At 34.8% G+C, this 72,089-nt stretch overlaps 3 protein-coding genes and 1 pseudogene across 12 annotated transcripts; 2 read left to right on the top strand and 2 right to left on the bottom strand.

Moving 5' to 3' along the window:
- Nucleotides 1-4,661: 4,661 nt before the first annotated feature.
- LOC120088519 (UPSTREAM OF FLC protein (DUF966)) lies at nucleotides 4,662-9,975 on the bottom strand. Of its 10 annotated transcripts, none has more exons than XM_090306129.1 (7): nucleotides 9,453-9,975; nucleotides 8,051-8,334; nucleotides 7,877-7,946; nucleotides 7,596-7,717; nucleotides 6,543-7,419; nucleotides 5,265-5,566; nucleotides 4,662-5,158 (listed from the first exon to the last, which is right to left on the bottom strand). In XM_090306129.1, exons 2-7 carry the CDS (start codon nucleotides 8,238-8,240, stop codon nucleotides 5,133-5,135), a joined length of 1,587 nt encoding a protein of 528 aa, XP_090162255.1. In that variant the 5' UTR covers nucleotides 8,241-8,334; nucleotides 9,453-9,975; the 3' UTR covers nucleotides 4,662-5,132. The 10 variants fall into 10 exon arrangements, with proteins under 10 accessions (XP_090162255.1, XP_090162262.1, XP_090162257.1 ...); XM_090306136.1 differs by having other exon boundaries at nucleotides 7,877-7,957; nucleotides 9,453-9,639; XM_090306131.1 differs by lacking the exon at nucleotides 9,453-9,975 and adding an exon at nucleotides 8,790-9,359.
- A 21,981-nt stretch (nucleotides 9,976-31,956) lies between these two features.
- LIG1 (DNA ligase 1) lies at nucleotides 31,957-51,174 on the top strand. The gene is made up of 17 exons (XM_039045030.2): nucleotides 31,957-32,957; nucleotides 33,302-33,418; nucleotides 33,668-33,769; nucleotides 39,629-39,745; nucleotides 39,981-40,211; nucleotides 40,295-40,389; nucleotides 40,818-40,905; nucleotides 41,382-41,513; nucleotides 42,099-42,211; nucleotides 48,950-49,051; nucleotides 49,138-49,199; nucleotides 49,381-49,452; nucleotides 49,557-49,630; nucleotides 49,718-49,774; nucleotides 50,119-50,196; nucleotides 50,304-50,381; nucleotides 50,766-51,174. The coding sequence occupies exons 1-17, from the start codon at nucleotides 32,130-32,132 to the stop codon at nucleotides 50,832-50,834; spliced, it is 2,415 nt and encodes an 804-aa protein (XP_038900958.1). The 5' UTR covers nucleotides 31,957-32,129; the 3' UTR covers nucleotides 50,835-51,174.
- LOC150033036 (uncharacterized) lies at nucleotides 45,120-46,052 on the top strand (annotated as a pseudogene).
- A 654-nt stretch (nucleotides 51,175-51,828) lies between the features above and the next one.
- LOC120088005 (uncharacterized) lies at nucleotides 51,829-53,766 on the bottom strand. Its single transcript, XM_039045033.2, has 2 exons — nucleotides 53,093-53,766; nucleotides 51,829-52,995 (listed from the first exon to the last, which is right to left on the bottom strand). Exons 1-2 carry the CDS (start codon nucleotides 53,225-53,227, stop codon nucleotides 52,288-52,290), a joined length of 843 nt encoding a protein of 280 aa, XP_038900961.1. The 5' UTR covers nucleotides 53,228-53,766; the 3' UTR covers nucleotides 51,829-52,287.
- Nucleotides 53,767-72,089: the final 18,323 nt, after the last annotated feature.

Genomic DNA, 72,089 nt, shown 5'->3' with positions numbered 1-72,089 from the left:
GCTTGTCTCGTCTTCTTCCTGAATTTCTTCAGTTAAGCACTCAGCTCAACCTTTTCTCTCAACACTTTAGCAGCAATTAGCCCCGTATTCAGTAGCATATCTTTTCTTTGAAATCTATGGGGTATTTATAGGTGGGGATCTTTGACTCCTGCCTTGTGGTCCCCACTTGTTGTTATGGAAATTCCGAAGATGGGGGGGATATTATTCCTTCTGTTGTGCAATCAAACCGTCAATTCTGCTCAACTGTTAGTTGTACACGTGTCTCAATCCTCCGCTTTTGCGTTGCTCAGCTGCATCTTTCGATCATGAGTTTTCATGCGGTGTTGTTTTTATTACCGCATGCGGTTGAAAGTTAGCTCTGGATCGACTATCGCATTGCGCCGTCATTGCGTTAATCATCTCTTCATTGTTGATTGGCGGGCGCAATGTGACAGAGATGCGTTGATCAGTTCTTCTTGAGCCTTGAGCGCAAGCGGTGACTCGGTTTCCTGCAAAATAGAGTTAAATATCCTTTTCTTCCATCTTAAAGATGTTAGTAGGTGTAATTGCGATCATTTATAATTATTGTAATTCTGAGCTAATTTTCATACAATTGACGCATATTCACTATCTTTTGGCCGCAATATCTAGATAAGGCAGTATAAATAACTTGTATTTCTACAAGTTATCATATGTCTCTACATACATATTTAAGCTACAAGATAATCTTGGATGTTAGTTTATTGGTTTGTGGTCAAGCAACTAAAATGTGGAATGAAATATCATATATTAATTAAATAAACAATGAGTTTGTATAAAAACATTGACAAACTATAGGACTCTACGAGATTTAGGGCATCAACCCCAATAGATAGTGTCTCAATTTGATTATGCCAAGGTTATAGGAAGTGTTATGTTTCTAATGAGCTATACAAGACCTGATATTGCATATGATGTAAGTAGATTGAGTAGATATACACATAATCCTGATAAAGATTATTGGGTTGCACTTCGTTTATTAAGATATCTTAAGGGAACAATAGACTATTGTTTGCATTTTAATAAATTTCTTGTTGTATTAGAAGGTTATTGTGATGAAAATTGGGTGACTAATAACAATGAGGTTAGTTCAGCTAGAGGATATATTTTCTTACTCGGAGGAGGAGTTATTTCATGGAAGTCTGCAAAACAGACGTGTATAGCTAGATCCACCATGGAATCTAAATTTATTACTTTATAATTAGTAGGACAAGAAGTTGAGTAGCTTAGAAGTCTAGTAAGAGATGTACCATTGTGAGGATATCAGTACCAGTCTCTTTATTTTATGATTCACAAGCTGCCATAGAAATTGTAAAAAATAGTGCATACAATAGCAAAAGAAGGCATATATACCTCAGGCGTGGAAGTGTGAAATAGTTATTGAAAGGAGGAATTATTTCCTTGGAGTATGTGAGGTCTAAGAAGAAATCGGCAGATTCTCTAACCAAAGGCCTAACAATGGAAATAATTTTAGAATCCTCAGTGAACATGGGTCTCAAACCCATGAAATCTCCATAGCCCTTTATTTTGGTGGTCCTAGTTCGGACTTGATGGATAAAACTAAGATCTTTAAATTTTATTGTCCTTTCTTTAGGTGGTCCTAGTCTGGACTTGATGGACAGTTGTGAATTTTTCATAGCTCAGCATTTGAGTGGTTTGTCTTTGACAGACTTGATGAAATTGATCCTGGTACGAATTAGATGAAGTCTTCATAGCTTAGTTTTTAAGTGGTCTACCTCTAACAGACTTGATGAAGCAATTGACGTGATTGTGAAGGTGTGCTCCCCTTCTATGAAGAGTTTTAAGGGCCTCTTTCCAAAACTTTGACGATGACTCGAGGTTTAATGTGCATGGCCTTAAATAGTACACTTGTATCGCGAAATCAATGAAATTTTAGGAGTAAACATATTGTGGGGGTCTCGACTTCAGTTATTGAAAGCTCAAGAGGTAATTCACTTTCTCTACTTAAGTTGTTGCCCTACTTCACTATACATCAATTTAAATCGTTACATATTGATGCCCCATTCCTCCACATTCATAACAATTACTGGATCTCATCTGCTAAGCCTTTTCTTATCTCATTTGCAGGTTTCTCAAACATTTTTTGTTTTCCTCTTTCTTCCTTCCTCCTTGCTATTTTGTTGTTCCGGTCATTTGCGGAGGAATGTTGAAAATGACTTTTGGGCTAAGACCCATAATAAAATCAAGTGGAAAAGGACTAGTTGTCCTACATTGGAAAATTAAGGAATGCTAAGAGGGCATAAATACCAAGGCATGATAAAAGAGTTCTAAAGTGTGGTAGTGGTGGAAGTATCGTAGTTTCTCACATGCGTGTTGTCGCTATTGCACTTACACAAAAAATGAGTACCTTTTTATTACCTCTCCATTTAATTTTTTTTAACTATTTTATCAAAAATGTTTCCATTAAATTAGATCAATTATGATTGGATCTAATTAATAATATTTTGCCCATTTTTCCATCCGTTAATGCCCTAGCCGTTTCCAAATCCCTCTTCTTCTTATACGCTCCAAATTTTCTATTCTTCTCTGTTTTCAAGCATATTTCATTGATTCCAATTCTTTCTCTGGCGAGTGCACGTCTGAGATTGGACATTGTGTTAATCTTGGGGAGTAATCGATAGAAGCAATTTATTACTGAAGTCGTGCCAAAATTGCTTTTAAGGCAGTGGTTCTTTCCACGACAACAACGATTTGGTATTTGGTTCTTACAATTTTTATATTCTAATTTAATAGCTAGGGACCACTTTTAAGCTTTATTGAAAGTACAATGACCAAAATTGGACATTTAAAAGTACAGATACCAAAATTGGACCAAAATGATATTTTAACCTTATTCAAAATCTATTTAATATTTGATTATATGTTTTTATACAATCAAGATAGACTTAGAATGAGTGACGTGTTTGAAAGTGATTTTGAATTCGAAGATAGACTTAGAATGAGTGACATGTTTAAAAGTGATTTTGAATTCGATGAAAAGTGACAGGAGGTGGCAAGGAGCAAAGACGACAGTACCATGTGCTTGGACAACTTTGTCATGTTCTATGATTATTGATTGGGTAAAAGTTGAATTAAAGATAACGTTGATATGGATAGAGACAGAATAATTCCTTATTAGGTTTTTAGTGAAAGCACCATATAACTGTTCAACCAATTCAAGAGGCATGTCTCTGTCTCACCATCCCTACATGCTTACCCGAAAAACCAAACATAACAACTCCAACCAAAGGTGATATTTTCTTTCTGCCTTCTTAAATAAACATTAATAATCATTTTTTAGATGCACAATGGCCTAACAAGAAAAATGTTAATGGTTTGTCATTGGATCGGGTCTAACAAATTCGTGTTAGAAGGTCAGTGAACTTCTACATGCAGATTAGTTGATAAAAGATTGCAACATTTTTCGATCCGCCCATCTCATTGTTCATCAGCTCAATGAAGGGTTTTGTAAGGGAAAAAATGTATTAAACAATTCTCTAAGGAACCCATAGAGAAATTGATTATAAATACAATATTAGCATAGATGTATATCTTCATATTTTTATAATAGTATGATTTGTTCACTTTAGAAATAAACACCGTTACTTCTCTTGATTTCACCTTATAGGCTTTGTAAATTTAGAAATGGTTCTCATGATTTATATATAGCCACATGGTGATCTATTTCTTTGAGCAAAAATTAGAGAGGAGGAAAAAGACAAGATGCGTGTAAAGAGATGACAATTAAATAAAGGAAAGTTTTGAATTCCATTTATTACAATAAAGTGAAAACTATAATTGGTACCGTGAAACATTTATTATGTCTATCAGTCTACCCTACAGATTTATAATAATAATAATAATATCTCTCTTTCAAACTCTCTCCTTCTCTCTGTCTAACTTTTTCATTATTGTCGAGAAAAAAGGAAATGTAATGACAGAGAAGCAAAAGAAATAATAATAATAATAATAAAACTGGGAAAGTTAAACTGAAAATCAACTCAAATTACAACAAGATTTGAAATTTTAACAGTCAAAAAGTATTTGAGTGCGGTACGACAATATAGTGTTAGCTAAAAAAAAGTTCTACCGTCTGCCCAGTTTCCATTATCCTGACATGGCTGTCTTTTGCTTTGTATGAGCCCTAAGTATTCTGCATTTAAATCTCTGTTCAAATAATGCGTCTTTTTGCCTTTAGACTTTAGCCTTAAATACAGCAAGGACAGGATGCCCTATTACAACTATCACCACTCAATGCAGAAGAAGAGCTTTCATAATTCACAAACATACAGACAGGCAGAGCTGAAAATCTACTCAGTCTCTTTCTTCTCAGCTTAAATTTAGACCTAACCAACCCCCCACGCTTTCCAAGGCTTCTCACACGTGAAGCCAAGTTTCCTTTTGTTCTAGGAAGAAACAGACTTCTCCATTCTAGTTAAAGATGTATTAAATTTACTAAAACATTTAAAGGGCATCTCTTAAAATAACCCAAATGAGGCTTTTGAGGAGAATCACGTCTCATCTTGCTTTGAAGGTAGCAAAAACCCATGTTTTTACAGGCATTTTTACTTAATCGAGTTGACTTGTTTTAAAGGGGGAAAAAATGATGTTGTTGAAGTTGGGAAACCTTCCAGAGAGAGAGCTAAATAATTATAAATAATATTAAAGGGGGTGACACTCCTCCCTAGCTTTTTTGTTACAGATTCTGCCTGCAGGAACTATTCTAAAGCTAAAGAAGGAATCATAAAAAGAAGTGATGGTAACTGTAGTTTAAAGGAAAGTTACAATTTTATCATTTAATATTTGCTGACCTGACAAGCAAAAGCCAACCAACCCAAAAGATCTCTGAGTTGGTCCCAAAGCCAAACTGCGCGCCCCTCTAGCTGAAGACTGGTGGTTTTCTCCTTTTTACACTCGAGAGATATACAGAATCACCAAGGCCCCACCAACAAATTATCAACATCAATTGAATTCGAAGTAGATCTGATCAAAAGTAGGATCTTGGCGGGAACGAGCTTTTCAACTTGGCCAAAAGAGGAGGCATCCATTGGTTGTTCATAGTGTGCTCTAAGTACAGCCAACATCTGTGCTATTACAAGTTGATTTCGACCAGATTATAACCCGAGCTCCTGAAGCAAGCCTGTGAAACGAGAATTGAACTAAATGTCAACAACGATTCACTAGAACAATGGCTAGATAGTGCCACCTTGAGAATCTATCAAGAAAATTGCAAATCGGCACTCAACTTTCTTCGATCTTAATCACATCCTCTTCCTCTTCTCGAAAGGAATCTAGCCTCTTAGACTGTTTCCTTCCGGAGCAAGGCTCTGTAATCCTTTTACTACTGTCATTGGAGGTAGCGGGGCTTATGTTCTGAGAGCTATCGACACCATCAGAAGATGTTCTTGGCCTATCAGAAGTAGGAGATTTCATAGGGTCGTTTCGTGGCTGCTTGCTTAGTGAAGCTTTAATGGCCCGTGGAATGCACTTTGAGCGGCTAGAGGTCGACTGATCCTTGTCTTCAGTTGAATTCAATTGCTTACATGTCCTATAGTATTAGCTTATTGTTAGTTATAAACTAACTGAAACTGCAAGCATTATGAAGAAATAACCACACATATCCCAAAAGCTCTCTAGTAATAGACACAACTTTTAATGTGTATTGTATGAAACAAAATAAGTAAATACCGACATACGTACAATATAATGATTGAAACCAAATCTAGCTGCTGCCAGACATATGCACACAAAACATGAAGTACAAACATACATTTGAAAGATATGAAAGGTTCACATTCTATTGTGGCTAGCAATAATGGTAAGTTATTTTTATGTACCTCCATGTAATTTTCACATTTGTCCTTTGATCAACCAAAGCCAATTAGATAAGTCCCAAATTTTCATTTTATGGGCAGAGCAGAGAAGTAGGTTAAAGCAGCAATAACATGAGAAACAGAGGTGAAGCTTCAAAGGATCTACTTACATTAACATGAGAAACAAGGTAAAACAAGTAACAGTGAGAAGACACGAGGACTTTCCCCCTATAAGCACTATTATGCACAAGTTCAAAATGTAAAAGAACATGACAGAAATGCTGGTTCACCAATCTGGGCCAGCCAAATCCGCATAGTCTCTCATAAAGCTGCTTCATACAACACATAAATGTAGCATAGGAACTTTATAACTTCTTAACTTCCTATGCTACAGGAAAAAGAAAATAAACCAACAGAAAATAGCACAGGCATGCATCAAGGGTTCCATCAATCAAAACAACAAGGACTGGTCTTCAGCATGTTAAAGGTGATGGACATTGAACAATTTGGTCTCCTGTCCATTGAAAACATTGTAAGGGTTCCTTTTCTTCAATTATGTCACTGCCTTAATTGAGCAAGCTTGACCATCGTTATCTCCATAAGTCATGAACGGCACAAAGTATATGCGAATTGAAGACAATAAAAAATGATAAATTGATTCGTGGATGTTAGTACATTTAACATTAGTAAAGTATATGAGCATAAAAGAACCTGTCAGCATTGTATGAAGATGATCGTTTTAGAGTTGTCAGCCCATCCCCTTGCAACATTTTAGTCTCAATCAAGCTACCACTGAAATATTCCTTGTCTTCTAACCTCAAGCCCATCATCCTAGGATTCTCAGACAGACAGTTGAGTTCTCCCAACATCACTGTAGTAGAGAATAATGGGGAGGGAAATTTGGTGTGAGAAAACCTTGGTTTGTATGATGGAATGAGTCCAAAACTATGATCCTTGACTGATATTGATCCACACGAGATAAGTTGCATTAACACGTTTGTAGCCTTGAGTCTTGCATTGGTTGGCATCCGAATTTCTTCTTCTTCAAGAATCCTGAAACTGTTGATTTTACTGGCATCGGCTCTGATAAGAGACTCTAACGTTTCAGTCTTCCCACCTGAGGAGGAAGCACTCGAAGACAATTGGGGTGGAGAAACCGAATCCTGAGGAGCATCATAGTTTTTCTTTTGATTTAAAGTCACATTGCTAGGAGTCTGGCTACATTCCGGTTCTAGGGACCCATCATCTGTTGAAACTCCCCTTGTACAAGTTTCTCGTGTTTTAGGTCTGCCAATATTTTCCTCAGTCTGAGTTGATGCATCAGACAAGCCATCAGTCTTGTACACCTTGTATTCTGTCAAGCTAAGACAACCACCCCATGAACTCTTTCCACCTCCAGAATCTGGAGACATGCCTGATGAACCAGGTCGAAGGACAGACAACGAGAGGTCATCCTCGTGAGAAGTTTTCATTTCTTTTCCGTTCATGCTTGAAGATGATGAAGAATCATCCTGACTCTGGGAAGATGCTGGATCAGGTAATTGCTTCAGTGGTTGAATATTCATATTGCCAATGGAGGTGAAAGGGTCTGTGAGAACATATCTAACTTTCAATTTCTTTCATTACTTCTTTGCCACGAGAAACAGAACCAAATAATCACCCATAAGTTTCTTCCCCAGTTTAGTTTCTCAAGTTATGTCAGATGCGCATTTAAACCACCAATTATGTCTTCAAAACTTCATATCACAATTTTTTTTTACTAACCTTTACTAGAAGTGGACTCTTCAAACAGCTCGGAGCCTTTGAGAACATACTCATTTCCATGAGCCGGAAGAATTAGGTCATCTTCGCAGAGATCATGCCAAACAAATCCATTCTTGTAGCTTCTGCATAATTAGGGCCAACAGATTGCACTATAAGAATAATGTTGTATCTCAACAATTCAAAAACTGAAACATCTGAGAGTTTTCTGATTATTTCTCTCCAACATTTATCATCATCCAAAGAGATGCATAAGAAAAACGTAAAGATTGTAAATAATTTACCTTTTACAAGACCAAGAGTATAAGGTAGCCATCCCTCTTCCTCTGAGAACGTTAAGCCTGTTAATCACATCTGGGAAAAAACTACTTTAAAGCATATCAATCCGTTGGGAGAGGGGAAGGGGGTTATTATCAACAGGAGGTAACATAATCTTATACATTTCGATTTGAAAATACCTCTCAAGTACAGTCCCTCAGGAGATGAGAGTGGAACTTCCATGAAATGAGGATGCTCCAGCTGCCTATTTCTGCATAGATAGTAAACCACAGGCACCTTCCGAACCTGTTGATATTTGGGCGATTTCTCCGTCCACACCTTAGCCCTCTCAGGACTCAATTGGTTGTACTTCTTCATTCTCGTCTCCATGGTGCCTCGATATTCATCAATCCCTCGTCAAAGCGGCTACCAACCGAGCAGATTTGAGGATTTTAGCTTCCTTAGGAACAGTATCGCAGAAACCCTGTATGAAACAAGCCATGATCAGTCAGCCTCAGATGCGTGAAGAAGAGGCCTTTAAGAATGCAAATGGCAGAACAAATTGGAAAATGTAATTGCCAGATCTAAGAACAGAGGAAGAACAAACTCCAACAGTGAAGCCAAAGTGAAAAGAGGCCAATCATAAGGGAGAAAAACAAGAATCTTTGATGCCAAGAGAACATGCAGAGAGTAAGATTGACTCGGTAGTAGTAGTAGTAGTAGTAGTAGAAGAAGAAGAAGAAGAAGAAGGAAAGCTCGCCCGCGTTTATTGCTCAATGGTACAGAGACAGCTTGTTAATAGAAACATTGGAAAATTGGGATCATATATGACTTCGACTTTACAGATAGAGAGAGACGTGGTGACATGGGACTGAGAGGGACACGACGGAAAAGAAACCAGAAGCTCTTACCCCTCCTCCTCATTTTCTGGGGTCTTACCTTTTTGCTTCTTTTTTTTACGTTCCTTTTCTCTTTTTTGGCTGATTCTGTGGAACGCCATATCCCCTGGCTTAGCTTGCCTAGTTGCCTCTTCTTAAATCCCAATTGCCTTGGGAAAAAAAATATAATGTGTATATACAAAAAATTATTCTTTTTTCTGTACAAGTGCCCAGTAGCTTTGGACTTCTCCTTGACGCCTACGGTACTGTCAGGTAGAAATTTAAACTTGAAACAAATAGTTCACACTCCACCACCGTCAAAACTATTACAGGAGTTGACTGTTGACGGTGTAAAAAATTCAACTCCATTACCATAAGTACACTTTTAAAATATACTTGTTTTGTTTGTACCTCTGGATCCCAAACGAAAATGATGAGTTGTTCTAAATCTTGAAAGAAAAATGATCATATGGGTATGAAGGGGAAACCAATGAATTACGGGTAAAAGACCCAAAAACTTAAATCTCAAAGGCTTGCAATACCAAATCAAATGATTTAAAAACTATACAGCACCCATTTTGCACGAAAATCACAAAAAAAAAAAAAAAAAAAAAAAAAAAAAAAAAAAAAATCATGAAATATGAAGGGGACTTTTTACAAACAGGTGGAGAGCATTATCTTCCTCGAAAAGAAAAAGAAAAAGAAAGAAAGAACAACAACGAACCCAGATGGAGCAGCGGCGTCCCAAGTCAAGTCACTGAATGATTCTGTTAGCAAAACTTTCCCGATACAGTTGCTGGACATAATGGAATAATTGTCAGGAAAGAGGCACGGCGATGAACAACATGGCGGATACGGCAGGGGGCAGGATCGCCTTGAATTTGGTTGCTCTCCCTTTCCTCCAAGGAACCAACCTTCTTGTAGATTCGCCTCATTAAATACTCTCAAAATCGTGGGTCACCCCTTTGTGCTCCCTTTTGAAATTTCAATGCCGCGTGTGGTGGTTTGTTGCATAATTTTCTGCTTCTGTTCAATTCAATTTTCTACAGAGCCATTTGGTTTAGAGGTCTGTGAATGTCTCCTTTCTCTTCGCACATGTGGGTGAATCAAAACTCTAAATAATGGTTATTACAAATTTTATAGCAATTCGTATAGTACAAGTTCATATAGGAATCTCTGGTCCTATGCTGTTATTGGGATGTCTGGTGTATTCCAAATTAAGTATGAAGATCTCTTTAGTCTTTCATAACCATTTTTGCTGTGATATTTAGTTTTTGAAAGTTAAATTAATAAACATGACTTTCACCAACGAATTTTTTTTTATTATTTATTTTTTATCGGTCGTGTACAAAAAATCGAGCTAAATTTTGAAAATTAAAAACAGTAATTTTTAAAAACTTATTTTGTTTTTTGAATTTGACTAACAATTCAATAATTATACTTAGAAATATGTAAATCATGGTAAGAAATGAGAAAAAAATATGTTTAATTCTCAAAAAGTAAAAACAAAAAACAAAATGGTTAACAAACGAGATCGAAAATTTGTATTTTTTAAGTTAAGATTTCATACATCACTTTCTTTCAAATATTTGAAAATCCCTCCATCGACGATAGCTTAATGAATGAGACACTCGTTGTCATTCCAAATTTGATTAAATTTTAAATTTTCATTATCATATTCGTTGAATAAATAGCTCGCTGATTGAGTAGATAAACAGAAAATGTTAGAAATTGAATTTTTTTATAAAAAAAAATAATAATAATAATTCAGATATGTTTGTGTTTAAAAAAAAAATATTAAGACCAAACAACATATGATGAAAGCCAACAAGTTTTGTGATCTTTCAAACTAAAAGAAGGCTCAACAACAAAATTAGTTGGCAATTGATTATGAAATTATATGATAATTGTTAACTAAATATTTATTTTAGAAAAAATATTTTAAATGATAAAATTAATGAAAATATTTAAAAATAATAGTAAAATATCACCTTCTACTGCGATAGAGTTTTGAAATTTTACTATATTTATAAATATATTGATTTATTTTCCTATATTTCATCCAGGGTTAATAATTAATATATCTGAAAAAAAAATTATAATTACAAATTTTGTATAGTTATTGTTTTAAAATAATACACTAACATGTCCCATTACTCCATTCTGGAATTTGAATGAGCGGTCTCAGTTTAAAATTGTTTCTTGTATGGGAAAGTTGTGGTTTTAGAGGCCTAAAGCGGACAATCTAGTTGAATATGTATTTTATCGATATGATTAATAGGATAGACATCCTTTTTCTGAATCCAATAGCTTCTAGCTAATATTTGACATTCGAGGTGTTCTTTTATGGATATTGATTTTTTATTTGTAAAGCGTTAATGAAATTTCTCTCACATATTTAGGGGTGTTCAAATAATCTGACAATCCGAATTAGACTATTCAATCTAAAAGTTTTATTCTTGGATTGAGTTGGGTTTAATTTTTCTATTTTTATTGAATTGAGTTGAGTTGTGAGTTGGCTAAAAAAAATTGGGTTGATCCAATCCAACCTGAATTTTATATATATATTTCTCTTTTGTTTAAAGTTCGATTACTTTATATTGATTAATTTGTTAATTTTTAATATTTTTTTAAAAAAAATTATTATGATATTTATCTTTGTTTAAAATTTACAATCAATATCATAGATATTTGATATTTAGCATTTTAATTTTAGGAGATCTTAGTAATTAGTCATGTTGTATATAAATCTACATATTTTTCACTATAAATAAAAATAAAAAAGTTATAACCCGACAACCCAACCAAACGGTTGGGTTAGGTTGGTGACTTTATTTAGGTCATTTGAATTATTAATCATTCGGGTTGGTCCAAAAAACATACTCAACCCAATCTAACTCATGTACACCTCTACACACATTAACTAGACATAACTATAAATTCAGTCATTAACTTTGAGACTTATATCTATTTAATCTCTAAAATATAAAAATGTCTAGTAGGTTCCTATACTTTCAATATTTTATCTAATAAATTCATGAATTTTCAATTTTATGTCTAATAGGTATTTGAAAATTTGAAATTTTCAAAAAAAATAATTATTCTATTAGATATAAATTTAAATTTTATTTAAAGTGAAACCTTCAACTTTCTATTTTGTGCCCAATATATGTCTATAAATTTTAGTTAGAGTGTAAAACCCGAACAAAACCAAATGACATAAAGTCAGCTCGGTTCTACTCTGGTCAATTTTTTCTGAAAATAGAATGGAGTCGAACTAAATCGAATCGGTTTGGTCATGGTTTACTCGAACCCCACCTTAATCCCCCATCCACTTGAAATCCAAACCAGAGGGGGAAATTAAAAATAATAATAATAATAATAAACATTATCGCCAGGAGGGGCACGTGTTCCCTCAAGTTATCCATCTTTTGTATTTTTAAATATAAATTACAAAATAATATATATATATATATATATATATATATATATAGTTCAAGTTAAATAATAAAAATAGTTTTAGCTTGTTGGTGTGTAGTGTTGTTTGGTTGGCAACAAAAAGGATATTGATTCTTACTATTGACTCTTATTATTTGTAGCATTTTATTTTACACTCTGTCTAATGGACTTTTAAAGCTCAACTCATGTAAATAATAATAAAGGAAAATATGTCAAATAATGTGACATGAGTATATTAATGTGTCGTTTTTTAATAAACAATGTGACATTTAAATTTTTTTTAATAAATATCAAACAATATTTTTTTATCAACAACAAGATCGAACAGTTTATAGACTTTTTTTCCTTCTTTTCAAAATTTACTTTTCAATCTTAAAAACATTCGATTAAAAATATGTTGTTCGTTTTTTGCACATAACTTTTATGTTCACATTATACTTTATATATTTTTGTTTGTTTCCATGTTATTGTTACATCCACATTTATTCGTATAGATTTTTAAAATTAATTTTAGAGTTCAAACAAGAAAATTATTTGCTGTCAATCGTTTAGATATACAAACTTGACAAGTAAATTTTAAAATCTTCTTAGATTTTAAGTTTTTATGCCTTTAAATCTATATAATAGATTGTAATATTCTTATTATTAATATTTTTGTAAAGTTAATTCAAAACTAAAATCGAAAGATATTATAAAGGAAAAATAACAATAGAGATTGTAGAGATATCATCTTCAAAGAAGAAAAATGTTTTGGATTCTGATCGATCTCATACAGAAATCAATCTAGAATAACTACATGCACATCTTGGTATAAGAACCAAAATTTATGATTATATTATAATATTTGAGATCAAGTTCATATAGCATATTCACTAAAAAGTCATTGTCAACCTCGAGATCATATTTTTCCACTTAAGAATTTTGGTACAAAGTCAAGACGATTTAATATAACTTGGTGATTTCGCTTCATTTATCATATTTATCATTTAGTTTAGTTTTAATTTAAGTTTATGAAATTTAAATAAAATAAAAATAAGGAGTCTTTATGTCGTATTACAGAGGGCCTCGTTTCAGAAAAATACCCCGTCTGGGGGCTTTAAGTGAATATTTTAATTAGTTAGAATATAACATCTTAAAGGATGTTGCATTTTGTTTATGTTACTATCTATTCAAACTATAAGTAAGTGAAGAGTTAGGATCGATTTCAAAACATGAAAACTCATAAAGGGCAATTGTAATGTAGTAAATTAGTTAATATATGAAGTTATGAATATATTTTTACATTTATTTATAGATTTTTTTTTCTTTTTTAAGTCTTGTGCATATAGTGTCCTCTATATAAAATTTCTTGCTCCATCATTGCTCCTTGTTGTTACAAACCTTCTTTATGTCTCTATGTCATTTCATACCTGAAGAAGGAAAAAATATCTAAGAAGAAGAAAAAAAAATCAGAAGCTCTCTCTCTCTTCCGCTTCGAAGAAGGCGAAGAAGAATAAGATTTCTTAAGGACGAGAGGAAAAACTCATATCTGACGCTTCAAGCTTGGAAAAAAAAAAAGAAAGAAAAAATATATGCTTCTAAATTTATACTTTAAGTCTATATTCACCGACCCCTTTTTAGACTCGATCCAATCAGGATTTATCAGTTTTAAAAGAAAAGTTGATTCGACTCGATCCACACATACAATCTAAATTTTAGAATATTTGAAAACTTACGTTCATTTTATAACTTATAGTATTCGTTTTTTCATAAATTCTTACTTATAATGTTCATGTTTCTTATGCAATCAATTGAATTCTTACCAAATTTTATGAACAATTTTGAAAACTATTTTTTTTTAGGTTTTTAAAAGTTAGCTTTAATTAAATACCCTTAAAATGTAGACAACAAAACATATAAACCAAAAGATGAGATTGGTGTTTACAAGTTTACTTTTCAAAAACCTAAAACTAAATTATTACTGAATAATTAGGAGATGTAGCATTAAAAATTAAATTTGTAATTTTATAATTTATATATCAAATTATAATTTAATGCTTGACTAGCTTCCAACATTTATGAACTAGAATGACCAGCCTCATAGCCCATAATGCTTTTAAATTACATATACTTCATGCTTTTCTCAAAAAAGGAAAAAGAAAAAGAAAAAGAAAAAGAAAAAAATGCAACTTTTAACAATACCATCGTTGAATTTTCCTCAGATGTATAGCATTGATTAAAATAAAAGATGCTTAATAGGCAAGGTCAATATTAATTTAACAGCGGGGTTTTGTCATTATAACAGTCATTCAATTACTACATAGATCACAAAAAGTTAAAAATACTCGATTTACCCATAATAAAAGACTAATTAATGTAAATGATTAAATATTTTTTTACGACATGGAGAGAAGGAAAATCAATTTTTTTTTTTTTTTCAAAATTGATAGTAGGCTCTATGTTAGATGAGTTGTGTTTATTTTGACAGATTTTTAATACTTGACACGATATTTTATAACTCTCTCATTTTTCGCAACTACTTAAATTGATAATATCCACTCATTAAAAATAAGAATTACATGTGAATTCAAGCATTTACAAAACAATGCTAAATCATACAAGATACCTAAACTTAGTATTTGTGTCAAAAACACCTTTCAACAGTCAAAAGTTTCAAAAACCCATTGAACTTCCAAAATGAATTAAAAGATACCCTTATCGTTAGTTTTATGTGGAAACCATTAGTATTTTGTGTCGAAAATATCCGTGAATTTTGAAAAATACCTTATAAAAGGGGTGAAAAAATATCTTTAGTATTAGTATATGAACAAAAAATCGTTAATAACATCTTACTTCTCTATTTTTCCTTTTTTTTCTTGTCTCTCTTCTTCAATGCCCTCTTGCTTCATTTTTTGTTAATTGTGTGACATTTGTTTACCTAAAGAACTAATAAATAAATGAATGAAAATGTCTTTTAAGGGGATATTCTATTTTTAGAATTTTGTGAGATTTTTTGGGGTTTTATGTTTGTTTTAATTTAGAGTTTTGGTTGCTTAGAAAATTGATGTAAGAATTGAAAAAATCGAAGAGAATATTTATATTAAAAATAAATAAATAAGGATATCTATATAATTTATTTTATAATTGGTTCTTTTCGAACTTGAGAAAACTTTAAACAAATTGATCACTATGCTAACTTTTGGGATTTATGCCCTTAACTCGTGGTTTGTTCGTTATAAACATATTGTTCATTTAATAAATAGAGTGTTACTTATTTTGTCATTAAACTTGCATAACTCAAATCCAATAAACTAAGATCCAAGGTTATTTAATGTAACTTGATCAGTATGTGGTTGACATACAAGTAGATCATGTTCAAGTAATAACCTAAAGGGTGTCTAGTATATAGATAAGGTTGGGTACCTTGTCCTGGTAACATTATGAATATGACTCACTTTGTAAACATTACAGACGATTTGATCCAAATCGTTCGTGTAGAGATATGCAAGTGACAGTATTCTATACAATGAGTTTGTATAAGATCGAACCACAAAATATATGGTCTTTCTTTATAATACTGTTGACCAGAGAGAATAATATTTCAAACGATGATCATATGTAACCCGATCTCAATCCTGAATGAGTTACGAACTCCTGCTTATGAGAGATCGTTCTTTGATTTGTATGGGTGAGAGTAGCCTGAGACGCTGACTCAATATGCCTACCATTTTGAAGAAGATATCGAGTGGAGATCTGAGAACATAGTTATATAAGATGGAATTCGCCCATTCCCGCATTTAGGGTAAATAGTTAAGTTGTTCTAAGTGTTAACTCCAAAACTTGAACAATGTGACTCCACCCTCTCACTGGCCCGAGATGGACTTAGTTTGTGGTTAGACCATAAACAAATTATTCATTAAAAGATAAGTGGTACTTAAGGGGCAAGATGTAATTACAAGGGTAAAATGGTAATTTGATCTAGCTGTAATGACAAATGATTTGTGAATGATCGACTTACTAATAATAGTTATATCAATGGACATAAAATATTATACAGTTCATAAGAATGCAGCTATAGATCTTTCGTGGAGTGCTTCATGGTTAATGAATGTTGATTAATTTAATTAAATAGTTTAATTAATTAATTTCGGATAATTGAATTTTTTTTTAAAGTTAATCAACATTCATTAACTGCAAGTCGCTCCACTAAAGATCCATATCTGTACCATTCACAATGTAAATATATTTTTTGTGTCAATGGGTATAACCGTTACTAATAAGTTAATCCTTCATGAGTCGTTTATAATTACAATTTGGTCAAATTACCGTTTTATCCTTGTAATTACCTATAGTTCCTTAAGTCCCAGTAATCCTCTATGAACAACTTATTTATGGTTTTACCATAAACAAAATCCCTATCGGGTCAATGAGAGGGAATAGGTCATATTGTTCAAGACCCAGAGTCAGTACTTAAGGGAACGACTCCCCTACTTTCTCTAAAGACGGGAATAAGTAAATTCCATCTCGTGAAGTTATGTTCCCAGCTCCTCACTCAGTCATATCCCAAAATTATAGGCATATTGAGTCGGCGACTTGAGTTACTCTCACCCATACAAACTAAATGACAATCTCTCATATGCAGAAGTCCATAACTCACTTAAGATTGAGATCGAATTACCTACATGAAGGAAATCGAATATGAGGATTTCCATGAGCAGCGGAATGATCGTTTCAAATTTCATTCGTATTTGAACATAAACAATTACAATCAAGAAACAAAAACTAACTGGTCATGCAACATATGAAATTACAACATGTTTTACATAAGATCAAGGGATAAAATTTACATACCTTTGAATACTCGTTTTCAAACTCCTTCGATCACGAACGTTCATTCAATCTCCAATATTGCAACACACAAACAATCGTACACCACGATTACAACACAGTATGATCACAACGAATACCGCGAACACAACGAACGGCCTCCACAAACCTCGACTTAGACAAGTTAAGTATGACACCACCACAATGGCTACCTTGGTATTCTCGGTGTGATAATCCATAAGTGTGGGCTCTGTATGGACTTGGTTAGAGGAAGAGACCGGAGGAAGAACAATCATGTAAACAATTGAGCAAGTGGGAGATGACAAAGGTCTATCGTATAGACGAATGCCCAATCGTTTAACAAATGCTCTGTGATTGTTTAGCTAATGGTCAGCTAAGTGAACTATCGTGTAATGTCACTCCACGATCGTTTAGTCTCTCTTCAGCTATCGTTTAGTGAATTCTATTCACTTGATAGCAAACCGTGAGAACTTGCTAAGAATGGAAACTCTCACAACCACTACTAAATTTAGGAAAACATGTTTCTTTTTATCTCACGGTTACCATGAAACCACCAATAACCTCCCATTCAATTGGTTATTAGAGAAAAAGATATAATTATCCAATAATTAATATTATTATAAATATATATGATAATCAACTTACCATATTATATTTATAACCTATAGTTTTAATATTTCATCTCATGAAACATATAAACCATAGGTTTTTTTCTATTTCATGGTACTTAATGTAAATCACATTTACATTAATCCTCCACTTGATGTATCTCATACATAACACCAATCATATCATATATAATCGAATTTTCTCTTATCATTTTGAGCATTTCAAATCAACACCAAGAACTTATTCTCAACTTGAATCCATTGAGCTACCAAAGGGACCTTATGGACTTGTAGCTTGAAGCTCAAACAGTACGTGAATAATTGACTAAACTCTTTAGTCACGAGATCCACCAATCGTTAACTGTCAGGCACTCCATTAAAGACTAACAGTTGCACTCTCCTTACTATAGATATATTATGTATCCATATCAACCAATCAACAATGTGATAACCCTTCACATATCGCTCGTAAGTACAGATGAGCCAATAACCGTTATGCCTTTTAGTTACATCTAACTTCTTAAGTACCACTGATCCCTCTAATGAACATAAGTCATAGTCCTATTATGACTGAGTCATCTCTTCCAAATAAAAGTTGTGTCTACGATGTTCAAGACCTAGAATCAGCCCTTGAGGGAGCAATCTATCTACTTAACCCTACTTCGGGGAATGAGTGAATTTCATGTTATGTAACTGAGTTCCCAGCTTCTAAATCAGATTAGTCCACAAAAAGGTAGGCACGTTGAGTTAGCAATCTGACCACTCTCACCTATACTAATCAAATGACTGCCTTAAAAAATGTATGGATAAACAACTAATAAATAAATAAATAAAAATGTCCATTTCAATTAAGGTGTGTGGACTAAACAAGAAGAAAGAAGAATAATAGAAGCACCAAGGTATTTTAGGACTTAAATATTTTAATAAAGCGTATATTAGCAGTTGATTGTATGTTAGCTATATTTTTTTTATTTGACTATTTATCGTTTTTATGTTTTAAGGGGAGATTCTGCTTTTAGAATTTTGTGAGATTTTGTGGGGTTTTATGTTTTAACTTAGAGTTTTGGATGCTTAGAAAATTGGTGTACATTTAAAGAAAAAAAAAAGAGAGAGAATATTTATATTAAAATAAATAAATAAAGATATCTATATAATTTGTTTTAGAATTGGTTTTTTTCGAACTTGGGAAACCTTTAAACAAATTGATCACTATGCTACTTTTGGGATTTGTGCCCTTAGTTTGTTTGTTATAGACATTTTGTTCATTTAATAAATAAAGTGTTACTTATTTTGTCATTTAGACTTGTATAACTCAAATTCAATATACTAAGATCCAAGGTTATTTAATGTAACTTGAACAGTATGTGGTTGACATATAGATAGATCATTCAAGTAATAACCTAAAGAGTGTGTAGTACATGGATAAGGTTGGGTACCTTGTCCTAATAACACTATGGATACGACTAACTTTGTAAACATTACACGCGATTTGATCTAAATCGTTTGTGTAGAGATATGCAAGTGACAGTATTCTATACAATGAGTTTGTATAAGATCGAACCACTAAATATATAGTCTTTCTTTATAACACCGTTGATCGAAGAGAATAATATTTCAAACGATGACCATATGTAACCTGATCTCAATCCTGAATGAGTTATGGACCGTCCTTTAATTTGTATAGGTGAGAGTAGCCTGAGACGCCGACTCAATATGCCTACCATTTTAGAGACGAGTCCGAGTAGAGGGCTGAGAACATAATTATATAAGATGAAATTTGCCCATTCCCGCATTTAGGGTAAGTAGATAATCGAAATAATCGCGACAAGCTGTTCCCTTCATTATTGTTGACCTTTTAATAGTTTTATTCCTTTTATTTTCCCCTTTTTGATAAATATTCAAATTATTTATTTTAAATATTGTTTTTTAGTACGTTCTAATTATTGGTTCGACAGCTCGGAGCCTTAACATTTTTTGTTCTTGTGTTTTTTTTTTCTTTTTAATATCAATTAAAACACTGAAATACAATTGTATAATTCAAAAATTAAATTTTTGCAAGTGTATCAATTTGTTGTAAAATAAATTATATTATATTTAAAATTTATAAAACTAATTAACCTATTGAACCTATAATATTCAACAACTTTTCATTGAATAGAATCATAAATTTTAAAATACATGTTCAATAAATACACGAATTATAAAAAATGTCAATTAGACACAGTTACCAATTATACATTTTTAAATGTGTAGAATAAGGGTATATTTGAGATTGATTTTTACATGGCCTTATATTCGAGAAATGTCAGAAATTGAAGTTAAAAAAATTTCAAATTGATATATAATGGATTTTTCAATAGTTAGTTGAAACGTACTTTTAATAAGGTGATTGTTTGATAATCACCTCACTAAATAAGTATGTATTTCACTTTTGAACTCAAATACATATTTATGACCTTATCACAGACAATGTGGTCTTATTACGACCTTACTTGAACAGGATTTATTTTATAGATTGTACATCTGTATCTTTGAATTATGATTCTTAAATTTTCTGTCAAGTTTCTATCTGATTCATAAGTTTTAAAATGTTATGCTATTAATATTTAAGTTTTGAGTTTGATTTTAGTCTAGATTTTATATTTCAAAATTTTACAATTTTAACCCTGAAGTCGAGTTTTGTTTTAATTGGGTCCTAAAATTTTACATTTGATTTCGATACTTTCACTAAATACTCACATTTTAGACTTCCATGTAAAGTTGTTATTAATCCATCTAAAAGAATATAATTAATTTAATTATAATTTTTTTTTGTTACCATTAATATTAATTTTAAAGCTTCTCTTTATAATCGTTTTAAATTAACTAATAAACATTAACGACAAAGATAGGAAGGGAGTATTTAACGAAATAAACGAAGTTAAAAGTACAAATCTTCAAATTTTAGGACCAAATTGAAACAGAAATCTAATCTCAAATGTGTCAACCACCTTTTTAAGATGTGGTTAATTTTTCATAGATTGAAGTTTAAATTTTGTACTTGACCTTGGTATTTTAAATTAAGTTGGGTTAAATAGAATTGTTGGGAAGATTAATTATGAATATCGTTAAATTTTATTTATTTTAATTTTGAAGTTTTCAGCAAAACTTTAATTAATTTGAAAATTATCACTTTTTATTAAAAAATATTTTTATAAAAGATCTGAAAATATTTGGAATTTTTGGAATTAGAGAGGGAAAAGGAAAAACTTTGCCTTCACTATTCAAGGCTAACTTTAAACGGAAATGGCCAAAAATAGGATACATTTTAGGGTGTTAACGTTTGTTGGGATCACTTTTTAAAAACAACTTTGGAGACAAATGACATTTTTTAAAATGCGAGATAAAAAAACATCAACTAAAAAACAACTTAAAATATGTGTACAACATCCTAAATCACATAAAATAAGTATGGAATTGATTGTGAAGTATATAAATGTGGAGCAACTCTTATTTTTGAAAAAAGAAAAAACCAACAACAACGGTATTCTCAATTAGAAATGGAACTGGAAGCCAAGATAGATTCACAAATTAGAAAACTAAAAAGCCTAAAGAAAACAACAAAAATAGAAAATAATACTCCAAAAAAACAAAAAGATCAATGTTGAACGAGAAATTTTGGACTAATCACAAGTTGCCACATCATTTACTAAATTAATGACGAAATTCCAAATCATTAAATTTGGGCTCAATTAGGAGTTGACATATGTCCTGAATTGAAGTTGAAGACAAATTTCGATGACGTCACGTGTTTTTATCATGACCGTTGAATCAGGATTAATTTGACCCAATTTGATATTATTATTTGGGTCAAAGACCAACTAAGCCTAAAAATAGGCTGAATTTGACCCAAATGTCAAATACTAAATCAGATTAATTGGGCCCAAAGGCCAGACCATAGACCGACCAAGCCCAAATCTAACTAATTGGGCCCAAAGACCAGACCCATGGATCAACCAAGCCCAAGCCCACATGTGAACTCTATAAATAAAGAAGCTCTTCTCATTTAGAGGGGTCAACAATTCTATACTCCAGAGAGCTTATAAAGAATTATCTACAATCAGAATACTCCTTGACTCCTGAAGCTGCACTCCTAGAATACAGAAGACCCTTGAAGACGCAAACACTCTGCCAAAACTTCTACCTCAAGAACACTTAAGTCAAGCACATCCACCAAATCGAGAGAGAATCAGAGAATCAAGTACTAGAGATCGAACCACGTCGCATCAACAACAACTCAAGTTCAACTCCACGAAATAAGTTTCTCTGGAAGTCTTGTACGGACACTGGTCGATCATCCAATTATCAACAAGCCTGAAGGCCGATCATCCAATAAGATCAACAAGCCCAAAGCCAAAGGTCGATCGTTCAAGAAGATCAACAAGCCCAAAGGCCGATCGTTCAAAAAGATCAACAAACTTAAAGATTATAATTTATTTTGAAAGCATCAAAATACTATGTATTAGAAATTGTATTCACTTTCTACAAAATTAATACAAATACAAAGTTCAAGTTTCACGAAATAATTTTCGCTTGAAATCTAGTTTTCTCAAATAAAAGTTAAGTTCCTTTGCAGTTTTTCTAAAAGAAATTGATTATCTCTCTCTTTTTTTAATTATTATTATATATTACTATTGTTGATTTTAATTTTTAACTATGCACATATTTTCATAACTTTTTAAGAAAAAAAAAATCAATTTTCCCCATTTTTAAAACATAAAAAATTATTTTGTATACATATATTAAACACAAAATTTTGAATTCAACTTTTTAACACAAAATTACATAACATATTTTTTTCTCCATTGAAACCCAAAACATCAAATGAAAAAAATCTATAGATCTAACATATTCTTAGATAATCGAAACCCGAAAATCTAATGAAAAAACCTACGGATCTAACATACTGCGGAAATCGAAATCCAAAAATCCACTGAAAAAGACCACTACATATCTAAATTTGTGGTCAAATCGAACATGCAAGGAAAACAATAAACACATAGGGAGAAGATCGATCTAGAACCCATAATAGAAACTCCAAAAAATGTAGATATGGACAAAAAATGAAAGAGGAAGAAGAAAAATAGTCGGATCTACAACAAATAACCACATACGTAGTAGATCTTAGGAAAAAAAACCATGAAAATAACCCTAGAAAGATATACAGAGAAGAGAAAAAAGTGATTCAACAAGAAAGACTCATACGATCAAGCTAGAAGAAAAAATATGAGCAAAAGAAATAAATAAGACAAATAGGATGGACCAAACGAATAAATAAGAAAGAAGATGATAGAGAAAATAACAAGAGTAGTATAAAGAGATGGGAAAGTGAGAAAAAGTAACGACAAAAGAGAGTAATGAGGGAATTAAAAAGAGAGTTAGAGCAAGTGCACTGATTTAGGGGGTGTTGAGAGGAAGTAAAACAGTGGATTGTTAAACCCACTATTTTTGTTTTATCAGTGGGCCAAATACTGGGTGTGCCTTTTTTGCCCATCCAACTTAACTCTATCAAAATTATCGAGTTTGGACCTTTCGCATACACATTAGTTTGTTGAAAAGAAACTTTAGTTTTTTTTTGCCATGCGAACAATTTCCACCCCCCCCCCCCCCCCCCCGTCACCCTCCCGTTCAAATAGAAAAGAGGTATGGTATACTCTGTCATACCCCGTCCCGAGCTTTACCTTATTTGCCTGAAATGAGGCATGAAGACAGTAAATACTACCTTTTTGTAATACCTATTGTCCACCTAATCTACACCATTGAACATTTTCCAAAACCAGAAACAACGAACTGGTCGAAATTTTATTTTATTACCATTATTAATAATTTTACCTGATTGTGTTGATGATCCTCTGAGCTTAATGCAATCCTAGCTTTTAACAATTCACAAAGAAATACTCGTAACTAATTTGCTAATGTGATAGATCCTGACCTTGGGTGACACTTATAGAACATCCCCTCTTTCTACCTGAAGGGGAGGGGAACAAAACATTTGGAAAACATGAGCTCGGAAGCCCAGTGAGTGGTACCTTTTAAATAGAAATATTTTTTTGTTTTCAACATTCCTTTTGAAAACATTAAATATAACAATTTTCTAGTAAGAGAAATCATTCAACCAGAATACATGCACCAGTTATCAAAACGTGAAAGAAATATAGAATTTGTATGTATTCCTTCATAAACTTTTCCAATCCAAATATAAGTTCGAGAAAACAATACTTGTACCTAATACACATCGTCTAATGTGCACATGTCAACAATATCTCGCTAGACATGCTCAAGATATGCTAGCATTTCCTCGGGTACAATCCCGTTTTCAGTTTTCAGTGGTTGAAATTCTAATTCATCAACCACAATCTAAAATACAAATTATCATCCAAATTCAGGTAATAAATTCAATACAAAACATACTTCCAGGAAAATCATAGACTAATAGAGTTCACTAAATAAAATAATAAAAAAAAACCATTGATTTTTAATTAAATTCTAAGAAATCTCATTTTAAGATCATGTCTTATTTCCAAACTATACATATATTATACCATACATGTATCACTTCAACCAAAATAACTAAAAATAAATCACTCACAACTTAAGCATATAAACATATTTGCCAAATATTTGGGGAAATCACTCACTGTCAACTAGCTTTTCCCTTGAATCCTTTGTTTATTGGATTCTTGCTAATCATGAAGTTTAATTGATAATCTTCTAAATATTTTCCAAACAACCATAGTCCAACTTGTTTGAAAATTAGTCTCCAATTATAACTAATTGCACTTAAAATTCCCAAAACCATAATTTGGTCCAATTGAGGGTTTTACTTTACAACCAAGTTCTTAAATAACTTTAAATTACTTAAAATCCTCAAATTATTCCAATTTCAAGCTATCGCATACTATCACATACTATGAAAATACATACTATCACATACTAACGATTAAGCACTTAAGTGTGTATATACATAAATCAGAATTTGTGCCAGAACATACTTTGACTCAAGTCATACTGTTAATCAACAATGCTGACATTTACCATAACATACATTTATCATGCTAGCATACAACTAGAGCCTGGCCCGTGGGCAGTTCCAGTGATAAGATTACTTACCTCGAGTCGATACTCTACAAATAAAAATTTTAGACCACCAAACTATGACGGCAATCTAAAGTAGCGGTCCTACCAACAAAACAACTCTCAAATTTCAGTTGAAGCCATAATTGTAAGACTTCAGGTCCAAGTCCAAACTATCAAGAACTTACTCAACGGAAGAAAAACACTTCCACCTTCCACGACGGTGCCTCCTTTGACTTCCAAACTCCCTGACGACTTAATCTTGAAACAAAATTCAATAAAGACGAGTCATAACACTTAACACAATATTAATGGCCAAGAGAACGAACGAACCGACACAACCTTACCCCAATAGATCTGACAAGACCAAAACGGACCCGATGTGGCAGGGCGACATCGGCCGGTAGCGAAACGGCTAGGGTGGCGGACGCGGGGGAGCTGGATCCGAGACATCGGTCGGAGGCAGCGTGACTTGACCGGTTGGCGAGAATCGTCGTGAGCGAAGGGTGAGGGAAGCAATGCGGTCAAATCTGATAACGGGCGGCACGCGCGCGGCTAGGTCTGAGACTGCGATCGGAGGTGGCGCAGCTTGGCCGGTTGGCGAGACGGGAGCGACAGGCGAGGGTTGCTGAGAGAGAATGAGATGCGAGTGGCTAGGATTCGTGACTGGCGGCGGACGAGCGAGGCGACTGTGATTCTGACTGGTGGCGGACAAGCGAGGCGGCTGTGAGGAAGATGAGGGTGCCCTTTTTATTTTTTTTAAAAAAACTAATAATAATAATTTTTTTTTAAAAAAAGGAAAATGGTATATTTCTAATTAACTCCTTTCCTTAACCCACTTTATATTATTTAATCTCTTTCCTTTTTCCAAAAATGATTAATTCCTGCCATAACTTTTTAAATTGCATTTGAAAATTGAAAAATTTGTGAATAAATTCCACGACAACACTTAAATCTTCGCATTCATACCTTAAATTCAGAATTCCAAACATGCCCTTCAACTAAGGACAATTACTGAAAAGGGGAAAAGTTTTACATTAATAATAAATAAATTAAAAAAAAAATGTGGGGTGTTACATCAACAAATAACATTTATACAAGTCTTTATTATTTATTTATAGAATTAGTTTCTTTAGTAATTTACACCAGAGATTATTCTTAGATTTCCTATAGATTTACATTTTCTTTCATGAGGTTATTTCAAGTCTTTCTTCTATTTTCCAAGGGCACTCTTCCAGGAAATTCTCTCTCTAATGACAATAAAGACAAAATTTTCCATAGTTTTTGCTACAAAATTTTCTATGACTAATGCATAACTTAAGGTGGGATTTACTATATGTGCATACCATATAACATATAAAACCATACATCACAAGTAATAAATTAAGGATCAATGGACCGGGATGAGCCTTTACAAAAAATCGGAATGAAATAACCCTATCTATTACATTTTTCATCGAGTGAACAGGTTCACAGGTGAACCGGGTTATGAACCGCCAAGAGGACTCCATCATGTAGTAAACGTCGAAGGCAGACGATCGCCCAACGCACACTAGACGATAGATGCAAAAACTAAACGATCGCGTAGACGACAACGAGGTTGCGAAGCCTGATCGTCTAGGCGATCGCTTAACGCGGCGACAAATAAACGATTTACCTTGCGTTACTAAGCGGTTGTTTAGTCAGTTACTAAGCGATGAAGCTTGCTGACCTAAACGATCGTCTAGTGAGTAGCACGTTAAACGATATGTGAGCATCCCATCATCTACACAACCCGATACTCAGCGATCACTTACCCATCATCTACATGACGTGATCAACCCTTGATCGTCTCCTTCTTCGAAGAACTGCAACTCTTGCTCCGATCTTCTTCACGAACGACTCAATACTCAAATAGACTTTGAATTACAGACTCAATAACGATTATTAATGCCCAAAAATACAGAGGCCTTTACAAACAACCAAAAATGTAAAAGAATTAAATCAAACTGAGGCTAACATCCATTAATCCACACATCCACATCAATTTAACGATTAAACAGAGCAGACATGCACCCACCAAGAATATCTTAACGAAGAGCATCCATGAGCGCATTCGGATCTTTCCAATTTCATTGTGACCGAAATACAACACATACATTCTATCAAATAGTTATGCACTTTACACTAATTAACGACATGCTTTGAACACTAAAATATAAGGGAAAGAGTTCTTATACCAGTTGAAGACCCTCTTCAAGCTTTGAACTCAAATGCAGCGGAAGACCTCTACACGAACTCTATCGTCCAACAAACAAGTCGGTTGCAGCAGTACGATCGTCTACCAAACGGCAACAATGCAAACAGTCACGAACAAGTGAAGTATCGGGGACGACACCACCAAATGGAGCCCTTGGTATTCTCGGAGTGAGAATCCAAAGTGTGGTCTTTGGTGAATTTGATAGAGGTTAGAAAAAGGACAAATCGTATAGATGATAAGCAAGTGGGAGAGAAAAAAAGCTATTGTATAGCTATGTACTTATCGTTTAGAAGAAGCTACACGATTGTGTAGGTTTTACTACGCGATCATTTAATAAATGGTAGACGATCGTTTAGAAAATGCTGCATACTATGCGACTGTTTAGGAAAACTAAACGATCGTTTAGGCGATGAACGACTATCGTATAGGCTTTCAAGCTATGCGATCGTTATGTTTTCACACTGATTGCGATATTTTTGAACTTTTTACAAAATGAAACAAATTTTCATTTTATTCTTCGATCATAATAACCAACTTCAGATTCTCCCACTAACACACATCCGAGAGAAGTTTTAGGCCAATTATCATATAATTAACCAATTTAATAATTAATGAATATAATCATATTATATTCTTACCCCATAGTTTGATTCACATATCTACTGTAGTAATATATCCTCCACATGATATAGATCATATTTGTATACAAATTCCTCAAAAATCATGTATTCATACATTTAGTCAATTATATCATATATAATCAATCAGTTTAATTATATCATATATAACCGAGCTTCTTCTTGTCAATTTGAACATTTCAAACTGACCCAAACACTGATTCTCGACTTTATCCAACCTACACAGGGGACCTAATGGACCCGTGGCTCGAAGTTCCAACAGTACGTGAATAGCTGACTAAACTTTTTAGCCACGAGATCCACCATCCATTAACTGTCAGACATTCCACTAAAGACTAACAACTGAACTCTTTTTACCATATATATATTTTTGTGTCCATCGGATATAACCAATCATGAATATGATGACCCTTCACAGATGCTCGTAAGTACAATTGGACCAATTTACCGTTTTGTCCCTGTAGTTACATCTCACTCTTTAAGTACCATTGATTCCTCTAATGAACAATACAACATAGTCTAACTATGTGTGAACACCTCTCGGGTCAAGAGAAGGTGTGTGGCGCCACATCATTCAAGCTCTGAAATCAGCCCTCGAGGGAGCTATCTATCTATTTATCCCTGCTTCAGGGAATGAGTGAATTCCATATTATGTAGCTGAGTTCCTAGCTCCCAAATTAGACGAATCCCCAAAATGGTAGGTTTGTATCGGCGACCTGGCCTCTTACACCCATACAAACCAAAGGACTGCCCTCAATGGCAGGAGTTCCCAACTCACTTAGGATTGAGGTCATGTTACCTATGGTCATCCTAGTGAAGTGAAGTCTTTGTCATGAACGGTGTTATATAACGAGACGTTAACACTTCGTGGTTAGGTCTTATACAAACTCTTTGTATAAGACACCCCCGCTCGCATGTCCCCTACACGAATGATCAGGATCAGACCATCTGTGACAAGTCACAACACTTGTGACCATTTCACAAAACGGGCTGTATCTGTATCGTTACTAGGAAAGAGTTTCCCTCCTATATCCATATACTACAGATCATTTTGGTTATCACTCAAAACATGATCCACTTGTATGTCACCATATTCATGCTTAAGTTACATATCGATAACCATAGATTTTATGTTTATTGGTTTGTGGTAAAACAAATAAAATATGCAACTGAACAAAAAAACAAGATGTGAAGTAAATACCATATATTATACAACACAAACGTTCGTACAAACTGTTTACAAACTACATGATACGAGACTTTAGGGCATCAACCCCAACAATAACAACTTTAAAGTTACATGTGTTGCATGTTTTGGTTGATGTTGATTTTCGATGATTCATGGAGGCTATTGCTATGAAGATACATATTGAGGTAATCATCATTCCTTGTCGTCTTTCCATAATCGTAATTGTTTGTCATTTGTGTCTCAACCGTCAAGTTCTTTTTCTTTTTCATTTTTTTCTTGATCTTGCTCCAATTTATCCAACTCCCTAATGAAGTTGGCTATCTCTTATTTGATTGAGACCACACACAAGTTTAGGAACAAACATAATGTATAGGAACTACTATAAATACAGTGTATTTAATAAATCTACCTCGAAGAATTCAAATGTATTTCCTTCACTGTCTCCATCATGGTAAGATCCATAAATTTCCACAATCGAGGCCATCAAATTCTTCAAGTTTGTCATTAGGTTTAGTACTTCAACGACAGACCTCATTCATGCATTATGCCCGTTCAAATTGGGTTTTAATTGTTTCTAATACAAGTATTTGTTGTACAAGGTACATATTTAGATTGCTAACTTTAGTTGTTTTTAGCTATTAAAAGTTTTTTTTTCTTTTTTTAAATAGTTACAATGTTTAAACCTCAGCATAAGATTTTAAATTATCTCAGGTATTTTGTATGGTTGAAAGTTTAATAAAATTTTTAACTAGTTCTAATACAAGGTATTTGTGTGGTAAAATTCTAGTTTCTTTTACGCGTAGGAGATATACGTGGGGATACTATGGATATGAAGTAAAATAATCGAGAATATAATACAAAACACAAATACCTTAGTTATGAAAAATAGACGATTAATATGTGTCCTAGGATGTTTGTAGAGAAAATGTATTTATATGGTTAATGATGGAAAATCCCAAATTAGGTTTTATTCTTTTTATACATGAATTTTTGTATGCAAAATTATACTTCTCACAAATTTTAAAATTTTATCTATGAATTTATGTTAGGTGATACTTTTTTTTTAATATATGGTTATTGACCATTTTTTTGCTTGATTTTAGAAGTTTTTCTTTTTCTTTTTCTTTTTTAATGTTGTTCATTGAAATATCTAGTGGTCATTTTTTAAAAGTCTATTAAGTTTTGGCCATTTGAATCAAAATATTTGTAATAGATAGAGAAATAAGGTAAAAAATTTAAAAATATAGTAAATATTTGCAAATATGGAAACTTTGTCCAATCAAATTTGTTTGTTTGTTTGTTTGTTTGTTTTGTTTTGTTTAATTTTCAATTTCGTCCGTCTTGTTGCATGACTCGTTCTGTCCTTTCATTTTTATTTTTTTCCTTTTCTCCATTTTTTATTTCCTTTATTTACTTTCTTCCATTTCTTTATTATTATTATTTTTAAATTTTCTCCTTATTTTCTTTGATTTATTTATCTTTTTTTTTTCTTTGATTTATTTAGATTTTCGAAATCTTTTTCTTTTTAAAATTTTATTTCATTTCTTCGGTTTATTTTTAATTTTTATTTTATTTTTTTATCCAATTCTTGTTTCCATCTTCCCATTCTCCTCATCTCTCTGAACATTTTCCTCTCTCCATATCTTCCCATTTCCTACTAGAATCATTAAAAAAAAATAAAAACTACGAGACCAAGTTTCAAATGAAAACAAATCACGAATAATTTAACACCAACAAGTCAGTCATCAGACTTGATTATTATAACGAAACGTTAAATATAAATAGCAAATGAACACAAATTTGAAAGATACTACTTTTTTTAGTTTTCAATTTGCACCGTTTTTATAAACATTTATCAAAAGTTGGAAATAGTAACGTTAATAATTATTAAACAAGTTTATTTCTCAAAAAATGAGAAATGAGAACGTTATCAAACAAGCCAATATTATTATTTTTTTAATTGGACTTTGAGAGTATGAAGTCTATCGGTAGTATTACTGATAACATGTTATCATGGATAGCATGTTACCATTGATACAATGATATCAAACTATCAATGAAAAATTTTATGCGCAATCAAACAATTTCGACGAGTCATCTCAAAAACTACGAATACATAAATACTATAAGTGAAATCGTTTACATTGGTAGCAATATAAATATATCTCTGACATTAGCTATCCTTTATGATGGTCGATGTAGAATGATATCATTCTATACCTATATGTATCAACAACGACATACAAACACATTACATGTATCAACAAATTAATCAAAAGACCCCGATTATTTACAAACAAGTATAACATGATATCAAATTCACACAACAAAAAACATAGAAACATACAAACAATAGCCACTATTTGGCTATCATTAACATGAATATATCAGTGATAACAATGGATAGCCAATTTTTAAAATTGAAAGTTATGACTAATAGCAGTGTCACTTATAACAACCATCAACGATAACAACTGATAGCAAATTTATTGAATTGAAAGTTATCACTGATAGTAGTTATCAATTTCTATCACTAATAGTAGCTACCAGTGATATTTATTGACGATAGTATCACTGGTAGCAACTGATAACATTTATTAGTCATATAAATTGATAGCACATTTCTTAAATTGAAAGTTATTATTGATAGCAGTATCACTAATAGCAGCTATCAGTTTCAATCACTACTAACAGCTGTCAGTGATATTTACTAATGACAGTATCACTGATAGCGAATGATAATATTTTTTAGTTATAGCAACTGATAGAATATTTCTTAAATTGAAAATTACTACTCATAGCAGTATCATTGATTGCAACTATCGGTGATAGCCACTGACAACATACTTCTTAAATTTAAAGTTATTACCAATATATTTTAATTTGAGAAAATCGGAAAACAACGTATAAAACAGTGGCCAAGCGTGAAGTTTTTGGTTTTTTTACTATTTTCTGTTCTATATATATAATTATTTCATCATTGTATTATATATTCTATTATTTTGGGTTTGAATATCATTTATGTAACTACCCCTTTTTCCAAACAACCCTTAATTTCAGTCCAAATTCACGAAGAACTTATAGAAAAGCAGGCCCATTACGGCCCATTATCTCCACTTCAGGGTGGCAGGGTCGGAAATTCAGCAACCATCTTTCTTATTCAGATTCCGACACAGTTCGATCAAATTTAACAATTACAGTCCGATCAAAACCCAAAACCCAAAATCCAAAGCCCTTCCCGCCATTTCTCAGTTCTTCTTCCCTTCCGCTCCTGCTCTGTTCTTCTCTCTCTGAAATACTTTATTCCCCTTTTCATTACCTACAATTGATGCTTTCACTGCGTTCATGTTATTATCTACGCCCCATCACATTGCCTCATCCCCAATTCAAGAAACTCATCTTCTTCAACAAACCTCCCTCTTTCAAACCCATTTTTCAGAATTTTGTTTCATCAATGTCTTCTCGTCCTTCTGCATTCGATGCTCTCATGTCTGGTGCTCGGGCCGCTGCCAAGAAGAAGCCCGTTAATTCTTCTCCCAAGAAGCGTAAAGCCCTTGATTCTTTGGACCCTCCTCCAAAACCTAGCTCTTCCGTTGCTCTGGAGTCAACGCCGGCTGTTGAATCGCAGTGCGGCAGTTCAATCGCAAATTTGGACAATCATGGAGGTACTCATCTGGTAAAGTCCGAGGACGCTGCAGATTTGGGGGAAACCAAGTTGCGTCAGGACAATGGTGGCAGTGTTGAACCCAAGAACGGGCCGTTTGGGAACAAGGCGTGTGCGTCCAGTGTTCAAGAAAGAACTGCAAAATTGAAGAGCTCTATTCCAGAGTTGAAAAGGAAGGCCAAGGATTTCAACTCGAAGAATGTTGCATGTTGGAAAGAGGGCGAACGGGTTCCCTTTTTGTTTCTGTGTTTGGGGTTCGATATGATTTCGGAGGAGTCTAGTAGGATTATTATCACCGATATAGTCTGCAACATGCTGAGGACCGTCATGGATACTACGCCCGACGACTTGGTATCTACTGTGTATCTTTTGGCGAATAAGATTGCTCCAGCTCACGAAGGGCTTGAGTTGGGGATTGGGGATGCTTCTATTATCAAAGCTCTTTCTGAGGCTTTTGGGAGGACAGAGGCACAGGTCAAAAAACAGTACAAGGTAAGTAGGCTTTTGAACTCCATTCTTAATATTTAGGATGTTTTCTTGGAAACTACGATTCCGGTGTTTGGTGTTTTAGATATTTTTTATAGGAAACAATTAGGACAACAATCCGGAAGTTTTCATAGACATGGATTTATTTTCATTGTAACTCGGTTTACGGAGTTTGTAATTGAAAGGGAATGGATGATAAAGACTCCTATTTTTCTTTCATCAGTATTAGAATGTTTTCAAAGGGTCTTAAGAATGTCACAATTCATCATTTCCTGGTGTATTAGGAATTTATCGTTGAGTTCTATTTGAACAACGAACATTATATATTTTAATGTCTCAGTTGTTGACAGGAATTGGGAGATTTAGGTCTTGTTGCTAAAGCCAGCCGTTCATCTCAATCCATGATGCGAAAGCCCGATGCTTTAACTATTACCAAAGTATTTGATACATTTCGGCTGATTGCTAAGGTGTGTTAGGCTTGTGATTCCAATTTTTTAGTGCATAACCAGTAAACTAGGTTATGGTTAGTTTAACTGTGAACTATTAATCATGCTTGCCCACTAGGATAATAAATTATACATTTTTTCTAATATTATCGCATTCTTGCGGTTCTGTAAATGTGGGACGTGGAATTTGCTCTATTATGCGCTGTTAATTTATGGTCATAATGTCATTTTTTTTAAGATTTCCTTTTCAACCTTTTGAGTTGTTCTCAGGAATCTGGCAAGGATAGTCAGGAGAAAAAAAAGAACCATATCAAGTCACTGCTTGTTGCTGCCACTGACTGCGAACCTTTATATCTGATTAGATTGCTGCAGGTTATGTCTCAGCTTTGTTAATTTGTTGAAATACGTTAAATTAGCCCTAAGGGCATTTTTGTCTTTTTACTATATTTGCTAAATTAGGGTTTCACCTTATTCTATTTATATCTGAGGTTGGGTCTATTGTAAACTTGACATAAAATAATAAGTTCTTTTCTACCGTGGTTTTTCTTCCCTGAATTAGGGTTTTCCACGTAAACTCCTCGTGTCGTCTTCTTTTCCTATTTCAATATGGTATCAGAGCAAGGTGATGAAACCCTAGCCCCGGTAGAAGAAACTCAGTCATCAAACTTGATAGGTGAAGGTACGCTAACTAATGAGGTTGTGATTCAAGCAGCGGTTGACTGCTATCTCCGAACCATCATCCCAGGTGGCTCAGCCGAACAGATCCAGCTGGCGAGCCGAACAACAGGTGGTGGGATTGCTCCAGCTGGCGTGCCGATTAGCTTCCAGTCTCAATCGTTCCAACTGAACACCATCGATCGGACCTTTCCAGCCGAACAGCAGGTGGTGTTGGAAGGTCACGCTTTCCAGCCGGCGCACGCGAACGGGTCACAACCGATCGGACCCTCAACTTCGCACACAACCGTCTCAGCCTCGCACGTTCTCCCGCCGGCGGACACGATCGATCTACAGCCGGTAGGTATCTCGGCGTCGCACATAATCGGATCTACATCAGACGGTCATGGGTTTGCTCCAGCTGCCGGGTCGGGTCAGATCGGCGTGATTTCTTCAGCCTCGCAGCCGATCGTCGAGCCGTTTGTCCGTTACCCACCATCACAGCCGTCTGGGAGCAGCGCCAGTCACGGGTTGCCGAACGTTGCCGCTGGTGGACTTCCGGCAGTAGCGTCTTCACAGTACCATGGTGGACAGCCTCTTCCTCATGTATATCCAGTTCAGCCCCAGTTTCGAATGAGTGAGTCCATTGAAGAAAATCCCATGGTGTTTAGACAGAAAAATTCCAGATCTGAATCTCATGGGGAACTCCAACAACAATTAGTTAGTCTTCAGCAACAAATGGTCGCCCTGGGAGCCAGATTGAATGGCCATGATTCTTCCCCGATGTATTCAGAAAATCCGGTATTAATGTTTCCTACTCCTCCAACTTCTAATCTTTTATCTGGAACAATTGGAAATTCTGCAGGAATGATCATGGGAGAGAAGTTGAATGGGCAAAATTACTTCTCTTGGTCCCAAACAATTAAAATGGTTCTTGAGGGACGCCATAAGTTTGGATATTTAACTGGAGAGATACCACGACCGAATCTTGGGGATCCTCAAGAGCGTGTCTGGAAGGCAGAGGATTCTTTGCTCCGCTCAATGTTAATCAGTAGTATGGAACCACAAATCGGGAAACCCTTACTCTATTCAGCCACTGCCTGAGATATTTGGGATGCAGTTCGAAGTTATATTCGAGGCGTCAGAACGCATCCCGCCTGTATACTCTACGTAAACAGGTTCATGAATGCAAACAAGGGAGCATGGATGTAACGTCATACTTCAGCAAGATGTCATTGTTATGGCAAGAAATGGATCTATGTCGGGAGATCATTCTGGACCTGCCCACAAGATGGAATTCAATACACCAAGATAGAAGAGGTTGAGCGTGTGTATGATTTTCTTGCCGGGCTGCACCCCAAATTTGATACAGTTCGCAGTAGAATACTGGGGCAGAAACCAATTCCGTCTCTCATGGAGGTATGTTCAGAAGTTAGATTGGAAGAAGATAGATTGAGTGCAATGAACGGGCCAGGTGTTACCACTGTAGAGTCAGTTGCCTTCGGGGTGAAGTCCGCTGGAGCTGATGGTGACAAGCAGAATAGTAAAACACCCCCAGTTTGTGAGCATTGTAAAAAACAGTGGCACACGAAGGATCAGTGCTGGAAATTGCATGGTCGCCCTCCAAATGGTAAACGTCGCCCTCCGAATGACAAGTTCGAATTCTGGGCGTGCTCTAGTGGGTGAATCAGTTGAGGGGGCTGCACAACCTCAGACACAGTCTCCAGTGACTAATCCTGGTGATTCAGGTACCGTAGGAATCGGAACAGTTGCTCAATCAGGTAACCCTCAATCTTTTAGTTTCCTTGCTGAAGGGGAATGAGTTATGGATTCTAGATTCAGGAGCAACCGATCACTTGACTGGCTCATCCGACCGGTTTCTCTCATACTATCCAAGTGCTGGAAATGAGAGGATTCGAATTGCGGATGGGTCCTTCGCTCCTGTTGCTGGAAAAGGCAGACTGTCACCATTTCAGGGATTAACTCTGCAAAATGTCTTACATGTGCCCAAAATTTCTTACAACTTATTATCAATAAGCAAAATAACAAAAGATTTGAACTGTAGAGTTGTCTTCTCACCAGATACTGCTTTGTTTCAGGACTTGAGCTCGGGGAGGACGATTGGCACTGTCCGATATGACAGAGGCCTATATTTCCTTTCTACAGATGCTTCCTCCAGAAGCTTGTTTAGGACTAGTCTTTTATCTTCGTTTACTATATCTGAAACAAATTATTTATTGTGGCATTTTCGTCTTGGACATCCTAGTTTTCAATATATGCGATATTTGTTTCCTTCATTTATTCTATAATGTGAATGTTTCTTCATTATCTTGTGATGTCTGTATACGTGCTAAACAACCTCGCGTGTCATTTGTTTCTCAGTCCTTTAAGCCTACCCAGCCTTTCCACCTGGTCCACAGTGATGTTTGGGGTCCCTCGAGCATCGCTACCCTGTCTGGTAAACGGTGGTTTGTAACTTTCATTGATGACCATACCCGTCTTACATGGGTATATCTCCTTGCTGATAAGTCCGAGGTTTTATCTACCTTCAAACAGTTCTATACCACTGTATTAACACAGTTTAACACAAAGATTGCCATCCTCCGAAGTGACAATGGTCGTGAGTTTGTCAACCACACCTTCCAGGAATTCCTAGTGTCAAAAGGGATCATCCATCAAAACTCGTGTGCATATACTCCACAACAAAATGGGGTAGCTGAACGGAAAAATCGCCATATAATTGAAGTTGCTCGTTCCTTGATAATTCCAGCGTCTCTTCCTTCGTACCTGTGGGGAGATGCGGTTCTTACCGCAACTCATCTAATTAATAGAATGCCTTCACGAGTTCTAAAGTTTCAAACCCCTCTTGAGTACTTCAAAGAGTCCTATCAGTATACCCGTCTTATTCCTGAGGTTCCTCTTCGTGTGTTTGGGTGTACAACCTTTGTTCATACTCATGGTCCACACCGGACTAAGTTTGCTCCACGAGCTAAAACATGTGTGTTTGTCGGGTATCCCCTTCATCAGTGAGGCTATAAATGCTTTCATCCATCTTCCAAAAAATATTTTGTCACTATGGATGTCACGTTCCTTGAAGACCAACCGTTCTTTCCCGTTAGTCATCTTCAGGGGGAGACCACGAATGAAGAGATTAACAATTCCATGTACTCCATTCCCATTAGCCTCAACCTTGAGCCTAGTCCGAATATTCCTGAACCTGAGCTTAGTCCCAATATTCCTGGACCTAGTCTACCTAGTCTTGAACCTAATTCTGCTTCTGTTGTTCCCGTGTCGGTTCTTCCTACTAAACAAGTGCCCTGGATAACATATTATAGGAGGAATCTCAGAAAGGAAATTTAGGAAACCTCTGGTGTTCCATCGGACAGTGTCCAAGCGTCGGAACCAGCTCAAGTTCAAGATCCCGTTGTTTCAAAGGAGAGTCTTGAAGAAAAGTCTGGGAACATAGAAAATGACGAAATGAGCTCAGAGAAGGTTGAAACTTCAGGAAGGGATGAGATGCTGGAAGATCCTCAAGAGGATGCAGAATTGTCTCAAAAGTCTGATACTGAAGAGGGACAGACGAAAACTGACAACTATGATACCACTCTGGATATGCCAATTGCTCTGAGAAAGGGAACCAGGTCATATACAAAATACCCTTTGCATAACTTTCTGACCTATAGTAACTTATCTCCTGTTTTTAAGACTTTTACTACTCAGCTAGATGCTCTAACAATACCTACCAGTGTACATGCGGCCATGGAAGTTCCCGAGTGGAAAGCAACAGTAATGGAGGAAATGAGAGCTCTTGAGGCAAATAAGACTTGGGAGTTAGTAGCTCTCCCTAGAGGTCACAAAACAGTTGGTTGCAAATAGGTGTTCACAGTGAAGTATAAGTCTGACGGAACACTTGAGAGGTATAAAGCCAGGTTAGTTGCTAAAGGATTCACTCAGACATATGAGATTGATTATTCAGAAACTTTGTCCCCAGTGGCTAAGTTAAACACGATTCGTGTTCTTCTGTCTGTCGCCGTGAATAAAGATTGGCCCCTACATCAACTAGATGTAAAGAACGCATTCCTAAATGGTGAGTTGGAAGAGGAAGTTTATATGAGTCCACCTCCAGGTTTTGAAGCTAAGTTTGGGAATCATGTTTGCAAACTCAGGAAGTCTTTATATGGGTTGAAGCAGTCTCCTAGGGCCTGGTTTGACAGGTTCACCGCGTTTGTTAAGTCCCAAGGGTTTGTTTAGGGGCATTCTGATCATACCTTGTTTACCGAAAAATCACCCTTAGGAAAGATTGCTGTGTTAGTAGTGTATGTTGATGACATCATCCTATCAGGGGATGATACGGCAGAAATTGCTAAGCTAAAACAAAGGATGGCAAGTGAATTTGAAATTAAGGATCTTGGTAGTTTAAGGTATTTTCTAGGGATGGAAGTGGCAAGATCAAAAGCAGGAATATCTGTTTCTCAGCAGAAGTACACTCTGGACTTGTTAAAGGAAACAGGAATGACCGGATGCAAACCTATTGACACTCCTATTGAGGTCAATAGCAAACTAAAAAGTGTTTCGGAAGGAGTTCCTGTGAATAAGGAGAGGTATCAACGCCTAGTAGGAAAACTGATTTACTTGTCTCATACTAGGCCCGACATCTCCTATGCTGTGAGTGTAGTAAGTTAGTTCATGCAGAGTCCATATGAGGAGCACATGGAAGCTGTGACTCGAATTTTGAGATATTTAAAGTCCACCCCTGGGAAGGGCTTGGTATTCAGGAAACATGACACACGAAGCATCAAGGCATATACTGACTCAGATTGGGCCGGATCTGTGACTGATAGAAGGTCAACCTCAGGGTACTGTACCTTTGTATGGGGAAATTTGGTAACTTGGCGGAGTAAAAAACAGGGTGTAGTGGCCAGAAGTAGTGCTGAGACAGAGTATAGAGCTATGAATCTGAGAGTGTGTGAAGAAATCTGGTTGCAGAAAGTTTTATCTGATCTTTACGAGAGTAGTCCAGGGCCTATGAAGCTGTATTGTGATAATAAGGCTGCCATCAGTATTGCGAATAATCCCGTGCAACATGATAGAACCAAACATGTTGAAATTGACAGGCACTTTATTAAAGAAAAGTTAGACCGCGGAGCTATTTGTATTCCCTATGTACCTTCAGTCCAACAGATTGCCGATGTTTTTACGAAAGGGTTATTGAGACAGACGTTTGAAGCTTGTATTAGCAAGTTGGGTCTTGTCGATATCTATGCCCCAACTTGAGGGGGACTGTTGAAATACGTTAAATTAGCCCTAAGGGCATTTTTGTCGTTTTACTATATTTGCTAAATTAGGGTTTCACCTTATTCTATTTATATCTGAGGTTGGGTCTATTGTAAACATGACATAAAATAATAAGTTCTTTTCAACCGTGGTTTTTCTTCCCTGAATTAGGGTTTTCCACGTAAACTCCTTGTGTGGTCTTCTTTCCCTATTTCAATAGAATTATTAATATCTGCTTCTTTTCATTAAAAGATCATGTTTTGTTTCTTTTCTCTATTGCCAATTTTCTTTCATTTCATACAGACAAAATTGCGAATTGGACTTGCTGAGCAGACTCTTTTAGCTGCATTAGGACAAGCAGCTGTATATGCTGAAAAACACTCAACACCACCATCGAATATTCAATCTCCTCTAGAAGAGGTGACTTCATGTTCTCCTTGTCTGTGGGAACAATTCCGTTTGTTTTATCACTATCTTTTTGGACAATGCCATTATTTTAATTCTGAGTCTCTAAGCTACTATAACTAAAGTATCATGTTTTCAACTACACCCACACAGCTCAGCTTGGTCACTATTTTACTTGCATAGCACCATTTTCTGAGCTCTGCGATGTTCTCTTAACAATTGGAAGGTTCTAACATTATGTTTGCATCAGGCTTCTAAGATTGTTAAGCAGGTGTATTCTATACTCCCAGTTTATGATAAACTTGTCCCTGCTCTTCTTAGTGGTGGTGTGTGGAATCTTTCAAAAACGTGCAACTTTACACCGGGAATTCCAATTGGACCCATGCTGGCAAAACCTACAAAAGGAGTGTCTGAGATCTTAAATAAATTCCAAGGTTTGGAATTTACTTGTGAATACAAATATGATGGGGAGCGTGCCCAGGTGAGTGACTGGACAACTTGAAAAACATGGTTTTTTGCTGCTATTACAAATTCACATGGAATGGCTTCACTCTCTTTATGCAGATACATTACATGGAAGATGGTTCAGTTGAGATCTACAGTCGAAATGCTGAACGGAACACTGGAAAGTTCCCTGATGTTGTTCTCACGGTATCAAGGTAGATTGACTTGGCAGAGTTCAGTTCATTTATTATTATATGAGTCACATGGCCTTTTATTTCTGATTCCAGTTTAGAACCTATACATAATATATTTTAGACTTCTTATACTTCTTTGAAGTTCTGAATGAAACTCGGGAAGGTTCCCTGATTGTTGCTATTTCACCTTGTTCTTTTCAGTGTGATTTTTCCATTTCATCCTTTATTTTCGTCCTTCATTGTATTGATTTATTATTTTTAGTTGAGACTAGTTACAGAAAGTTGGATATGTTGCAATGCTTTGTTCTCCATTATCCTACCACTTTTTTCTGTATTCATCAAGCTTTGCTTTTTCTTCTTCTTCTTCTTCTTCTTTTTTTTTTGTTTTTTTGTTTTTTTTTAAATATTTAAAAAATCAATTATAATTTGAATTTACTGTGTTTTTTCAGGATAAAGAAACCATCTGTAAGATCATTTATTTTGGATTGTGAACTTGTTGCTTATGATCATGGAAAACAAAAGATTCTGCCTTTTCAGGTACAAAATATCTGACAGGATATGTTTGTCTATGGTTTTTGTCTTTCTAATCTTAAATATGGAGTGGTTCCTTATTAATATCTTTTTGGTTTATGAATATCTGTGTGGCTGACTCGCTGTTATGCCATAAAAATTGGATTAAAAAATCCACATGAAACTGCCAGAACTTGGGAAAATTCAAACAATCGTGCACGAATGTCTGAAAGCACTTCCTTTGCCGTCAAAATATAAATACTTTTAAACACATTCATCATTCTCCTTTTCTGGGAACCTGCGATTTATTTTTTATTTATATTTAATTTTAGTTTTCTTTTCACCTTAAGTTTCGCCACAACCAGCCATCTGAAACTTATCTTTTGAGGATTAAAACCATTTTTAGTACATATCCTCTTCTCATCATATTGTTCTCTTGCCATTATCTCTACCTTCTACAGATTCACTGCCGAAGTAACACTGACCTCTGAACTTTGTGACAGATTCTGAGTACTCGAGCTCGTAAGAATGTGGCCATGAGTGATATTAAGGTTGAAGTGTGTGTATTTGCTTTTGATCTACTGTATCTTGATGGTCAACCACTTATCCAGAGAGAACTTAATGTTCGTCGAGAGGTAGAATTTTTGCTACTTTTGTCAGTTTCAGGCTCTCTCTCCTTCCTTGTGTGTGTGCTGGCGTGGATGCTGTACAACTTCTACTGATGGTTACAAATGTTTTTCTCTCTCTCCTGTTCTCGTGTGTGTGCATGCATGCTGCACAATTTAGATTAATGATTACTAACATTTCAGCTTTGTTGCGTTTTTAGTCATTTTATGTTTATTTATTTATTTATGATTTTTTATACTAAAGATATGAAGGATCAATTTTGATGACTAAAGTACCGTCTCTTGTTTATGTGGAATTTTCACTAGTTTACTAAGCCTCACATAGTTTTAGCATTCAACATTATCTTTGTTTGGAATAATGCTTTTGGAGCATGAATAACTTGATTAACTTAGTGAACTGATGGGTGCATGTTGTTCTCTCATGTAAAGATGTTTGGCTTTATCTAAGATTGCAATATAGCAATCTAAGTTGTATCACAACATGGCCATGAGATGTTCCTTTTTCTTTCAACTTATATGCTGTTCTTCAACATGTTTTGTTTTGGTCTCTGCAAATGGCTGTACCATTTATAACTCAGGTTCTGTACTTTGCAGCTTCTCTATGATTCATTTATTGAAGAACCTGGATATTTTCAATTTGCCACAGCAATAATAACAAATGACCTTGAGGAAATACAAAAGTTCCTTGATGCATCGGTTGATCAAAGGTATGTTCCCTTTTCCTGGTCGGCTGGTCTACTAGGTTTTCATTTTATGTCAATGTCATTCTGCTATATAGTGGACCATGATCTCAAAAACCGAAATATCAGTGATAAATGGCTAAAATTTATTTCAAGCTGAAATTACCATGCATTGTAAAGAAAGTTAGATCAGTTGTGGAATGAAAGTGCACTCTTTCTTATCTGAAATTTTCAATTACAAGATGAGATCTATGCTACTTACACGAAACAAGTTGAGGAAATAAAAAGGTCCAGGCAGTCACTAACGGCTACTGCCATATACAAAGGAGATCCTTGCTGCGAGAGTTTTCAAACAAGTAAAACTTTCAATGCTAGAGCTATAACAAAACTATATAAGGAAATAATCACAATGGCTAAACATATCAAAACAATGAGATTTTGATTTTTCATTCGGATACAGTGTGATTATTCCAGCTGTAATTTTGAGTGTTTTACTTCTCAAATTTCACATCTTTCTCAAACTATTGTGTATCTGATACACTCCTAGTTTTCCCCTTAGATCTTTGAAATTTGCTTTAGCTTTGTGAAAATATCAGCTACTTGTCTTGCAGATGGCACAAATTTAGTAACTAGGTGACGAAGAGCCACTTTTTCTCTTGCAAAATGGTAATCTATTTCTATGTGTTTTGTTCTGGCATGGAAAACAAGATTCTTGGCCATGTCTATGGCGCTGACATCGTCGCATAGAAGTTGAGGAGGTCTCATCATTTTTATTCCAATGTCTCTTAGTAGGAACATGATCCAGGTCAGGTCAGCTGTTGTAGATGCCATTGCTCTATATTCAGCTTGAGCTTGATCTTGCCATTTACTTCTATGAACTACATGGTACACAATTTGCTCCTAGAAATATGCATGATCCAGAACTAGTGGTAGGACATCCTGCTCAATCTGCATGGGAAAAGCCATATAGGTTTAAAGAGCTGTTTTTGTGAAAAATCAAACTAGACCTGTGAGTGCCTCTGATGTATCTCAGTATGCGTTTTGACTGCCTCTATGTCTTTGATTTTTGGTTCTTGGAGGTTTTGACAAGCTTTGGTTACAACAAAGGTTATGTCGGGTCTCTTAAGAGTTAAGTATCGTAGAGATTCACAATGCCCCTATATTCCTTTTGGTCTACTAGTTCACTGTCATCTGCAACATCAATAGTTTTGGCCACAGCTGGAGTGCTTAGATGAGCTGCCTTAACATCCCAGCTTTTAGTATGTCTTGAGCATATTTTGATTGGGTTTTGGGATAGTCTGATGCCATTTTTTGTGTGTAGAACTACTATGCCTAAGAATTAGTGAAAAGATCCTGGGTCTTTCAGTGCAAGCTCTATGCTTAGTTCTTGTATGTCATCCATGGTCTTTTTGTTGGTGCTTGTCATGATTGTATCATCCACATAATTAAGCATCAAAATAAGAGAGGAGTTATGCTTGTGAATAAATAAAGAGGGAACAGAATATGGATTAGTGAGGCCTGTGTGTAACAAGTGTTGTGAAAGACTTTCAAACTATGCTCTTGGTGCCTGTTTTAGACCATATAAGGAGTGATTGAGTTTGCACACAAGGTGAGGTTGAGTTGGGTGCCAGAATCCTGGTGGTTGAGCCATTTACACGTCTTCCTTCAAATAGTCATGAAGGAATGCATTTTTTACATTTAATTGCCTGAGATCCCAACCAAAGTGAGTAGCAAGTGCAAGAATCCCTCTTGTTGTTGTTGGTTTGACTATAGGGTTGAAGGTCTCTTCATAGTCCAATCCTTCGACTTGTGAATAGCCTTGTGCGACTAGTCTTGCTCTATATCTCTCAATGGTACCATCCTTCTTTAATTTAGTTTTAAGATCCATTTGGATCCTACTATGTTGGTGTGAGGAGGGGTGGTAACTAGAACCCAAGTGTGGTGTCTTCAAGAGCCTTCATTTCTTCTTCCATGGCTTGTTTCCAATGTGGAGTTTTTAGTGCTGATTTGAGACTCTTAGGCTCAACTGGTAGGGCCCTACTTTGATAATGGTCTTTGCCTTTTTGGATTTGTTGATATAACATTGGATCAAGAGTTGGATTATGGTGAAGTTTCCTTCTGGTGGTCATTGGATGAAGCATTAATGTCATTGGAGTGACAAGGCTGGCTAGTTGGGTTGTTACTTTGAACTTCAAATGATGGTTGGTTTTCTTGCTTATCAGTACCTGCACAGGAATGAGATAAATCAATTACTAGAAATTTGCTTTTATCTGGTACTTGACTTACTTGATCTGTTGACAGTGGTTGTGTAGGAGGGTTGAAGTTGTCCTCAATAGCTCTCCTAATGCCGATGAGTTCTAGAATGTTGTGGCACTATCACGAGATTGCTCATTGGTCATGTACTGGTCGATAAGTGGGGGTTGCTTCAGTGGTGTGGGTAGTAGTATGAAGCACAGTAGATGAACGATCGGTTTCTAGAACCACAGTAGGTTGTGCTCAACTATTGGATCTGTGGACATTGCTGCAAGTTTTTTATCACCATCAGGCTGTTCCCCTAATGAGCATATGTGTGTTGTTGATCACCATCAATTCCTAGTATTGGTATCAATTTCTATGGTAGATTGTTCTGTCAGAATGAATTTTCTGTTTTGCATTGTTGGGGTGGCTGATTGTCGGATGTTTGCTTCTGGATAATCATTTTTGTTGGTGTTCAACCATTCTTGATAGCCTGAAACTTCACAAGTAACAAGTTCTTTTCCTCTATTGACATTAGTAGGGTTAGTATCAAAGGGAAAGGTAATTTCATCAAACACTATATGCCTATATATATATATATATATATATATATAGATTCTATAAAAACACATGGCAGGTTGTTGGATGCTTGCTTTTGGATCATTTTTGTTGGAGTTCAACCATTCTTCATAGCCTGAAAATTTACAAGTAATAAGTTCTTTTACTCCATTGACATTAGTACGGTTAGTATCAAAAGGGAAGGTAATTTCATCAAACACTACATGCCTAGATATATATATTCTATTAAAACACGGGAAGAAGAGAAAAATAATGGGTAGAAGAGGGGAGGATTTCAAGAAAATATACTTCTCTTCGAAATGGCCTGCCATTAAACGCAAGCAGAATCTTTAGATCACCCGCCTGAAAGAAAATGATCTTTTCACTATGTCAAGTTTTTTCGCATTCATCAAGGCTGCAGAGTTGGTGGGTTTTGTTCATCAGGGGAGCCTTGGTCCTACTAAAGGAGAAGCTTACAGGGATAATGATCGAATCTCGATGAATGATCCTGATTTAGCAGACATCATTTGGCGTTCAGGCTTGATAACCTATTTGCTGATATTAAAATTTGGGGAAAAATTGCTGTTGGGTTGAATCCAAATATCAGATTATACGGATACAAGGATGTTCAACGCTTTTGGACGTCATATTGATCTTGGAGAAGGCGAGCACAAATATTATACTTTGTTAGTATAATACTTAAGCGGAGGTTCCAAAAACAAAACGAAAAATGATAGTAACGATTCCAAAGATCCTTCTTTTGAATGGTTGGAGTGGAAACTGTTTTCTATGGTTCAAGGAATGGTGTTGTTGCTGAGGTGGCTCCAACTGAAGGGTGGCTCTCCTGCCCCTTCATGGGGACAAGTGTTTGTTGTATGAAGCTCGCAACCTTAAGAAAGGAGTCAAATATGTTTTCTTTTCAGATGTCATATTCTCTTCATGATTAGTTTAGGGCTCCTGACGTCGTGACAACTGCAAAACGATCACTCAGGTAGCCTCCTCATTTGATTCAATGACTAAGCACCAGATTTTATCTTGGCAAAGAGCTCGTTCAATGTCAATTTTCTGGAATTTACTTTTCTAAATTTGATGTTTCATTTCTTATGTTAGGCTTGTTACTCCAAGTTGCCATCTTTTTGTGGCCTTAAATATATCGATAAACTATGCCATTTGTTACTCTTCTATTAAATAGATATATATATGTTCTATTGTTTAAAGGATCCAAACATCTATATCCTTTGTGGATAGGACTATAACCTAAGAACACAGAAGGATAGGTCCATTTGGAGAACCTGTCTTTGTTGTAGTTTCTTAGACAAAGAAAACACCCACAAGTACAACCAAAGACCTTTAACAAGCTATTGTCTGGATCCTTTCCAAAGAGCTTGGCGAAAGGTGTTTCCTGGCTAGGCATCCTATTTATGAGATAAACAGCTGTTTAGAATGCATCTACCCAATATTTGGAGGATACCTAAGATTGGAAAAGAAGAGTTAATCCTGTTTCAACTATGTGCCTATTTTGTGTTCTATGATGCCATTTTGTTGAGGTGTGTGAGGACAAGAGCATTGATGAAAAACACCTTGTTTTTCAAAAAGATGGTTGAGGGCGATGGAGGTAAACTCTCCTCCACCATCACTTAGAAAATTTTTTATTTTTCTTTCTATGATTTTCAACAAGGTTTTGAAACTTAACAAAACAAGGAAAAAAAAGGTCACACTTCTCTAAAGGATATATCCAACAATATCTAGAGAAATTATCCACAAAACTAACATAATATCTAAAGTTTTGACAAGAAGTAACAGGAGAAGGTCCCCATAAATCACAATGAATTTTATCTAAAGGAAAGGAGGCAATATCATTACTAGGATTGAAACGCAATTTACAACTTTTGCTCATTTGACAAGTAACACAAACTGATTAAGTACCTTTCCAACTAGTTATGTCTAAAGCATATGAATTGTTAAGGAATTTTAGAGTAAAGTCATGAGGATGACCAATTCTTTTGTGCCAAGTATTGTATGAAGTCTTATTAGTAGTGGGAACAGCAATGAAAGCCTTGAAAGCTTCAAGGTCCTCCTCAACTAAAGCATACAAACCTTATTTTTTAGTTCCCTTACCCAAGATCGCTCCTTGTTTTTCCTTAATTACAAAACCAGCAGTATTAAAACAAATAGGGCAATCATTGTCAGCAGGTAATTTACTTATGGAGGGCAGGTTTTTTGTTATTTTAGGAACTACAAGCACATTGTTTAGCTTTAGCTTATCAGTATTTAAGGTGCATTTTCCTGTGAATCATATCAAGACCTTTTCGATCTCCTATGTATAACTTCTCATTACCATGATAAGGTTGAACATCAAAAAGCATACCTGTATTGTTTACGACGTGAGTTGAGGCACCCAAATCAGCAAATAAAGAGTTTTCTGCTGCAGTATATTTGTTGAGTGACAGGACAGAAAAGGCTCGAGGAATATCTCGATCTTGATAGGAGTGATCAAACCTATTCCCAAAATGAAGAGCTGTGTGGTTTCATTTACCACATATTTGGCAGTGAACACTTGGATCTTTGCGGCTGCTTGTGTAATTTTGGGTGGAATTCCAGATTACTTTGGATATGGTTTGTTGTATTATGTGAAGATGAATTTGAAACAATAAATTGATTTTCTGGAAACTTTGCTTCATTTGTTTTGTTTCCACCCCTTCCTCTGTGATTGTATTGATTTTTTATTCCTTGGAATGCATCTTTGTAACTTAAAAAGGCTGGGTTATTATCCGGTTTGAGAGGTTTATTCTGCTTCATTTTCTGCTGCCATTTGGATCTCAAGATTTCGTAGTGATTGAACGGATTGATTGTAGCTCGGATAAGGGGCCTTTGATAGCATTGCTATCCGAAATTCTTTGTATTTGCTCCCTAAGCCTCCTGCTATGTGAAACACTTTGGTAGTAATAGTATCATCTAGGGGCTTCTTCATTGCAGCTAACCTGTCACAAAGAAATTTGAATTTCTTTAGATACTCATCAAGATTAAGCCTACCTTTCTTTAGCCTAACCAAGTGTTCATTGAGATGTATCTCACTCTCTTTGGTCATTGTGAGTGTTTGTTTCTCTAAAGAACTCCACAATTGATGAGCTGTTTCAGTGTTCTCAATCATGCGATGAACACTCTCACTAATTGTTCCCAAGAGCCATGAAACTAAGAGTCCATCATTGTTTCTCCAAGTGACATATTGAGGATTCGGTTGACTTTTCCCTATGTCTTACGACTTCCACTTCCGGTGATTTGTTTTCAGCAAGATGCCCTTCAATTTCAATGGTTCGAATGAGGGGCAAGATCTGAGATTTCCGGAGGAGATAGTTGTTGGAGTCTAATTTGATAAAGATTAGGCTTGAGCATTGGTGGAATAGTTCAATACTGAGAGAAGTTTCTGCTTTGTCCATTTGTGAGTTTCTAACCAAACTGATTAGCCATTTCCTTTTCGTGTGAGTATCAGCTATGATACCATAAAGAAATTCAGATCAGTCGTGGAATAAAGTGCACTCTTTCTTATCTGAATTTTTCAATTACAAGATGGGAGATATATACTACTTGCACGAAACAAGTTGATGAAATAAAAGGGTTCAGGCAGTCACTAACGGCTACTGCCATATATATAGGAGATCCTTGCTGTGACAGGTTTCAAACAAGGAAAAGGCTTTCAATGCTGGAGTTAAACGCCCAGGGAATAAAGGAAAAACAAAACTACATAAGGAAATAACTACAATGGTTAAACATGTCCAAGACAGCTAGACTTTGATTTTCCGTTTGAATTCAGGGTTGATTATTCCAGCTGTAATTTTGAGTGTTTTACTTCTCAAACTTCACACATTGAATGCTTGTATTTGCTTCATAACTTTATCTTATCTTGTTTTCTCTTGCTTCTTTGTATGACTATTTTATTATTCTTGTGTTCTATTAATTAATCTCAGTTTGCAGCTGTGAGGGTTTAATAATCAAAACACTGAACCGGGATGCTACTTATGAACCTTCCAAGAGGTCGCATAACTGGCTAAAACTGAAGAAGGATTACATAGACAGGTAAGTGCTGCATGTAGTCTGTGTAAATGTTGTATGATAATCTCAACCGAGCTTTATGGATGCTTATGCATGCCTGTACACTGCAGCATAGGGGATTCGCTTGATCTGGTACCAATTGCTGCTTTCCATGGCCGTGGGAAACGTACAGGTAAACTATAACTGGAAAGCAGTTTTATTATATACTCGCGATAATTGCATGTGACTTTTAATTATTTAAAATGAAATGGCTCTCTTCCTGTGAATCCAACCTTTAGGTGCACAAGTATGTATATGTTGTGTGCGTATATGAACTTCTGTTGTGTTGTTACAATCCCCCTGTATATTTCTAGGTGTCTATGGTGCATTTCTCCTTGCCTGTTATGATAATGACAACGAAGAATTTCAAAGCATTTGTAAGATAGGTAAGGATAAGGAATGCTTCAACTTTGTTTTTCCACTGAAGCTATTAGTGCTTGTTCATTTTTTTATATTCAACTATCTGATATTAAGTTTGGATGGCTGGTAGGAACTGGGTTTTCTGAAGCAATGCTTGAGGAACGTTCTGCAAGTCTCCGTTCTAAAGTCATTCCTGAACCTAAGGTCAGCCATCTAATTCCTATTATATGTGAACAATGGGGTTCCCCATATGATTCTACATTTAATTAAACATTTTCTTGTCATTTTTAGTCATATTATCGGTATGGAGATACAATCAATCCAGATGTTTGGTTTGAGCCTACTGAGGTAATACTGATGACTTCTTCCCTGAAATTTCATTTTACGCAGTCTTTTCTCTTTTCTTACTCCTGTTGCCTCGTTTCCTCCTGAGATCATTCTGTATGCTTGGTTGAAAATTCATTCCTCTTCAATGGTAGTATTTGTGGGTGGGTGCGAGTTTTCATACCCCCTCCTTTTTGTTATCTCTCCCTCTTTGCAACAAGGGAAGTCTGAAAATAGCATGGAAAGAACTAAGAAGGCTTTTGAAAGAGAGATTAGAATCAACAGATTCAGTTGGGACTTACATGGTTGAAGTTGAATATCACTGGAGTTCTCTTCTTATATATCCTTTCCTAACGATCCCCTTTCAGGTTTGGGAGGTTAAAGCAGCAGATTTAACTATCAGCCCAGTTCATCGTGCAGGAGTTGGCATTGTGGATTCTGACAAGGTTGTATTCATGCACAAGTTTCTCTTTGCAGTTTTTTCCATCATCATTATTCAATTCTTTCTGTAGTCCCTTTTTTTTCTTAGCCATCCATGATTTTCTGTTTAAAGGGAATTTCTCTTCGGTTTCCACGTCTTGTTCGTGTAAGGAAAGACAAAAATCCAGAGGAAGCATCATCATCAGAGCAGGTGAATCTTATTGCATACCCTCATTGATGTTCTTTTTTATGCTATTATAATGGGCGTCGGTGAAATAAACAACTAGAAAAGTGAGGTTTTCTGGGTGCATACATGGAACTGGTGGGAGGAAATGGCACATGAGAGGTAGAAAGAGGAGAACCTCTCAAAAAGCTAAAAACAATCTTCTCCAGTGGTCCAAATGGCAGTAAAGGAATAGTTGGAAAAAGAAGGGGAAAAAAAAACCACAAGAGGAAAACTGAAGTGTCCCAAATATTTAAAACATATCTACAGTTCCTTCAGTCTCTCGGAGTATATGCTTTAGTTCCATGAATATTTCAATACTGTTATTGGACTACTTCTAACTATATGCACACATTCCTTTTCTTAAATTAGGTTGCCGACATGTATAATGCTCAGAAACACAACCACCAAAACAATCAAGATGACAATGAAGACGACTAAGGAGTGAAGTTTTAACTCTTTCCAAATGTGTTGCTCGCTCGGTTTTCAACCAGATAATTATTGGCAAATGGCAAATTACATTGTCTGATCATGGTGCCATGGAACATGTCATGTCTACTTGGGCCTTGGGGTGTATGTTTCAGGTTCAACCGGTCAGATTTTAGCTGATCTCGATATTCCTTGTAATTGCATAAAATGTTTTCCTGCTGTTGAGCTAAGAGCTTCATGGGCCCACATCTGTTCTGAAATCATCTTTAACAATGTAGACAAAAATGTGAAATCAATTTCTTGACACTTGTACATTATATAATTTTTGATATTACATGAGCTGTTTCTTCTATTGCCTTTAATCGTTATGAATGGTATATAATGTTCCTTTCTAGGGGACACTATTGCAGATAGATGAGTGTTAAGATTCTTTTGGTATGCTTGTAATAATCATCGCAAGATTTTCTTTGGATTTTAGTAGACCTTTCCATGACGAGCCTGGACTTTGGTATGTACATGCGTTCTCAACTTCGAGAAGCTCTGACCGAATGAAAAGAGCACAATAACCAGACAGCCCAAGCATTGTCCCGTATGAATGTTTGATTAAAGCAGTCATTATCAGAGGCCAAGCTGTGTATACTGTATAGTCTTCCCTGTTGGCTGGGGGCCTGCGCTTTCACATGAGGTTGTGCTGAAAATGGTCTGTTTGCTTCTTGTATAGCCATTTGTGGTCAACTGGCAGAGATTTTGGAGTAACGTTTCTCTTCCTTGCCCAAATTTGGAAATGAACTCCTCGGATGCGTGCTTTATACCATTGTAATTAAAACGTAAAATTTCTTGTTATTATATGATCCCCCCAACCCCTCCCAAGGTAGTACCAAAGATTTGGAAACTCAGAGATCATATTTTGTGTTCATTGACCTCCTGTTCTGCTTTGTATTTATATATATTACATGTTAGGCACGAGTGATATCGAAGTTGAAATTGAGATACATACACCAGCAAATTACTGACAATGGTTATTATAATTGGACTTGCAATACTTTTGTCAACAAATTGTGTTTGATGAGTTTGTATATCATGTGTTTTTGCTGTAATCTCAAGCAATCAGACAGGAGAAATCTCAGAATTGGAATTGCATCTTATATGGCTAGAACAATTCTGGAAAAATTTGATCCTGTTTCTATCAGACGGAGTATGAAAAAGAAAAAGTGTTGTGAAGTAAAAAGGGTGGCCATAAAAACTTCACTCTAGGCAACTGAATCAGGGTGACGACAGAAGGGGGAAAGTAGAGGGAGACTTCTGTTGTAGCTTCCTCATACGTAGGAGAGTTTCTTACCTATAACACAAACCTCTGTACAAGCACTAAAATCAGCCACTAACCCAATTCTCTTTTTATCTTCATTAGCTCTTTACTGATATTAGACTATGATCATGTTTTTGCTATCCTTTGTTTTTGTAATGGTCAGCAGGGAGCAAGCCTTTGACACTTCCTCTCTGTTGGAGAATCAGAACCTTCCAAGAAAGCCCTTTTTCTGTTTCCACAGTTGGTAATGTGGCTGTTGCCATTGAAGATGACTGGAGAATCTTGGAGCAGCTGCCGTGAAGGCGTCGAAGGAATTGTCACCGGTGGGATTTCGCAGGATTCGAGTGGCGGTGGTGGATGTCTCCACTCAGGCAGAGGTCCAGCCACGAGCAGGGTCTGTAGCAGAGGACCTGCTTTCATCACTGCTTCCAAGAGCTTGCCTTTTTCAGGCAATGGCTTTTCTGGAACAAATTCCACCGTGTTGTGCGGTTGCACTTGCAGCGGAGCTGGAGGAAACTGTGGTGGCGGAATTGGGTCAATGGCAGGAGATGAGACAATGCTTTCTTCACAATCTGACGAGGAGAAGCCATTGATGGAGTCAATCCCTTTCTTTGGTTCATCTTCAATGCTGGAAATTCCTGAATGGGGATCTGTTCGCTGTTGCTGTTGCTGTAGTAAAAGCTTCTCAATGAGTAACTTCTGAAACTTCTCATTTGCATCATCTCTCTCTCTAATAGCTCTACTGAAAAGATCCTTGAGATGAAGAAACTGTTCATCTCTCTTTCTTAGTTCTTCTTGAACTGCAACTCTCGTTTGTTCCAATTCTAGAGTCGCACAGAAAAGCGAATGTCTCAATTCTTCAATATTCTGTTTCAAAGAACACAACCACCTTAGAAATGACAAATGGAAACAAACCCAGAAGCCAAATTCTGCAAATAGTGGGAAAAAGAAGAAGCTTTTTTACCTTTCCTTGGAAAAAGTAAGCCCAACTTAGAAGAGCACTGCGTTGGTTTTCCATAACTGAACTCCAAAAGGTTAAGAGAAAAAAAAAAAAAAAGTGAATAGAGAGAGAAAGAAAGAGAGAGGGATGTGGTTTCATATTGGCAGTTGTTGAAGTTCTTATAAGAAATAATTGCCACTGTTTTCTTTTGACAGATTTGTTACTTTTTGTGAAGAAAAAAAGCAGAAACGGCCAAGAACCTAGCAGAAGCCAATTCCTAACATCCTATGCTCCACATCTTCTATGTCTCGCACTTAAGACTCACACAAACAAAGAATCCTACTAAGATCTCTTAACAAATTCCATATATATCTAATCGCCAGTTACGGAGTTTGAGAAGGAAAAAAAAGCTGGCCTTTCCCATGTTTTACATTTTTAATCTCGATTAAGATCTTAAAACCATTCGTTGATTATAACTCTGATTTTTACTGCAACTTCAATGAATACAGCCATACCAGGACCCATTAGAAATACCCATAAGCTTCTAATCAATAATTAATTGTGTTGTTTATTATAAAATGAACTTTTCTTTTGCCCCTTCTGTTTATTCTTTCTTCTCCTTTGATGTGAAAAATGGATTCGTAATTAACAAAAATCTCATCTTTGAATTTTCTTACACGTGGGCTGCCTGCTTTCATAATAAAATCCAAACTGAGCTTGTTTTTATTAACCTCTTATGGCTGATTTTTTTTCCTTTTTGTTTTTTTTTATGCCCCCACTTTAATTCATGTAATTTGCAGAGAAGGCAGTAAAAAGGGAAAAAAGGATAAAACTTTCCATGATTCATTTCTTTTAATTATACTAGGATGATGATTTTTCTCGAAGTAAGTATTTTTGTTTAATGATATTTCTTAATAGGTACTGTAAATTCTAATTAGGCAACTTTTTTTTTTTTTTTTTTTCCACTATAGTCTATAATAGCAAAAGACAAAAAGAAAAGGTGGGTAATTTATCTCACTCTATTTTCCTCCACATTCCCTAATGACCAATGTATGCAAAGACTATCTTTCTTTCCTAAAAAAAGAAAAAAATAATACAAAAAATTAAAATTATTATTATTATTATTATTTTAAAAAAAAACTCTTTCCATGCAATAATTTTTCACTTTCAACTTTGACCACATCATACATTTATATTTACGGCAAATCTTCATCCTATTGTAGTTATGCAGTTCCGTAAATCTTGCAATAAAAAGAGTTACTATAAATCTAAAAGTGAGATTATATATATAAGAGTATATCGATTACATCTCATTTGAACTTATATACATTTAATTCTATTTTGTCCCTGAGCTTTTAATGTTATGTCTTATAAGTCTCTTTCATAATTAAAAAAAATTAAATATTATTTGATCTATTAGATATAAGAAAAATTTACCTAAAATATTTATAAATAATAACTATCTAAATAGATCCGTGAATTTTTTTTCCTTCAAAAAGATTGAATAGTTCAAAATTCGGAGAATAAGAGTGTGATTTTAAAAGTTTTTGGATTAAATTTGTAATTTAATCTAAAAATAAATATGCGGATTAAAAAATTTCTGAGTTCAATCAAACTGCAAATGGTTATTATTTAGTTAATTAACAATAATTAATTTTGGTTTGGGCCAATTCACAACAACTTTAAACAGGAAGTCGTATAATATAAACAATTGAAAGCTAATATTAGGTAAAGATTCTTTAACTTTTTCTTGGAATTTCAAATGAAATTTTGTTTTTATTTAAATAGAAATACAAAAATTTTCTTTCCTTTTGAATAATCGATCAAATCACGGGTCTTCCATGCAGTTGCAGACCCAATTCATAATTTGTCTCCTAATTTAAATCTATCTCACTCATGTCTTACACATCCATCCATCCATCCATCCACAATAAAAATTTCAAAGTTAAATTTAGTTATTGCTCCCATAATGTATATTAGTCATCATCTAACATTATATTCCTTGCCTAACATTTTTACTTAAAGAGACGAGTTGATGGATTGATTACACTACGTAATTCCTTTTTCATCCGATAACGTAATACGTATGGTCAATTTAAACATGTTAACTTTAATTTTTGAATATGATAATTACTGCCTTCATTTAATGTACAAATTTAGAATATATAAATGTAGCATGTGAGATAAATATATGGATATTTCATGCATCCATTTCTGACTTAGGGAGTACATTGAGGATAGTGAGTGAAGACTTAACACAAAATATGGAACCCCACAAAGAGATGAGGGCTTTCATTGTCATTTGTCAATGACAATATATATTGTTTTAGACAGAGAAAGAGAGAGTCAATAAGAGAGGAAGTTTGAGTGGTCAGAGAAAGAAGCTGGTAACCAAACTTTCCCACCTACATTTTTTCCCAAACGGAAAAATGTGATGTTTGATACAGACGTTCTTTTCTCTCCAAAACTCTTTCAATATATACCTCAACTCAACTACATATATATTTCTTAACTAAAAAAAATATTATCCTCACTGTAAAATTTAAAATAAATTATTTTCTTAAAAAACTATCATTTTTGTTTTATTTTAATAATAAGGTAAAATATGGAGGTGCCGACTTTAACACTTTCATTTTTCTAATAATTTTATCAAAAACAAAAATAACATTAACCATTATTGGTTATTAACCATATATGCAAAAGATCCCCAATGATAATTTTGTTTATTAAAGTAGGACCCTTCACTATTACCCTATTATTTCCATAGCCCAAGATTTTGGTTAGAGTTAGATGTAATCTAATTACTATGCTGATTTTGTTATTCAAAATTGTATATTAAAATATTAAATATATACGACTTTTCTCATTTTTAATTCCGAGTTTAAGAAATTTTTGTGACATGATTATAAAAATTGTCCCCTGTGTAATTGGCAATAGAGATGGTGAGATTGAAAAGTCACCTCGTCGAAAATTTGTTGTACTAAATTTTAAAATTAAATTAATTAAATGATATAATTTTGTACATCATTTAAAAATATTTCTGAAAAAAAAAAAAAAATAAAGATAATTTATTTATTTATTTAAGTGGGATTCCTCTACTTTACGTCCCATCCAAAACGTAATTATCTAAGGCATGATGTGTTTAAGAACTTTTTTGTAATAGTAACGCCATGTTATCTTAGGAAGTGGCTAACTCTAGCATCAAATGCAACTCATTTTTCTTATTGGACTATTTAATTTCATATACTTTTAAATTTTATATTTCTCTATTTGTCTTTTTTTTAATTTTTCTTTAATACAATGGACGTGGTTGAATAGTTTTCTTTCTTTCTTGAGTTGTTCTCAAACAATCTTTAGTTTGAAAATAATAACATCTTCTAATATCAACCATATAAAAATCGAAACAAAAATTAAATGAAAACAACAACACATAACTTGGAGGATGCTAGAGAACCTAACTATTAAGACTATTTTACCGACATGAGCATAATTCAATTGACATAAATTATGTATCAACCAAAAAGTTAGATATTCAATTCACGTACTAGACTGTTTTGTCAACATGATCTATTTGTTACTTATTATTGTTATTATTTTTTAGTTATTAAACTATTATTATACCAATTTTTTTTGGAAAAAAACCTCCTACTGGTATCACAAAAATAAATAGGTAATTGAGATTTTTTTTTTAAAAAAAAACTAGGAAATGCAAAAATCTATATGAAAAACTCGAAACATGAAGAAAAATCACGACCCACTAGAAAAAAAATTCACTTTGTGAAAAATTATTATAATTACAAATTAATTCTCTCTGATCCCGATTATAAGAGCACTCTCTTAAATCTTTTGTACTACTCACATCCTTTAATAAAACTCTCAAATTAGAGAATACAATAGGAAATTTAACTAGAATTAACATACTCAAACTTAAGATTTTTTTGAGTTGGATACTTTGAGACCAAAACTATATGCTCTTTAGACTGTATTTGGAGTTCTTTACTTTCTGGAATCTTTTAGTGATTATGTGGGATATTTGCATCAATAATATTTTACCAAAGGCCGACAAAAATTTATTTGTATAAATTTAAGGTATATTTGAGAGAAAATGGTTTGATCACTTTCAATTAAAAAAGGAAAAAAAAAAAAAAAAAAACCATTTGGTTGTGGAATTGAGCTCTTGCTTTTGGACAATTCTTTATTTGCAAACAATTGTTGGGTCTTTTCTTTTAATTTAAAAAAACTTATTAACAATTTGGAATAGTTAATTAAAAGCTTGAGATTTTAGACTTCATTAGACCAAATGGGAAGAAAATTATTGAATTTAAAGGGAAAAAAAATAGGAAAGGGGGAGTTAGCTTGGTTTACAAGTAATTGCATTTACCAACATAATCATTAATTATCGTACATATTAACCATAATTTAGTACAAATTAACCAAAACCAATGTTTAAAGATGAGACATAATGTCCAACCCATTTCTATTTTGAAGATTCTTTGTGATCCATTTAATTTCTTTTACAAGATTATTTATTGATTCAATTTGAAGATTAAGAAAAAAAAATAATAAATAAAAGAAAAAGAAAAGGGGGAACCAAATGTGAATCCAAACTACTAAAGAAGAAATTAATGAGAGTCTTTGGAGATTGTTGAATATTGAAACTTCCTTTTTAAAAGCAAAAACAAAAGTGGTTTATTTGATATAATACCAAAAGAATCAAATGTCGTTCATCTTTTTGACCCCTTCTCTTCTTTCTTTTATTTGTATTTATTTCCCTATTTTAGACTTAGTGTGTGCTAATTGCTCTCTCTCTTTTTATACATTAAATTAGGATTTTAATCCTTATATCCGACATTATATCCCACATTATTAAAGAAAATTTAGATTCCTCTTTTCACTACCGTTCTATGTTTTATAGTATATTCAACTTTTGTGAGTAGTTGTGATGTTATAATTAATCTTCTTCAAACTTATAGAATTGAGATATAAGTGTCCAATTATCAAATTATTATATATAATGTTTTGGGCATAATTAAGTTAAAAAACAATATATCATTAAAAATGTAATGCAAAGATTCGCACACACACTTGAAGTAGGGGTGAAAACGAAGTGAATTGATATATATATATAAAACGATATTTAGAAGTTGAAAGGGGAGAAAATGGAGGGAAAATTTTAGGAAGGGATGCAATAAAATGTGTAAAGTGGAAGAGTGGTGGGGTCAGAAATGGAACCCTAACAATATTTTATATATAGAAATGCCATTCTTTATTCTAACCGCGTGGGCTCCATTTCCATTCACAAACATCCCTTAAATTTTTCTTTTTTTAATTATTATATATATCAATTGGGTCATAGCCATATAACCGCTTCAGTCAGGCAGGCTCTTTAATTATTTTTTTAGGTGGGTCGTCAATCTAATCCCATATTTTAATCATATCTTTTCATTATTATCATTATTTAAACAGTTTTCAAGATTTTTATTTCATCCCAACAACTCATTTTCATTTTCTTGAAAGCTCGAACCAAAAACAAAAAGGCCTAATATGATGTGCAAATACATTTTCAACGTCTCTTTTTTCATGGATCTTGTCTTGTAATTAATCAATTCAAACTTTTTTTTTTTTTTTTTTTTTTAAAAAAATAAAATTAAGATGTTATAGATATAGTTTAATTCACTCACTTCCATTATATTTCTACTATTTAAAAAATACACACATATATATTTTCAGGATTTAATTTCGACTCTTCGGTAAGTGGTGAGAACTGAGAAGATCGGGGTTAGTTAGTTGGCCAAATAACGAAACTGATTTTTTTAAAAAAAATAAAAAAATAAAATTTGAGGGAATTTGAAATGCAGTTTCAAAAATCAAAAGGGAGCCCACACAGTTTCCATGATGTAACGTGTGTGGATAATTTGGTAAAATTGAGCACTAAAAAGCTCTATATAAAATGATAGGCTAATCATCAAAATCTACATGTTTTAATTTTTAAAGTTAGATGTGAGTGGAGAGAATTGAACCTCAAATCTCATAACATTCCGTTATGTGATAGATAATCACCCGTAGATTTAAAATTTGATGTATGGGCAGAATTGAAAAATTACTTTTGTAGATGGGCCTTGCACATCATATTTTGGCCATGAAAAAATAACTATATTCTCGATTGGATATTGTGTTTTAGTCATCTAACACAATTTCTCTTTCTTTGTTATTTTTTTACTCAACCAATTAGTGGACTATAAATTGGCGCAACTCTGGACCTGTTTTTGTCAGCTGGGCCGTCCAATTGATGTCCAATCATTTTCGGCCCATAAACATGAGAAATTGCGGTAGATTCAAGTTTACTTTAAGCCAGTTTGATCATTTTTTGGGGCTTAAAAAAAAAACAGTTCCCATTGGGATGGGGTTTGCAACATGGGCCGAGCTTCAACTCAACCTATTCGGCTCATTTATGTTGGGGGTTTATGCATATCACACCTAAAGAAATGTGCTTAAAATTTATTTTTTTTCAAAGATGACCTTTAATGCTAACTTTAGATAATTATATCTTTTTTTCATTTATTTATATCTGATTTATATATATATTTTCCTATTTGTGAAGTCACTTTAATGATGAAGAAAAAAAATGCATTTAATATAATTTTTCTCATTTATCAATTTAAGAGAGAAAATGTATATACATCTTCATAAATTTCATTTACACCATAATATACATATATCATATATACCATTTAGGTAGTTAGAAATCATAACAATCAAAATTTGTGTATATATACATGAAGTCCAAATAAAAAAAAAAAAAAACTCTCGTTTATATCAAATAAACGAATACGTATACCACAGTATATATCAAATTTCCTATAAAAGCTAAAAAAAAACACATAAATATCACAATATATATAAAAAATAGGATAAAATAAAATAAAAAGTTCCACCATCGTCTGCTCTGAGTCCACCATTTTTTCGTTCGCTCAAAGTCCATTGTCGCCGTTCAATTGCTTCGAGTATGTTGTCATCGTTGTTCATTTGCTTTGAGTCCATCATCGCAGTTCATTTGCTCTTAGTCCGCCATTGTCGTTCATCCATTCCGAGTCTGCCATCATTGTTCGATCACTCTGAGTCCACTATCACCATTCGTGCCATCCTGTGCTCACCTCGTCATCGGATCACCCCACGTCGTTCGTCTCTCCCCTACAACTCACATCGCCGGAAGGAGAAAAGAGAGGAAGGAGGGAGAAATGATCTTGAAGCATGGGAAAGAGAGAAAATGCATGAGGGAAAGAGGACAAAAAAGTAGAACATAATTGAAATATAGGAAGAGACCTTTGGGTTTTCTTTTTTGAAATATGTGTAATTGATGGTATGTTGAGGACAAAAAAGCAATTGGGCCCTAATATTTGTGTAAATATAAAATCCATTTAGACATTCTCGTAAATAATGGAAAAGTAGAACATAATTGAAATATAGGGTCTTTATTAGGGTCTTATGTGTTGTTACCCCTTATATATATATCTAAAGTAATGAATTGCAATAAAAAGAAAGAAAAATATAATAGGTGACAATTTAGACAATTTAAGAATAAGGTTCAGCGAGCATGTCTTCTGTTGAAATATATGTCATAAATCCCATAGTATTTAAATTTATTATAAACAAATTATTAATAAATAAAGTATTATTTATTTTCAAATAAGTGTTATTTATTATTTGCATAACTCAAAATCTAGTAAATTAAGATCTAAGGTTATTTGATATAACTTGAACAATATGTGGTTAATATACCAGTGGATTATGTTTAAGTAATAACCTAAAAGGTCTATAGTATATGAATAAAGTTGAATGCCTTATCTTGGTAAGGCTAGGGATACGACCCACTTTGTAAGTGTTATAAATGTCGTAAGTGTTACAGACAATTTGATCAAAATCGTTCATGTCAAAATATGTCAGTGGAGGTATCCTATACAATGAAGTTGTATAAGATTGAACCACGAAATATATAATCTCTCTTTATAACACCGTTAAATGAAGAGATTAATATTTCAAACGATACCCATATAACTCGATATTAATTATGAGTGAGTTATGAACTCCTATTCACAAGGGTCGTTCTTTGTTTTGCATGGGTGAGAGTGGTCTTAATTGCGGACTCAATATGCCTATCATCTTAGGGACTATACCGAGTGAAGAGCTGGAAACATAGCATCATATGATGGAATTTGCTCCTTTCTGCCTTTAGAGAAAGTAGATAGGTTGTTCCCTTAAGTATTGACTCCAGAACTTGAACAATGAGGCTTCACATTCTCATTGAACCGAAAGGGACTTTGTTAATGGTAGGACCATAAACAAATTGTTCATTAGAGGATCAACAGTACTTAAGGAGCAAGAAGTGACTACATGGGTAAAACGGTAATTTAACCCAACTATAGTTATAAACAACATGTGAAAGATTGATTACATAAAATGGTAAAATCAACGGACACATAAATATACTACAATTCGTAAGAGTGCAATTATAGGTCTTTAATGGAGTGCCCATGGTTAATGAATGTTGATTAATTTAATTAAAGAGTTTAACTAATTTACCTTGTATCATTGGAGCTTATAACTGTAGGTCATTTAGATCTCTCAGCTAGCTCACAAATGGATTGAACAAGATTCTTAAAGTTGGAAAGATTTGAAGTGTTCAAATTAATTATTAAGGGAATTTATGTTAATTGGATATGATATAATTAATATAATGTATATAGATACATTATAATATAAAGTCAATTGTGAATAAGATTCAAATTAAACTATATAATATGAGAGCATTAGTATTTGAATAAGATTCAAATATTAATTTGATATGAAATGGATTTATATTTAAACTAAATTTAATATGAATTGAGATTCATATTAAAACTATAGGTTAAGAGAGATTATGTACATTAGAAAATGATTTATATATACATTAATTTAAATATATAATATTTAATTGGATTGATTAAATCAGAATTAATTAATTAATTAAATCAAATTAATTAAATATCATTGTAGTTGCAGAGGAGTGGGTAATGGGCAGTGGGATGAGGAGAGTTACGTATTAAAATGACATATGAGTCTGCATTTGAGGGGTGATTGAACATTTTATAAAAATAAAATAAAATAACTCTCATAACCTAAAGTACACCGTCTTGCTCTCAAAACATAGACAAAAGGATTTCAAAGGTTTTTTGGCTCTATGACATTTTCCAGTAAAAGATCTTTTAGTCATTTTGCCTTATGACTCATATACAGATAAAGAATTTTCTTCTAATTCACTTAGAAGTCCATTCTTGACCAGTCTCTCAATTATATTGAGATTTATGTGTCCTAATCTTAGGTGCCAAAAATGGGCATTTTCCTTAGGAGAAATTTTCTGTCTTTTATTTTGAGTTGTCACAGTTTACAACAGTTTAGTATTAAGGAGAGCTTTAGTTGCTAACGGTCTTAGCACATAAAGATTATCTTCGAGATTTACAGAATAAATATATACTCCATTTTTGCTAAAAAAAAAAACAAAATTACATTAAATGATAAAGAGTAGTTCTGTTCAAGTAAACACTTTAGAGAAACATATAGATTATTTAATATAATATACGATTTCTGTAAACAAAGTTGAAGTCTTCCCACTGCTAGCTGAGACAATGTGCCCAATTGCTACACGCATCGTCATTTCCTCAGCTTCCAGTTGCCGCCAGAAACTAATTCCCTAAAATGAAGAACAAACATGATTAGTGGCGCTTGAATATATTACCCAGGCTGAATCATTATTCTCCATTAAACAAGTCTCCAAAACAAGTAAATCATGTTTACCTTGATTGACCTTCTTCTTTTCTGCCAAGTACTTGGGACAATTTCTCTTCCAATGTCCCTCTTGGTAGCAATGGAGACAGATTCTCTTTGTAGTCTTGGCCTTCTTACTCTTCTGGGCAGCAGTTGGTGGGTTAGTTTTCCCCTTTCCACATTTCTTCTTCATCCACTTTTTGGTGCCGGAAAAGGAAGGCACAAACTTAGCTCTAGAGGTCGAACCTCTAAGGAACTTTTTAGAGGATAAGGTAACATTTGTCTCTCCCTTTTGTTCCTCAACTTTCATCAAGGACCGGAAAGTCTGTAGCTTGTTGAGAAAGGAGGTCAGGTTGTAGTCAATTATGTTCATAATAACATTGCTACGGAACTGCAGGAAAATTTTAGGTAAAGTTTCCAGAATGAAGCTAACCTGACTAGCCTCATCTATGACAGATCCATTCATCTTTTGTTAGGGTTGATGCCCTAAAGTCTCGTGTCTCGTGCTGCTTTTATTGACACTGCTGCTAGGCGCTGGTAGATCACGTGGAGGGTTTCCGATGTGCTGGAGTTTCAAAGTGTGAAGAACGTCTTCAACTGGTATAAAATTCTTTCCCTTGTTAATTTCTTGTTCAAAGTATACTGTTAATTAGAGTTTATTTGCATAACTGTATGTGTTGAATGTATAATGTTGTATTTCGGTCATGGTGAGATCGGAGCGATCCGAACGCTCTCATGGAACTCTACGTTATGAGATCCTTCAATTGGTATCAGAGCCAGGTTCTGATACTCCGATTTCATCTGTTGCAACGAAATAAGATTTAAATTCATGGTGGGTGTATTTCTACGCTAGTTTAATAATTAAATTTTGTTGTGGATGTGCGGATTAATGGATGTTTTCGGGATGATTAGCCTCGGTTTAATTTAAATCATTTTACATTTGCGATATTTTGTAAAGGCCCCTGTGTTTTTGGGCAATAATAATCATTATCGAGTCTGTATTCAAATTTTGTTTGAAGTTTTAAGTCGTTCATCGAAGAAGCAGATATGTGCAAGCATTGCATAAGAGTGGTATGCGATATGGGCAAGTGTTGCGGTTCTTCAAAGAAGGAGGCGATCTCGGGTTGATCGCATTGTAAAGATGAAGGTGTACACGATCGCTGTTGAACGCATCGGTTAAACGATGAGGTATGCAATCAAGAGTTGATCGTATCATGTTTGATGATCGAGTAGGCGATCGCTGAGTATCGTTTAATGCGCGCGTGCTAGACGATCATTTAGGTCAGTAAGCTTCATCGCTTAGTAACTGACTAAATGATCGCTTAGCATCGCAAGTTAAATCGTTTACCTGGTTGCACGCATCGCATAGACGATGAGACGCTCGCGTATCGTTTGAAGCGCACGCGCTAGACGATCATTTAGGTCAGCCAGCTTCATCGCTTAGTAACTGACTAAACGATCGCTTAACATCGCAAGGTAAATCATTTACCTGGTTGCACGCATTACGTAGATGATGAGATGCTCGCGTATCATTTAAAGCACGCGCTAGACGATCGTTTAGGTCAGCAAGCTTCATCCCTTAGTAACTGACTAAACGATCGCTTAGTAACACAAAGTAAATCGTTTACCTGTCGTTGCGCTACACGATCACATGGACGATTAGGCTTTGTAGCCTCGTCGTTGTCTACGCGATCGTTTACTTATGTTCCTATTGTCTAGTGCTCGCTGAACGATCGTCTACCAACTGGAGTTTACTACACGATGAAGACCTCCTGGCGGTTCAAGAACTGGTTCGCCTGTGAACCAATTTGCTCGATGAAAAATTTAATAGATAGGATTTTTTCATTCCGATTTTTGTAAAGGCTCATCCCGGTCCATTAATCCTTTATTTATTACATGCGATGTATGTTATTATATGTCATATGGTATGCACATATAGTAAATCCCACCTTAGGTTATGCAATGATCATGCATCATCTCTTTATTGTAATTGTTATAATTTAGAGAAGCAGATTCAATTATGTAAGAGCATGCTCATGCATCATATAATATAATAGTTATATTTATGCATGCATAAAAGGCATTGACATGCATCATCTTTATATTATAAATGTTATAGTATAAGGGTGAATGATAGCATGTTTGCTTGGTTGTTACGCGTTATATAAAAGTTATATATAGTAATGACCGGACATTGCATGAAGCATGCACATAGGTCATTTTATAAATGTTATAAATGCCTCATTTTGCACAATGATTTTAGTTGTTTCTTTTTAAAAGTTAAAGAGAAATTAGAACTAAAAGAAATAAGAAAGACATGCATGCTCACTTAGGTTTAATTCATGGTTTTAAAATGTTTAAAACTTGGATCACATAGACCTAAGATCACGGTTCTAATATGATTAGCAACCCTAAGGCTTTAATCTTTTAATTAGTTTAATAGGATTAAATTGGCTAATAAAAGGTTAAAAGTGTAGCAAATCTATCAATAAGGGACCTTTTGTCTAAGGCGGGTTCTGTCTAGGCTGGGGTATTTAAGTTGACAGAAATGTAACACCCCTACCTGGGAACTTACCTAGAAAGGTGAATTAGATAGATTTGATGCATGCATGCAAGTTAAAGACAGCTCATTAAAGTGTTTAAATGTGACTACTTGAACTTGTTCATATTTCATAGAAAAACGTTGTTTATGAGTAGAGATTAAAAAGACGACTTAGACTAAAATCAATAACCAGATTGTCTAGGTTAATGAATCCCTGGGTATAACATGCTTCGGGCATAAGATGCTTCACTTAAACCTTTCACGTTTCTCTTAAATAGTCCATACAGTGAGATCTATCATCGGTCTCGTGGCACCTTTGGCGTGTCCCCCCAACGGATGGTGTTTGGGTAGGTCAATATCAAGGTGGATAGAGAGAGTGTTCATAGTAAGTGGGAGCGGGAAGTGCGACAACATATCCCTCGGTCTCCCTCGTTAGGTTGAATAAAGTTACTGCGCATCGCCTCGAGACACTCTGGGAGTGTCCCCCTAAAGGATGGCAGTTTTGCGCGTTTCTTTATTTGATCTCCTATAAGAGGATAAGGTAACTTATTCTCTTGTCCTAATTTTCTTCTTCCCTACTGTGGGCTCGTTAGGGCGGGACTCTGGCACCAAAAGCGAGGGGTTACACTTACACGGAATAGTTAAAGGTTAACGATTCTGGACCAAAAAATGGTGGCTGTTAGGTTCAGTTCCAAGAGTTAGTTCTGCCTAATGGGTGAGAATGTCTCATCTCAGCGAAGGGGTAACTGATCACCCCACCGGTGGCGTTTGTCCTACCTCACTGGGGCACATTGTAAAATAGAAGTCTATAACTTAGGGTACTTTAAACTTTTTGCAAAACTGATTGGTTTAAAAGTGGTTTACCAAATTCTAATAAAGTTTTGTTCGTATTTTCAGCAACATTTTCAAAATGGCAACAACCACATTAGCATTGCTAAGCACCGAAAAACTTACTGGCAATAATTTCGTAACATGGAAACACATGATCACGATGATTCTAATAATCGAGGATCTCATGTTCACTCTCACGGAGGCTTGTCCTCTTATTCCAGCTCCAAATGTCACGCGAAATGTTCGGGAGGCATATAAGCGATGGACAAGGGCGAATGAGAAGGGCCGAGTCTACATCTTGGCATGTCTTTCTGAAGTATTGGCCAAGAAACATGTTGTCAAAGCGTGAGATCATGGAGTCCCTACGGGGGATGTTTAGACAACCGTCTGAACAGCTTATGCATGAGGCTCTTAAATACATATTCAACTCCAAAATGGAAGAAGGCACCTCTATTCGTGAACATGTGCTAAACATGATGGTTCACTTTAATATGGCGGAGTTGAATGGGTCTACCAGATAAGGATAGCCAGGTTAGCATAATCCTGCATTCTTTGCCGGAGAGCTTCCGACACTTTGTTAGCAATGTGATTCTTAATAAAGTGAAATATAAATTTACAATTCTCCTCAACGAGTTGCAGACATACTAATCTTTACTGAAAAGTAAGGAGAGGTAGAAGGGTGAGGCAAATGTTGCTTTATCCTCCAGGACGTTCCATAGAGGTTCGACCTCATGAAGAAGTCTGCACCTTCTGCTTCCAACTTTGAAAAGGGGAAGAAGAAGAAGGGTGGTAAAGGAAAAGGGAAGGCACCTGCTAACCCACCACTTGTCACCTCAAGGAGGCATTCATAAGTTGCTAAGGGAAAGTGTTTCCACTGCAACCAAAATAGACACTGGAAGAGGAACTGTCCTTGATATCTGAAAGAGAAGAAATCAGCCAAGGTTAAGGCCAAGACCGATAAAGGTAAATGTGATTTACTTGTGCTGGAAGCTTGTTTAGTGGAGAATGATGATTCTACTTGGATAACTGATTCAGGCATGACTAACCATGTTTGTTCTTCTTTTCAGGGGATTAGATCTTGGCGACAGTTGGAGGTTGGTGAGATGACAATGCGAGTAGGCACTAGGCACGTCGTCTTAGCTGTGGCAGTGGGAGGACTCCAGTTAGCTTTACAAAATAGGTTTCTTGTTTTACATGATGTATATATAGTTCTTGAATTAAAAAGGAATCTTATTTCTGTAAGGTGTTTATTGCAATGTAAATACACTATCTCGTTTAATGTGAATAAAGCGTTTATTCATAAAGATGGTGTTTTTATTTGCACAGCAAATCTGGAATCGAATTTATATGTGCTAAGTCCATTAGCCATTAATTCCCTCCATAATACTTTATTTCAGAACTGCCGTAACTCAATCAAAACATCGACGAATTTCTCCAAAAGAAAATGTCCAACTTTGGCATCTTCGTTTAGGACACATCAATCTCAATAAGATTGAGAGATTGTTGAAGAATGGACTTCTAAGTGAGTTAGAAGAAAATTCTTTACTAGTGTGCGATTCTTGCCTTGAGGGTAAGATGACTAAACGACCTTTTACTGGAAAAGGTTATAGAGCCAAGGAGTCTCTTGAGTTAGTACATTCTGACCTTTGTGGTCCTATGAATCTGCGAGCCCGAGGTGGCTATGAGTATTTTATCAGTTTCACTGAATACTCTAGGTATGGGTATGTTTATCTTATGCAACGAAAGTTTGAATCCTTTGAAAAGTTCAAAGAGTTCAAGGCTGAAGTTGAAAACGTATTGGATAGACAGATTAAAACACTTCGATCGAATCGAGGTGGAGAGTTTCTGGAATCGGCATTCCCAGGATATTTGATAGAACATGGAATCGTTTTCCAACTCTCAGCATTGGATACACCTTAGCAGAATGGTGTATCGGAGAGGAGAAATAAGACCTTGTTAGACATGGTTTGCTCAATGATGAGTTACGCTTCCTTACCGGACTTGTTTTGGGGTTTTGCAGTGGAGACTACAGTATATATAAACAATTATGTTCCCTCTAAGAGTGTTGCAAGAACACTTCTGGAGTTGTGGAGCAGGTGTAAAGCTAGTTATCATCACTTTCGCATTTGGTTTTGCCCTGCACATGTGCTTGAGGCTAATCCCAAGAAGTTGGAACCACAGTCGAGGTTATGCCTCTTTGTGGGCTACCCCAAAGGTACACGAGGGGGTTATTTTTATGATCCGACGGAAAATAGGGTGTTTGTTTCAATAAATGCTACTTTCTTGGAGGAGGATCATATAAGGGAGCACAGTCCACGAAGCAAAGTCGTGTTGCGTGAAATTTTCAATGAAACTACTGAACCTTCAACAAGAGTTGTTGAAGAGCCTGTTACATCAGCAAGAGTTGTTGATAGGAGTTCATCCAGTAGGTCGGTTCCACCTCAAGAGTTGAGGGAACCTCGACGTAGTGGGAGGGCTGCGAACCCACCCATTCGATTCCAGATTTGCTGTGCAAATAAAAACACCATCGCAGGATATTATATATGATATAATTAGACTGGTTAATTATATATGATATAATTGGCTGAATGTATGAGATACATTATTTTGGAGGAAATTATATATAAATATGATTTATATCAAGTAGAGGAGAAAATACTATAGTAGATATGTGATATCAAACTATAGGATAAAAATATAATATGATTATATTTATGAATTAATTAGTTGGTTAATTATATGATAATTAATCCAAGTTTCATATTTGGACGTGGGATAATGGATAGCGTTGATTATTGTAACCGATGAGTTAAAATGAAAATTGTTTTCATTTTTGCATCGTCCGTCATTCACCCAAAAGATTTCGTGAGAGTGCGCATTGGTAGAAAGAAAAACGATTGATTAAGAATTTCGAGAGACTATACGATAGCTCATCGCGCCTAAACGATCGTCTACCTCGTGCCTAAACGATCGCACGCTATTTCCTACATGATCGGATAGCTTCTCTAAACGATCGTATACATTTTCCTAAACGATCGTTCAGTAAATCCTACACGATCGTGTAGCTCCTTCTAAACGATAAGCATTTCTGCTATGCGATAACGACTTTTTCCCTCCCACTTGCTTATCACCTACACGATTTGTGTTTCCTCCTTCCTCTACCAAATTCACCAAAGCCCGCCCTTTGGATTTTTACTCCGAGAATACCCGAAGGCTCTTTAGTGGTGGTGTCGTCCCCATGATGTTCATGTTTGAGGTTGTTTGTGCTGCTTTTGTTGACATTGCTGCTAAGCGTTGGTAGATCGCGTGGAGGGTTTCTACTGCATTGAAGTTCCGAAGTGTGAGGAACGTGTTCGACTGGTATGGAATTCTTTCCCTTTTAATTTCTTGTTCAAGCATGCCGTTAATTAGAGTTTATTTGTATAACTGTATGTATTGAATGTATAATGTTGTATTTTGGTCACGGTGAGATTGGAGCGATTTGAACGCGCTCATGGAACTCTACGTTATGAGATCCTTTATCTTCTCCACGTTAAAGTGGACCATCATGTCAATAACGTGTTCTCGAACAAATTTCCCTTTTTTCATACGAGCATTGAAGATGTATTTAAGAGCGTCATGCCTGAGTTAAGTGAACGGTTGTCTGAACATTTCCTATAGGGACTCCATAATCTCATGGGCAGTGAGCATAGACTCATGCTTCTTGGCCAAGACTTTAGAAAGGTTTGCCAAGATATATGCTCAGGTCTTTTCATTTTCCCATACCCAACACTTGTATGCCTCCCGAATATTTCGAGTAACATTTAAAGCTGGGATTGGAGGACATTACCATACCCAACACTATGTTAATCATTTTTCCTAATTGATGTAGTTATCATTTGTTAACTTATCAGTGGTGAACATGTATAATTTAACGAAAGTCATTTTGTAAATTTGCTGAAACATACAATTTATTTATCTTAGTATTTAAGCATTACCCAATTGAAAAACCAATCAAATTTAACAAAATAATTTAATGCACCCTATGTGACATCTATTTTACAATGATGTTTCAGTGAGGTGGGGTAAAAGTCACTGTAGGGTGATCAGATTCCCCTTTACTGAAATGAGACCATATCAACCAATATACAGAACAACTTCTTGTTACTGTAACTATTAGTCATTATTGTTTGGTCCAGCAACTGTTAACTAGCTTAACATTTTTTTGTAAGTGTAACCCCTCATTTTAGATTCTAGAGTTCTACCCCAATGAGCCAACCATAGGAAAAAATCGAATAGGGCAAAAACTAAAACAATCCTATCCATTTCTGGAGTTTGAGTAAGAGTCATGCAAATGCCATCCATAGGGGAACACAAGCAAAGGTGCCTCAAGGTCGAGAATGAACATTTACTACAAACTAATGAGACAGACTGAGAGATGTGTTGACAGACATCCTGCTCCCACTTACTATAAACACTCTCTCCATCTACCTTGGTATTGACCTATATAAGCACCATCTATAGGGAGACACAAGCAAAGGTGTCTCGCGACCGAGTATAGATCTCATGGTGTGAACTATAAGGGAGAAACGTGAAAAGGAAAAATGGAATATCATACACCTCAATTTCCTCCCACTGAGTGTTTTACCTAGGGTTACTTTAACTTAGGAAAAATATGGCTACTTATTTATACTAAATGATTGTTTAAATTTTCCCAAAAGCAACACTTACTTTAGATAGTTAAACAATGTTTATTAATGTTCATTAAACATTTTAATAAACTCTAATCAATAATTGCATGCTTTTAGAAAATCTATCTAATTCAACTTTCCATGCCAGTTCCCAGGTAGGGGTGTACCATTTTCGTCAACTTAAATACCCCAGCCTAGATAGAACTAGCCTTAGATAAAAAGTCCCTTAATTTGCTACAAATTTAATCTTTTAATTAAAACCAATTTAATTCTCTTAAACTGATTAAAAAGATTAAACTAATTTCTAATCTCATTAGAAATTTTGTGATCTTAGGTGTATGTGAATCATATTTTAAAACTGTTTTAAAAATGATTTGAACCTAAGTTTGCATGTAATTCTGAATTATTGATTTTGGTTTCTAATTTCATTTAATTATAACAATTATAAAATTAATGAAACAAATTAAAATCATATGTTGCATTTAGTGACATACTTAATAAAATTATAACATTTATAAAATTACCTAAAGTAGTATCATGTTTCATACAATCCCATTTCATTACTTAACATACATAACATTTATATATACCAAAGAAATGAAATAATGAAATAACATTGATACATACATCTAACTATATATTATAACTCTTATAATATAAATGATGCTGACAATGTTATTATGCATGGAAGCATATATTATATGATGCATGAGCATGCTATAAAATTAAATCATGCAACTATATATTATAACGTTTATAGTATAAATGATGCATGAATAATGCATAACCTATAGTGGGATTTTACTATATGACATAATTATGACATATATAATTAAAAATAAACCATATATCAAATGCATAATTTAAACAACAATTTATGGACCGGGATTGGACTCCTAAACCATTAATTAAATTAATATAACATTTATATTAATTTAATTAATTTAATAACTAACTATTACAAATAATAGTCAAACCGATTCAAACCAAGTGAACCGGGCCTTGAACAGCACAAACCAAATTGCCCAAAACCCGAACTGCCCGCAAACCACTCGAACCAAGCGAACTAGACGTGAACCAGTTGAGCCACGAAGCGAACCACGAGTGAACCGGTCAAAATTTTCCATCTTGGAGCGTTGCAATGCTATGAAAAAATTGATTCGTCCACCACATCGCT

The sequence above is a fragment of the Benincasa hispida genome, chromosome 10 (genome assembly GCF_027475165.1).
Source record: "Benincasa hispida cultivar pf3 chromosome 10, pf3_genome.v1.1, whole genome shotgun sequence".
NCBI lineage: Eukaryota > Viridiplantae > Streptophyta > Magnoliopsida > Cucurbitales > Cucurbitaceae > Benincasa > Benincasa hispida.
This window is presented reverse-complemented; position numbering and strand designations above follow the sequence as displayed.

What these genes read in the sequence shown, in the direction of transcription:
- LOC120088519 (XM_090306128.1), bottom strand. Translation starts at nt 8,240, where the DNA reads ATGGAGACGAGAATGAAGAAGTACAACCAATTGAGTCCTGAGAGGGCT. An exon ending in TACTCTTGGTCTTGTAAAAG is followed by an intron (nt 7,718 to 7,876) that starts GTAAATTATTTA and finishes CTAATTATGCAG; the next exon opens with AAGCTACAAGAATGGATTTG. An exon ending in AGAGTCCACTTCTAGTAAAG is followed by an intron (nt 7,420 to 7,595) that starts GTTAGTAAAAAA and finishes ATGTTCTCACAG; the next exon opens with ACCCTTTCACCTCCATTGGC.
- LIG1 (XM_039045030.2), top strand. Translation starts at nt 32,130, where the DNA reads ATGCTTTCACTGCGTTCATGTTATTATCTACGCCCCATCACATTGCCT. An exon ending in CATTTCGGCTGATTGCTAAG is followed by an intron (nt 33,419 to 33,667) that starts GTGTGTTAGGCT and finishes AGTTGTTCTCAG; the next exon opens with GAATCTGGCAAGGATAGTCA. An exon ending in AAAAGATTCTGCCTTTTCAG is followed by an intron (nt 40,906 to 41,381) that starts GTACAAAATATC and finishes ACTTTGTGACAG; the next exon opens with ATTCTGAGTACTCGAGCTCG.
- LOC120088005 (XM_039045033.2), bottom strand. Translation starts at nt 53,227, where the DNA reads ATGAAACCACATCCCTCTCTCTTTCTTTCTCTCTCTATTCACTTTTTT. An exon ending in CTTACTTTTTCCAAGGAAAG is followed by an intron (nt 52,996 to 53,092) that starts GTAAAAAAGCTT and finishes TCTTTGAAACAG; the next exon opens with AATATTGAAGAATTGAGACA.